Here is a 72,089-nt window from a genome sequence, read left to right on the forward strand (position 1 = left end):
TGTGCGTTTACTGACGTGCATTTGTGTGTGCGGATATGTATGAGGTAAAAAAACTACCACACTTAATATTTAATAATTCTATTTATATAACATTATAATATTTACAAATTGATAAATAATATTGCAAATATAATACACGCGTTTAATACGCGCGCAGATAATTTTGCAAGCATGGAGTTTGCTTTATGTGAGATAAGAGGTGTGATAATGAAGTGTACACTTAATAAACACTTCTACTCGGTAAATAGGGTTAGGAAAACTTGCCGCTTTGTCTACATCAATAAAACAATTCAAAGTGACATCAATTAAACAATAAATAAATAACGTAAGAAAATAATAAAAATCTAAATTTTGAACGAGTTTTATTGTATATTCTAAGTTGCATGCTATATTTAACTAAAATTTAGCCATCGACGATGTTTGTGTAGAATGAAAGGGCTTGTGCGAGGGAAGTTCCGTACACACGGCGCTCCTGTTACGAAAACGCTACCGCCGGATTTCCTCCTGCGCCTGGTTGGGGAATTATTTCCTAACCCAGGCGAGCACGTCCCACCAACTATGGCCCCTCGCTCCATAACAGATGACAATATGGCTCCACCAAATATCATGGAGCGAGAGATGGAGATGGCCCTTGATCGACTGAGGGCCAGAACAGCGCCGGGTCCGGACGGGGTTCCAGGGCGTGTTCTGCGTGACGCCCTGAAACACCTAGGAGGGATAGGGAGGATTCGGTAACTGTTCGACGAGTGTCTTTCTAGTGGGCAGTTTCCGAAGCTGTGGAAGGAAGGAAAGTTGGTCCTGTTGCCGAAGGAGGGGCGCCCACTAAGCTCTTCCTCGGCATATAGGCCAATTGTGCTGCTGAATGAGATGGGCAAACTCTTCGAGAAGATTGTCGCTGCCCGTCTTGTTCAGCACCTCGAGGAGGTGGGACCGGGTCTTTCAGAGGCTCAGTTCGGGTTCAGGGCGGGTCGATCAACTATTGACGCCTTGAACACCCTGAAGACCCGGACCATGGAGGCGGTGGCCCGAGGGGACGTGGTCCTGGCGATATCGCTGGACGTGGCGAACGCTTTCAATAGTCTTCCTTTCGTGACAATAAGAGAGGCGCTTCGAAATCACGGGGTACCTTCTTATTTCAGAAGGCTGTCGGGGGCATACCTCTAGGATCGGGTGGTCCTCTGGGAGGGGGGCGATGGGCGACTTGCCCGGCGTCGAGTAGGCTGCGGCGTTCCACAGGGGGTCGGTTCTCGGCCCATTCCTGTGGAACGTTGGCTTTGACTGGCTCCTGCGGGCACCCGTCCTTCCCGGGATGGGAGGTGCTGTGCTACGTGGACGACACCCTCATCACGGAGACGGGACGTACTTTTCAGGAGGCAGCCCGCCTGGCTGAGGTCGGAGTGTCGCTCACGATGGATCGGATCAGGATGCTGGGCTTGAGGGTCTCTGTAACAAAAACGGAGGCCCTCCTATTCCACGGTCCACGTCGAGGTCCCCCTCGAGGAGTGTCTATCATCGTCCAGGGAACGGTGATTAAGGTGCAGGCCCAGATGAGGTATCTGGGCCTGATTCTGGAGGGAAGATGGAGCTTCGGGCAGCATTTTGTCCAACTAAGCCCGAAGCTCATCAACGCCGCTGCCGCCTTGGGCCGCCTTCTACCCAACGTAGGAGGGCCGGAAACACCTTCCCGGCGATTATACGCTGGTATGGTGCACTCCATAGCGCTGTACGGTGCACCCATCTAGGTGGACGCTCTCACTGCTCGTAACAAGACTCTTCTTCGGAGACCACAGAGAGTAATAGCGGTGAGAGCGATACGTGGTTGCCGTACAGTGTCATGGACGGCAGCGACACTTCTCGCGAGCGATCCGCCTTGGGAACTCCAGGCAGAGGTGCTTGCGGAAGTGTACCGGTTCCGGGTGGAAGCGAGGTCGAGTGGCGACCGTCCAGGATTGGTGGAGGTGGAGCGAGTTAGGGCTTTAGCCCTGCGAGCCTTGATTCGCAGGTTCCCACCTGCGAATCAAGGAGGACCTGGGGTCCCCCTTGGCAGGCCTGGCGACAGTGGAGGCGGTCCGTCCCCACTTGAGTCGCTGGGTAGAACGGAGTCACGGCACACTCACATTCAGGCTGACGCAGGTACTTACCGTGCACGGTTGCCGCCTTCAGCGGCGGCGAGCCCCACATACCCCCCCACTTCAAGTGGGGGAAACGCGTAAAGGCGTTTTTCCAGCGGAAAAAAAAGAACGAAAGGGTTTCGTTTATTACGACGTAATTTTAAAATTCTTTAAAATTAATAAATCTCATAGTCAGGCTCGATATTTAATTTCATTATTTATTATAATAAATAATTTATGTATTTATACATTTTTTGTAAATGTTTTATATTATTTGCTTATAATTAGCATATTTTTAATTATTAAATTTAAATATTATTTAAATCCTAAGTCAAATTCTTAATAACTTAAATCTCTCCTAACAATAAAGTTAGCATATTAATGTAAGCATACCTTTAGATACATATTAGTCTTAAGTGGGCGTAGACCGTGGGCGAGAACTGGTTTAGCTGGGATTCTTCTTCTCACTGGTTTTGACCTCAGTTAGGACCGTAGTCCCCATACACCCAGTCCTACATACCTACCTATGTTCGTCGTACTTCAGCATAGGATCATTCAGGCTGTCGTCCTTCTCAAGTCCGACAAGTCAACACCTGTCACACGATCCTGTCGCCATTTTTGTCTACATTCATCGTGTGACTACACACGGTCTCTATTATTTTTTTATAGATAAAATACGTAGGTGAACTAGCAAATGGGCTACTGATTGTATGTGGTCACCATTGCCCATAGACACTGGCGCTGTAAGAAATATTTACCGTTTTTTACATGGTCAATGCGCCACCGACCTTGGGAAATATGTAGTTAGGTCCCTTGTGCCTGTAGTTACTCTGGCTTACTCACTCACTCACAAAAAATACTAAGTAATGCTGTTTATTCCTCAGTCTAATTGCGGTAGAATATCTGATGAGTATGTTGTACCAACTCAGATAAGCTTACATAAAGCACTACCACCAAGTAAAATTGCTTGTACATTTATTGTATAAAATAAATTGTGCATTTATTTGTATAAAATAAATTTATTGTATTACTAGTACTATACATAATATAGTGTCATAAGCTAGTGCTAAAATTTATATAGAGTTAATAATTGTTTTGTTTTATATTCTGTCGAAAAAACAGCAAAATATTTAATGGATAAGTAGGTGGTATGGTATACCTACCTATAAATATATGTATTTATTCTATTATTAGTAGTTTCCGAGTTAGTTATTTCGGCCTTATCATCTGGAGGGTAACGTTCGATAACAAATGAGCTTTATCAAATCGCTAACATTAAATCCGTATTATTTTATAGTAATTTATATACTTCACATGCCCTCGGGCTGAGCGCGTGTAAGGTTGAGGACCTCGCGCGCGTCCAAGCGCAAATCCCACAGATACAAGATGCTTGACCGATGCCGTCATTGAGCCAACTGAATGCAACCTGTGACTGAGGCAAGTCCTCCGCCCCGTGGTTTGCTAATTTTTTAATTACAAGTATATATTATTTATACATATACTTTTACTGGTGGTAGGGCTTTGTGCAAGTCCGTCTGGGTAGGTACCACCCACTAATCAGATATTCTACCGCAAAAAGGCAATACTTGATATTGTTGTGTTCCAGTTTGAAGGGTGAGTGAGGCAGTGTAATTACAGGCATAAGGGACATAAAATCTTAGTTCCCCAGGTTGGTGGCGCATTGGCTATAAGCGATGGTTGACATTTCTTACAATGCCAATGTCAAAGGGCGTTTGGTGACCACTTACCATCAGGTGGCCCATATGCTCGTCCACCTTCCTATTCTATATAAAAAAAAACATATTTATTGATTTTTTTATTTAAATTTAATATAATCAAAATATTACCAGGTAAAAATAATTATAACATCATTTTATTAATTTTTAAAATAAGCTTGCAAGCCTTGTCATATTACAAAACATGATTAAATATAAAGATGCCTGAGGTAAATACAGTGAGTTTTTTATTATTACAAAAATGCACATGTGAACGTTAAATAGCGTTCCGTTGTACGCAACTTCGAACTCATGTAAAAAATTGGTAGTGATAAAAAATTACATTTAAGATGGTATCTATAAGTTCGCAGATGGCAGATCCGGCTAAAAATTGGTATCCAGTTGTCGGGGGTTCTTATTTGGAATTTTAATTATAGATTTGGATACCTTTATATGACTGTTTTTGCATTTAAGCATTCCATAATGTGGTCTTTATTGCCAACTTTTGTAATAAATTGATCTGTACTATCCGTGAAACAAAAAAGATAACAACTGTTTGTAATACAACACTATTCCATTTAACTTCGTTATGTATCCACTATGATTTTACTTCCAATTTCGTTATATTAAAAGTAAAAACGGACGGCGAGACGATGCGAGGCGAGGTCTACCCCGAGAGGTCTCCGTGGTCGAACAGGTCCTGGTCATAGAGCGCGGCGCGAACCGTACGGCCACCGAAGTAGCACCCGTTCAGCGCGTCCGCCGCCGCGCCCGCCTCTGTGGACACGCAGACGTACATTATTTTTTTAATGTTATAAGTAGGTATTTATTATTTATAGGACGGGCAAATGGGCCACCTGATTCTAAGTGGTCACCACCGCCTATAGCCATTTGCGAATTATTTAAGAAACATTAACCACTTCTTACATCGCCAATGCGCCACCAACCTTGGGAACGAAGATGTTATTTCCCCTGTGCCTGAAGTTTCACTGGCTTATTAATCCTTCAAACCGGAACTCAACAATACTAAGTATTGCTGTTTAGCGGTAAAATATAAGATGAGTGGGTGGTATCCACACCCACACAGACGGCCTTGCACAAAGTCCTACCACCTAGAAAAATATTCTTGCAGTAGTTTTACAACACTGCAAGAATATTTGTAATACATAATGGAATATCTAGCCTAATATTATATATGCGTAATTATCTCTTGTCTGTCCGTTACGCTTTCAAGGCTACTCAACCGATTTTGATAAAATTTGAAGGACGGGCATAGTCTACCTTTTTACCTAATACTCGCCGCTTTCCCTCTAGTCGCAGGCGATTATTAGTAATCAATAAATATTTAAATTGATGTTATAATACCTGTTGAAATTAAATATATATACACTAAGCGGTGTCAAACTGAGATGTCCCGCGTGGTTAGAACGCGTCAATCTTAACCGATGATCGGTGGTTCAAACCCGGGCAAGCACTACTGAAATTTCATGTGCTTAATTTGTGATTATAATTCATCTCGTGCTTGACGGTGAAGGAAAACATAATGAGGAAATCTGCATGTGTCTAATTACACTGAAATTGTACACGTTGCACATGTATATTCCGCCAATCCGCATTAGAGCAACGTGGCGGAATAAGCTCCAAACCTTCTCCTCAAAAAAGGAGAGGAGGCCTTAGCCCAGCCCAGTAACGCACCCGGCAACGCTGCCGGGATCGCTGCTGACAGAGCACAGGGTAGCGTTGCTGGCAGAGCACATGGCAGCACTGCCGGTAGTGCCACTGGTAGCGCAGCCGACAGTGCTGCCGGAAGCGCGACTGGTAGTGCAGCGGCCAACGAGGGTAGCGCGACGGCCGGTGACACATCGAGCGCGTTCAGCTTGGTGTGGCCGAGCGCGACTGCGTTACTGGCCACCGCGTCCATGGCCTATATCTTAGCGGTCGAAGCGGCAGCGGTGACGGCAGCCGCGGTGGGCATCGCGGACGCCTGCGGGGGGCCCGCTAGTGCGTTGGGAGGCGTGATAGCTCGCCTAACGCGCAAGTACTGACCTGCATCGTGAATTGAATTAAGTCAGAAATGAAGGACGAAATGCGGTTTCAAAAAAAAGGAATGGAAGGCAGACGCACCTCCGAGATCGAAGAGGTTCATTGAAGCAATGGCCTCGAGTGCGGTGGCAGCGTGGCGTATTCTATGAATCCGTATCCTTTGTGTTTGTGCGCCGACGCACCGTATGCTAGTTTGCAGTAAGTGATCGGACCAAAATAATAAACAATGCATTCATATAGTTTCATGACGCTTCCGTATAAAATATGTCCCTTACTTTTTTATGTCGTCCTCTGTGAGCTCTGGATGTATGGAAGCCACATAGATACGGTTATACTGTTTCGCTTCTTCTTGAATTTCGTCAATTGCCTGTGCCTATGGCATATTGGATGGACGTCCTACAACCTTTATATTCCTGAAAACATATTGAATATTTGTATGAACTATTTTCTTTCTAAGTTTTATTTATAAAAGCCTTTATGAATTTAATTGTCTCGAAGGACAAGGAACACGTACCTTCCGCCTAGCATAAAACCTTTCATCTGTTCGAGACTGAGCTGTGCAGCTTCTGGTATTTCATACTCGACGAAAGCAAAACCTTTGTGTTTCTGTGTCACGGGATCCCATGACATGTTAATAGATTTAATAGGTCCGAATGGCAGAAACGCTTGCCTTATTGTATCTTCCTTCAGCTCGAATGAGATCGACCCCACATACACCCTGTAAACAAAAAGTATTTCATGAGTATATGTAACATAATATAAAATATTCTGATCTGAGTTCAATTTACATTGGAGGTACCAAATCTCTGAAACTGACATTTTTTAACTTCGTTTTGTTCGTAATAGTTTTTTAAAAAAAATATTTGTAATAACATGCTCTACATGTACATTTATTTAAATATAAACACTTTATGTCAATAGATACGGTACAACCTTAGACTGCCTCGTTGGTCAATTGGCTAGATGCAAGGCTGCTGACCCGGAGATCCTGGGTTCAATTCCTAGGTCGGGCCAGTAAAAAGTTATTGGGATATTCTGTCAAAAAATCCTCAATAGCACCCCGAATTCTGGAAGTTGGAAATGTGTACTTTCCCGTGCCTCAGAAATCACGTAAAACCGTTGGTCCTGCGCCTGAACTCTTGCCGGTCGTGTCGGATTTCCGTCCCATCGGATTATGAGAGCTATTTTAGAGAGTGCACATGTATTTGCGCACTATCTAATGCAACAATATATATTCGAATGTTTAAATAAAACATATCGCCTGTCCTGATCAACATTCAAAAGGATAAAGTAATAAATTATGTCGTACTTATAGAGACTATTAAGATGCTAAGTCTCGTTATAGAGGTAGTCATCGGAAAAAAATAGCAGATGAAAGCTCCATCAAAAAGGTTTAATTATAGTACTATGAAAATACTCAATGCAAAGTGTCGCGACGTCATTGTAATTATTATCAGTAGTAGAAGTGTATTCAATATACTGGGCCCATTTAACCATTGTTGAAATTGTAACCTATGGAATATAAAATATACATTTCCGTCCGATCCGGTCGCGTCAGAATCTATTAGCCTCTAGGCTTCCTCTCTCGGAATAACAGTGGCAGGCCACCTTTAATAGTTTGCACGAAGCCTGAGGTGGAATTAACTTTTGGGTATCGTAGTGAAAGGGTGCTGGTCTCACGGTGAAACGCGATAGCACTGCGGCGAGCCCTGCTAGCGACTCTATCAGGCCGAGCCGCTCACCTGAATAGCACACACCAATCGATTATTATGAATCCAGTTATAACAAACTTTATTCAAATATGATTTTGAAAAACCACTTTTAAATGGTAGTTTTAAAACAAAATTTGGACTCTGTTTCTAGAGATCAACTGATGGACTTATTATTTATTGTTGAATTTACATTTTTCTACCTTTTTTAATCTAAGTAGTTTCAAATTTAAAAATAAGAATTATTGTATTTATAATAATGAGACTTGTTAATGAATATAATGTTATTAAGAATTGATTTTCAATTTTCAAGATCAAGCCCATCTTTAATCGTTACTTACTTTAATCCGAACTTTTTTTCTTACACAATCATCAGTAATTAGATAGATAATAATAAAAATTGTTTATGTAAAAATAATGCACTAAAATTTAACCGAAAAAAGTGTCAATTGATATTTATGAATACTATATTTTTTAGTTCATATATACCTATATAATATTTATCATATTTTTTCTGCCTCGTTGATCTAGTGGCTTGATGTAAGGCCGCAGACAAGGAGGTCCTGGGTTCCATTCCCTTATCGGGCCAATAAAAAGTTATTGGGTTTTTCTGTCAGAAAATTCTCAGTATATATTGTTGACTAATCTTTCTCGAGATTGGCAGCCGTGGCCGAAAACGGTCTAGAGGACATTATATAATATTTTAATAAAATATCGAAACTCTTATCCGATACAAGCACGAGGTCCAACACCAAATGGCAAGTATACATACTTGTTATCAACATTAAAATTATTTGGATCAAATCTTTCAGGGCGGAATTCATTCGGGTTGTCAAAGTACTTAGAATCATTTTGCATTTCTTGAATAGGTATCATCACCCTTACTCCTTCGTCAATGGTTAGATCTAAATCTTCGAAAGTGTACTTGTGTGCGCACTCTCTAATTAAGAAATCAAGTGACGGGAATATTCTCATTGCTTCTTTAAATGTCCACTCTAAGTAATGCATTTCCTTGATGGCGTTGTAGCTTAATTTGTTATCATACTTTTCTAAGACTCTATCTATTTCTTCTTGTACCTTATTTTGTATGTCGGGATGATACGTTAGCTCACGTAAGGTAAAGCTGGTTGCTGAGGAGGACGTTTTGAAACCAGCAGCGAAAAAGACAAATACTTGAGCTACTATGAGATCTTCATTCATTTCTACAGATGCGATTTCTGGTGTTCCGTCTGGTTTTATTTTTTCTATATAGTCGCCTATACTTGTTCCTTTTTTCTTACATTCAAGTAAAAGATCTATGAAGTCGTTTCTACCTGATGGTTCATAATTTCTTTGTCGTAGGACTTCGTGGACTACTTGATACATTCCTTTTTCCACTCGAAGTAAAAGTTTCAATTTTTTGAATATATTAGGAAAGAGTTCTTTCAAGACAATGACAAAAACCTCTTTGGGTCCAGCTCGAAATATAGTAGTTCAAAGTTTTCGAAAAGCGGAGTTCTCCTCTTTAAGTGAATCCGAGTCAAGTCCAAATCCACAGGCACCAATGAAGTCGGTCATCGTGCTATTAAGTCGCGGGCGTCGATCTTCTGTCCGTTGGAAATAGCGTTAAGTGCTCAGTTTTGCAGGCGTTCGGCTCGTTCTACGATTAACGGGAATATAGCCTTTAGTTTCCCGCTAGTAAAGGCGGGTGTCATACGTTGACGCAATAATTTCCAAAGGTCACCATCAGCGAAAAATAAATTTCGAAGCAAAGGTTCTACCTCATGGCGATGCATGTTAAGTCCACGCGGATAAAACAAAGCAAAGTCAGTCGTGAGTATTCGTTTGGTAATTTCTGGGTCTCTAATAATAAGTTCAGGACGAGACGCTCGATAAAACCCTACCACTTTCTCCGTTGGATACCTCCAGTACATTTCCACTGCCGCTTGGCATACGCTTTGTTGCATAAAATAATTCCTTATATTATTACCGAAAAACGGTACTGGTTTGTCATGATTCACTTTTTTTTGCTCCCAGTACTTGAAGTTTCTTGTCCCGTATAAGTATAGAGCCACAACCACAATTGCCACAAGAAATAACGCAAGCATGTTGTTGTTTTTTATTAGACGTGCGCAAAAAATATATTATTCGATTTAAGTCTTAAAGCGAATACGACAATAAACAAATTAATAGTCGCGAGAAACGCGCGAACACTAACGCGGACTCCAGTATACTAAGTTGTACACTGTCCTAGTCGGAAACGATTATTTTATAACGAATCATAAAGTAATGTGTTGATGCGTACTTCAACTAAATAAGGTTTAAAACTATATTGAATTATATATCTACTAGGCTGCGTAAAGTAAATTAATAAGTCTGATAAAGTTATAGAATATATAAAAATATAAATTTTCACATTTCAAAATAAATGCATCATAGGTATTTGTTTCCTGGACTTATGTAAGCATCTAATTAGAGATCCTTTACACTTTATTATCTTCTGAGCTGTTGACTTCTGCGTTATGGCTACCATTGCCGGAATCTTTTAGGAAGAAAAATTACTATACAAGTAGATATTGAGAAAGAAACAAGATAACCAAAAAGACAGAGAAGGGAAGAGATTACACACGGCGCAGCTGAGTCCATAATATGTCACAACAGAAGCAACAAAAACTAGATAACGTGGCCAGGGCCACGATATTTCGCTTCAGTTATTATTCGTACCCGTAACTTTTATTTTTCAATATCTACTTTTTCTTTCTCAATATCTACTTGTATAGTAATTTGTCTTCCTAAAAGTTTTCAGCAATGGTAGCCATAACGCTGGAGTCAAAAGCTCAGAGTATAATAAAGTGTAAAGAATCTCTAATTACATGCTTACATAAGTTCAGGAAACAAATACCTATGATACATTTATATTGAAATGTGAAAATTTATATTTTTATATATTCCAAAACTTTATCAGACTTATTAATTTACGCAGCCTGGTAGGTATATAATTCAATATAGTTTTAAACCTTATTTAATTGAAGTAAGCATCAACACATTACTTTATGATTCCCTATAAAATAATCGTTTCCGACGAGGACAGTGTACAGTGTACAACTTAGTATACTGGAGACCGCGCTAGTGTTCGCGCGTTTCTCGCGACTATAAATTTGTTTATTGTCGTATTCGCTGTAAGACTTAAATCGTATAATATATTTCTTGCGCACATCTAATAAAAAACAACAACATGCTTGGGTTATTTCTTGTGGCAATTGTGGTTGTGGCTCTATACTTATACGGGACAAAAAACTTCAAATACTGGGAGCAAAAAAAAGTGAAACATGACAAACCAGTACCGTTTTTCGGTAATAATACAAGGAATTATTTTATGCAACAAAGCGTATGCCAAGTGGCAGTGGAAATGTATCAGAGGTATCCAACGGAGAAAGTGGTAGGGTTTTATCGAGCGTCTCGTCCTGAACTTATTATTAGAGACCCAGAAATTACCAAACGAATACTCACGACTGACTTTGCTATGTTTTATCCGCGTGGACTTAACATGCATCGCCATGAGGTAGAACCTTTGCTTCGAAATTTATTTTTCGCTGATGGTGACCTTTGGAAATTATTGCGTCAACGTATGACACCCGCCTTTACTAGCGGGAAACTAAAGGCTATGTTTCCGTTAATCGTAGAACGAGCCGAACGCCTGCAAGACTGGACACTTAACTGTATTTCCAACGGACAGGAGATCGACGCCCGCGACCTAATGGCACGATACACAACCGACTTCATTGGTGCCTGTGGATTTGGACTTGACTCGGATTCACTTAAAGAGGAGAACTCTGCTTTTCGAAAACTTGGAACTACTATATTTCGAGCTGGACCCAAAGAGGTTTTCGTCGTTGTCTTGAAAGAACTCTTTCCTAATATATTCAAAAAATTAAAACTTTTATCTCGAGTGGAAAAACGAATGTATCAATTAGTCAACGAAGTCCTACGACAAAGAAATTATGAACCATCGGGTAGAAACGACTTCATAGATCTTTTACTTGAATGTAAGAAAAAAGGAACAATTATTGGCGACTCAATAGAAAAAATAAAACCAGACGGAACACCAGAAATCGCATCTGTAGAAATGAATGAAGATCTCATAGTAGCTCAAGTATTTATATTTTTCGCCGCTGGTTTCGAAACGTCCTCCTCAGCAACCAGCTTTACCTTACATGAGCTAGCGCATCATCCCGACATACAAAATAAGGTACAAGAAGAAATAGATAGAGTCTTGGAAAAGTATAATAACAAACTAAGCTATGACGCCATCAAGGAAATGCATTACTTAGAGTGGACATTTAAAGAAGCAATGAGAATATTCCCGTCACTTGGTGTCTTGAATAGAGAGTGCGCACACAAGTACACTTTCGAAGATTTAGATCTAACCATTGACGAAGGAGTAAAGGTGATAATACCTATTCAAGCAATGCAAAATGATTCTAAGTATTTTGACAACCCGAATGAATTCCGCCCTGAAAGATTCGATCCAAATAATTTTTATATTGATAACAAGTATGTATACTTGCCATTTGGTGTTGGACCTCGTGCTTGTATCGGTAAGAGTTTCGATATTTTATTAAAATATTATATAATGTCCTCTAGACCGATTTCGGCCACGGCTGCCAATCTCGAGAAAGATTAGTCAATTACGCAGGAGATATTATAGTGCAAAACTGTGTGCGCAAACACAGGTGCACACTCTATTTCCTAATTCTCATAATCCGGTGGGACGGCAAACCGACACGACCGGAAAGTTCAGCCGCAGGACCAACGGCTTTACGTGCTTTCCGAGGCACTGGAATTTACACACTTCCAACTTCCAGATTCCGGGCTCCTACTGAGAATTTTCTGACAGAAAAACCCAATAACTTTTTATTGGCCCGACAAGGGAATTGAACCCAGGATCTCCTTGTCTGCGGCCTTACATCAAGCCACTAGACCAACGAGGCAAAAAAATATTATATAGGCAGTAAAAATATGATAAATATTATATAGGTATATGTGAACTAAAAAATATAGTATTCAAAAATATCAATTGACACTTTTTGCGGTTAAATTTTAGTGCATTATTTTTACATAAACAATTTTAAATATTATCTACATAATTACTAATGATTGTGTAAGAAAACAAGTTCGGATTAAAATAAATAACGATTAAAGATGGGCTTGATGTTGAAAATTGAAAATCAATTCTTAATAACATTATATTCATTCATTAACAAGTCTCATTATTATAAATACAATAATTCTTATTTTTAAATTTGAAACTACTTAGATTAAAAAAGGTACAAAAATTTAATTCAACAATAAATAATAAGTCCATCAGTTGATCTCTAGAAATAGAGTCCAAATTTTGTTTAAAAACTACCATTTAAAAGTGCTTTTTTAAAATCTTATTTGAATAAAGTTTGTTATAACTGCATTCATAATAATCGATGGTGTGTGCTATTCAGGTGAGCGGCTCGGCCTGATGCAGTCGCTGGCGGGGCTCGCCGCAGTGCTATCGTGTTTCACCGTGAGACCAGCACCCTCTATGCTACGACACCCAATAATTAATCCCGGCTCAGGCATCGTGCAAGCTATTAAAGGCGGTCTGCCACTGTTATTCCGAGAGAGGAAGTCTAAAGGCTAATAGATGCTGACCCGACCGGATCGGACGGAAATGTATATTTTATATCATAGTTTACAATTTCAGCAATGGTTAAATGAGCCCAATATATTGAATAAACTTCTACTACTAATAATAATTACAATGAGGTCGCGACACTTTTGCATTGAGTATTTTCATAGTACTATAATTAAACCTTTTTGATGGAGCTTTCTTTCATTTTTTTGCGATGATTACCTCTATAATTGAGACTTAGCAAATTAATAGTCTCTATAAGTACGACATAATTTATTACTTTATCCTTTTGAATGTTGATCAGGACAGGCGATATGTTTTATTTAAACACTCGAATATATATATATATATATTATATATTGTATTGACATGTTTTGCTCTTTATTTCTTTGGAAATTAAAAAAAAGAGGTGAGCTATGAGTTTTGTACAGAGAGTTTTAAAACGTGATGGAAAATGGTTAACGAATTTATTGTATATATATTTAAAAATAATATATGTCAAAATTGGAAATACTGGTATATATATATTCTTTCCTTTTTTAAACCTTAAGAGTTGTATTGTTAACAAAGCAGTAAATAAAAAAAACATAAATAAATAATATTCATTTTAGTAAACATTTTCACCTCTATAAGTGATAAACTGTTTATTTAGATCTCTAAGTGGGACCTTTGTAAATAAGTCAACTGTCAATTTAAACCTGTTTATTTGAGAAAACTGGGTAAATAAAAAGCCTCTTCAAGTGATAGTAAATCCTAGGTTCCTTGAGATTGCAATTATCTCAAGAGACATTAGCCAACTGCGCAGGACATATTATAGCGCACAAGTGTGTGCGCATGTACAGCTGCACTCTCTATTGTAGCACTCATAATCCGATGGGACGGCAATCCGACACGACCGAAAAGAGTTCAAGCGCAGGACCAACGGCTTTACGTGCTTTCCGAGGCACGGCCGCGGATACACTTTCATCTTGCTACTGGCTGGCTACTACTGATAATTGTGTGACAGAAAATCCCAATAACTTTTTATTGGTCCAACCTCGGAATTGGACCCAGGACCTCTGGGTATGCAGCCTTATATCTAACCACTAAGCCAACGAGGCAGTCTAAAGTTGTAAGGTGACCTTCTTATTGCCTGAAGACTGAAGACTGCCTCGTTAGTCGGTTCGTACCTACTGATATAAAGTATGTACATACTTAAATAAATGTACATTTTATCCGTGTTAGTAAAAATAATTTTCTTTATAAAACTATTATGTATCAATTTCGTGATTTAGATTAGTAAGAACTAACTACTTTTTCTGTATTTTAACGTAAAACAAAAATGCGTTTATCAAATGTCAAATAGTATTCTAAAATAACACGATAGTCCTCAACTACTGGGAACATTATACAGAACATTAATATATTTCACACTCAAGCCGTTAGGTAAGCTTGTCAAACTTTGATCACTAGTTTTTATTAGTGATTGAAGCTGTCAAACTATAACAGTTAGTTAACAGGTGTATGATATTGGAAATTTGTAATATTAGGTCCCTACATATGAAATTAGCGTTTTGTCGTACTGCCCACTTTGATCTGAAATATCTCCTCTTTGGTTAAGAATTCCAAATCCAAATTTATAAATTCATTTAGCTGGTTCATTTGAGTTTTGAAAACAGTTATTCATTTGTTTTTTCCTCATTATTTTTTATCGCTTATTACCGCACAATGGAAAACATGAAATATCGGTATATTTACGAGTACGAGTTCTACCGTGGCACCAGCGCTGCAGAAACTGTTTACTGGTGGTAGGGCTTTGTGCAAGCTCGTCTGGGTAGGTACCACCCACTCATCAGATATTCTACCGCAAAACAGCAATACTTGATATTGTTGTGTTCCGGTTTGAAGGGTGAGTGAGCCAGTGTAATTACAGGCACAAGGGACATAAAATCTTAGTTCCCAAGGTTGGTGGCGCATTGGATATGTAAGCGATGGTTGAAATTTCTTACAATGCTAATGTCTAAGAGCGTTGGTGACCACTTACCATCAGGTGGCCCATATGCTCGTCCGCCTTCCTATTCTATAAAAAAAAAAAAACAGCTCGAAGGATTAATGATGTATGCGGCGCTGGTGTCGCAAAAGAAAGCACGGTACGTTTTTGGTTTCAACGTTTTCGTTCTGAAAATTTCGACCTTCGGAACCAACCCTGTGGACGGCCGGACACCAAAGTGGAAAATGAAGAATTAAAGGCTATTGTGGCAGAAGATCTATCACAAAGCACTTCAGAGATAGCTGCAGGCTTCGGGGTAAAAATGTATTAATCCACTTGAAGCAAATCGTGAAAGTAAAAAAACTTGAACGATGGGTACCTCATGAATTGAGTGAATAGAACTTGCAAGCATGCGTCGACTGCTGTGTTACTTTGCTCAACCAACACAATAATGAAGGGATTTTAAATCGAATCATTATTTGTAGTGAAAAGTGGATACTGTACAATAATCGGAAGCGCTCGTTGCAATGGCTGTACCCTGGAGACCCAGTCAAATCTTGCCCTAAATCAAAAGTGACTCAGAAAAAGTTACTTGTGAGTGTTTGGTGGACTAGCGCCAGTGTCGTTCACTACAGCCTTCTAAAATCTAGCCAAACGATTACGACAGATATCTATTGTCAGCAACTGCAAACCATGAAGGAAGAACTAGCTGCTAAACAACTGAGATTGGTCAATCGCTCTAGGCCACTGCTGCTTCACGACAACGGAAGACCACACACTGCACAACAAACAACCACTAAGTTAGATGACTACAATTGGAATGTCTGCGACATCCACCGTACTCCCCGGACCCTGCTCCAACAGATTACCATTTATTTCGGAATTTAGACAACTTCTTACAAGGAAAAAAATTCAACTCCTATGCGGCAGACCAAACCGCCTTCAAAGAGTTTACTGATTCTCGCCCCATGTTTTTTAGTAAAGGGATCAATGAACTACCTATGAGATGGCAAAAGTGCATAGATAACAACGGTGCATACTTTGATTAATTAAATATATTTTACAAAAAAAAATTGACTTTATATTCCTCCCGTACAAAACGCCAATTTCATATGTAAGGACCTGAAAATAAATACTTACTATCTAAGAGAGTATTCAGAAAAATTAGATTAAATAAAGCATATTATTTGTTAAAATATAATCGTGTTTTTTTTTCTTGATGTGTATTCAATAAATGTGAATGTAACATTAAATTCGAGCAAAAAAAACTATATTAGAACAAAAGGAATACGTATAATTTAAATTAATCATTCACAGTTAATAAATAATCATTTCAAAAAATAGGTATCGATTTCATAAAAAACAGATCCACGAATATTTATTTGTGCATTTACTAACGTGCATGTGTGTGTGCGTGGGTATGTATGAGATAAAAAAAACTACCACACTTAATATTTAAGTTAATAATATTTAATAATTCTATTTATATAACATTATAATATTTACAAATTGATGAATAATATTGCAAATATAATACACGCATAGAACACGCGCGCAGATAATGCGGCGTGGAGTTTGCTTTATGTGAGACAAAATGTGTGATAATGAAGTGTATACTTAATAAACACTTCTACTCAGTAAACAGGGTTATGGAAACTTGCCGCTTTGTCTACATCAATAAAAAAATTCAAACTGACATCAATTAAAAAATATATAAATAACGTAAGAAAATGATAAATACCTAAATTTTAAACGAGTTTTATTGTAAATTCTAGGTTGCATGCTATATTTAACTAAAATTTAGCCATCGTCGATGTTTGTGTAGGTAACTCCACACACAACTAAAATTAAGTACCTATATAATTTAATCAAAAAACTTTTTATGAAATGAATTGAAACATCGAATCTATCTCATAGTCAGGCTCGATATTTAATTTCATTATTTATTATAATAAATAATTTAAGTATTTATATTTTTTATGTTACCTATTAGTAGCTTATAATTAGTATATTTTTTTTGATATTATTAAATTTTAATATTATTTAAATCCTAACCATAACTTAAATTCATAATAACCTAAATCTTAACTCTTATTAACAGTAAAGTTAACTAATTAATGTAATTATAACTATAAATACATATTAATCTTAAGATACCCTTTTCCCACAAAGAAAACCTTCAGAACGCCACCTGTGTACACTAAATAAGAAAGGAACGACATCATACGATGCTTTTCTTAAGCGCGAATTAAATTTTAATATTTATTAACAAAAGAATACAATTGAATATAATTGATTCAGCAAATGATAGTGATCGTGACGTCATCACTCACAATTTCAACAATCAACAATCACTCACATAGACAATCCTACTAATATTATAAACGCGAATGTTTGTATGGATGTTTGTTACTCTTTCAAGCTAAAACAACTGAAAGGATTTTAATGAAATTTGCAATAATATAGCTCTTACATCAGAATAACATATAAGCTATAATTTATACAGCTATTGATTAAATTGACCAAAATATAACAATAAGTGTCACGTCAGTCGGAAAAATTTCTCTTATCTGTGAGCCATTCTGGCGTGTGCAGTAAAAACCGTAAGAGTTATACGAATATAATGTATGGTGGAAATGTATCTCTTAAATAGTTCTATAAAAAAGTCCGCGCCAACATATTTCTGCCTTTTATGTGTAAGGCTTACTTATATATTACTATATTTTATCGCTAAAATAAATATATATATATATATATATATATATATATATATATATATATATATATAAATTCGATATTTGTTTCCAAAATGCATATTTTGTATTAACAAATTGATTCTTATCGAAAAAATTCCTTTATAACTTCTGATATTTAAAGTAGATAAATTTTGTCTTTTACACTATTTTATTTAAACAAATATTTTGAAAGTGTGTGCGTAACTATGCGTGAGTGCCAGACGTCATTGGTGGTTGTGTCTGTTTTGTGATATTCAGAGCCTCTTGTTAAAGACGCACTATATGTAATGTAATCGGTAGGCATTTTAAGGTATTTTTGTGGTGAGTTACACTTACAAGTTATTTAGTTTTTATTTAAATTACATAGATGGGCATTTGATTTTTTGTTTTGTTTATTATAAAAACTAATTACAATAAAACTGCGAAACCGTTACTTAGTAAGTTTACTTAAAATATGAAATTGTTAAATATTAAACTTAAATTAAATTACTACATATAATAAGTCTGTAACTGATCGCTGTCTGTACATTGAAGATATATCATTAAAAGGATTACCGAGGGCCTTTATCAACGCAATAGAACCCAAAATAATTATTGTTAGAATTTTTGTCTATGTATCTGGTTGTCTGCGCGTTTGTGTATGCTAATCTTAGAAATTGTTTAACAGATTTGAGTGTGATATTCGCCAATATATTGTGGCTAACTACATTTAAAATTTAGTGTTTGTTTTATTTCAATCGGTTCATAAATAGTAGAGTTATTTCAGTTTAAAGAATCACGTTGAACATTTATTCAATAAAATTGCTATGAAACAACTGTTCAATTGAAATTGGAAATTGAAATTGGTTGAAACTTTAGCTACCTATAAATGACAGTCTGTGATGATTGAAAGTTTATAGGGACAAAACAAAGTTAAAAATTTGACAGTTTCAAAAATTTGATACTCCAATGTAAGTTGAACTGAAATCTATACGATCAATAAAATTAAATAGGGTTCAGCTTATACTAGTGATTGTTGGTTAACTCGCTCATGCGTAGATATATGTCTATCTTTTAAGGTTGACCTTAACTTTTTGTATGGTAATCAACTTTGTTCTAAGATAATGCATTATTTGCAAAATCGTTTTTATAAAATATTAATTCTTATGAAAGATATCAAGATAAGACCGAAAATAGACATAGGCGGTTTTTATTACTTTGTATAGTTTTGACATATTATTACAATGGGTAGTTGAATAGGTTGTTTGAAAGTACTCATACATACATACGTATTTATTTTCTTGACTAAATAATAATATCCCACGAAAATAAAACTAAAAATCTTGTATATACTGAAATATTATAAGTGCTCTTAGGGATTTTTTAAGTTATACGCGGGCACAGCTAGTACATATACAGACACATAAAGTGTTATAAACAAGTGATAACATTTATATAGAGTTATTAATAGTTTTGTTTTATTATTCTATAATAATTAGGTGGTATACCTGGATATCATGTCATCATGCCGGAGACTCTGCAGGATTTGGAAGAGATGCTAAACAGCCTGAACGATTCTTCAAGACAAGTAGGTCTCGGGATGAACATTGAAAAGACCAAAATTATGGCAAACCGTCATGTATCCCCGAGACCAGTGGTCGTAAATGGCTCTCCACTTGAAGTTGTGCAGGAATATATCTACCTGGGCCAAACTATACAACTTGGCCGGCACAACTTTGAGAAGGAGGCTAAAAGGAGAATACGCTTGGGCTGGGCGACATTCGGGAGGTTACGTCATATTTTTGAATCGTCGATCCCACAGTCGCTTAAGACCAGGGTCTTCAATCAGTGCGTCCTACCTGTAATGACTGACGGTGCCGAAACGTGGACACTTACCGTAGGACTGGTCCACAAATTTAGGGCCGCTCAGCGAGCAATGGAACGTGCGATGCTTGGGGTTTCTCTGGCAGATAGAATCCGAAATGAGGACATTTGCCAGAGAACTAAAGTCACCGACATCGCGCTTAGAATTAGCTCGCTGAAGTGGAAGTGGGCTGGTCATCTCTCCAGGCGCATTGATGGCCGATGGAGCCGACACGTGTTAGAGTGGAGACCACGCATAGGCAAACGTAGTGAAGGACGCCCTGTGACAAGATGGGCCGACGATTTAAAAAAGGTGGCAGGTTCGGGATGGATGCGGACTGCCCAAGATCGGGATGGTTGGTGTTCTATGGGGGAGGCTTTCGTCCAGCAGTGGACGGCAAAAGGCTGAAAAAAAAATACCTAGATATATATATATAGTTTCTGTTATTTGTACTTTCCGAGTCAGTTATTTCGGCCTCATTCTCTGGAGGGTAACGTTCGATAAATAATTTCGTTCAAATGAGCTTAATCAAATTGCTAACATTAAATCCGTATTATTATATAGCAAATTTCATACTCAACATGCCCTCGGGTTGAGTGCGTGTAACGTTGAGGACTTCGCGCGCAGCCCAGAGCAAATCCCACAGATACAGGATGCTTGACCGATACTTTCATTGATTAAATGGACTCTCAACTAAATGCAACCTGTGATTAAGGCAAGGCCTGCGCCCCGGGTTAGCTTAATTTTTTAAATATAAGTATATATTTTTTATACATAATTACGATTTTCTTGTTTAAATTTAATTTAATCAAAAAATTACTAAGTATAAATCATTATAACATAATTTTATTTATTTTTAAAAAATATACTTGCAAGCCTAGTCCATAAAATATAAAACACGATAAAATATAAAGATGCCTGAATTGGTCATACTGTGAGCTTTTTATTATTAAAAAATGCAGATGTAAACGCAAAATAGCGTTCCGTTGCGCGTAACTTCAAACTCATATAAAAAAATGTACGCGTCTACGCGGTGGGAGTCGTTTGAAAAGGGCAACTAGCCTTGCATTACAAAAACCAAACCCAATTAGTTTTTCCAAAAAATAAAAAAGGAATGCAGGACTACATTTTCATGGGTAGCTGTAATTTATTGAATTATTTCTTAATTATTTTATCCTTATTATTTCTAACAGAGGACTAGGAATAGAAACCACGCCAAAAATAGGTTGATGTTGTCAACATACAATAAATAAAATCCTTGACAGTTGGTCAGTGTTAGAAATATGTCATATCATTAAGAAGTACCATCTTTGATAGTATTGGCTACGTCTGAGTAGGCTATGCTGGATATTATAGATAAAGAGACAATACTTGAGTTATAATTAATAAACAAACTATAATCGAAACAAAACTATAGGCAAAGATAGCAACTATAGAGGTTGAACTAATTGTTAGTGATTAAAAAATTACATAGCAAATTTAAGATGATATCTATAAGTTCGCAGATGTCAGATCCGCCTATAGTTGGTACCCAGTTGTCAGGGTTCCTCATTTGAAATTTTGAATATAGATTTGCATACCGCCTTTTTATGGCCGTTTTTTCATTTAAGCATTCCATAATGTGGTATTTATTCCCAACTTTTGTAATAAATTGATCTGTATTATATGTGAAACCAAAAGGATAATAACTGTCTATAATGCAAGACTATTCCACTTAACTACACGTATCCACTATAATTTTACTTCCAATTTCGATAACAACTTCGCTAACGGCCTAACGGGCAAGAAGCCCGAATATATAAAATATTTCCCGAATCTAAAGGGAACATTTTTTTTAACGCTGGAAAAACGCGTTACTCGTTTCCCTCACGGGAACAATGGGGGGGTATGTAGGGCTCGCCGGTGTCCAAGGCGCCGAGTGCGCCCCAAACATCGAAATTACGAGGAGCGCCAAGAGATCGCTCCCGCATGCTACCGTGGCCGTACGCTATACCATGACTAACACGTGTTTGTATGTGTGTGGCCCCTATAAAGAAAATGTTGAGTATCGCTGCCATAGATTATTCAAGATGTCGACCATTTATTATGTTATATCAATTGTCTCTACTGGATGAATGAAATAGGCATTAGGCATGATAAAAATAAAAGTAAAACTGTTAAATTTATTTAATAATAATTTATGTATTTACTAATCATCTTGTATTTTAATATGATATAAGATTAAAAAACATATATAAATTTTATTTTAATCTTCAATATACTCATAGATTTGTAAATTGTTATATTTGTTAATCAGGTGACATACAACAATCAATAAAGCGGTAATCTAATGTTATAATCACAATCATTATTGTACTTAATTACTAAATCTATTTAAAAAAAAAACTAAGTAAGATTTAATAAAAATGTGGAGATTTTCATTACCCTGGGTGTACAAACTGAGGGACGTATTTCTGTTTGTTCCCAGACCTTCATCTGCTTTTTAACTTTCAATCTAAGAATTCTATCTATTTTTTGAATGTATGCATGAACACTTACATAAATTGTCATGATTCAGATATATATGTAATGATACTTCGAAAAAAATCATATGAGTAGTAGTGCCGCACGTTAGTGCAAGAATAGGATTGATATTTTCTTTTTTCTTACTTATTATTTTTATTATATTGTAGTTTGTTTTTTCCAATTTTCACTTACAATAAAATCAAGATAATAAAAAGCGACACAGGGGCATATCGTTATATTTAAAATAAGAACGTAAGGCGAGACTATGTGAAGCGATGTGAGGCGAGGTCTACCCCGAGAGGTCTCCGTGGTCGAACAGGTCCTGGTCATAGAGCGCAGCGCGAACCGTGCGGCCACCAAAGTAGCGCCCGTCCAGCGCGCCCGCCGCCGCGCCCGCCTCTGTGGACACGCACGTACATTATTTTTTTAATGTTATAAGTAGGTATTTATTATTTATAGGACGGGCAAATGGGCCACCTGATTCTAAGTGGTCACCACCGCCTATAGACATTAGCGATTTATTTAAGAAACATTAACCACTTCTTACATCGCCAATGCGCCACCAACCTAGGAACGAAGATGTTATTTCCTTTGTGCCCGAAGTTACACTGGCTCATTCATCCTTCAAACCGGAACTCAACAATACTAAGTATTGCTTTTTAGCGGTAGTATATCTGATGAGTGGGTGGTACCCACACCCACCCAGACGGCCTTGCACAAAGTCCTACCACCTAGTTAAATATATTATCATTCGTATGCATTTATTTCGACCAGTGTTTTTTATAAAACTGCAAAAAAAATTGTAATACATAATGGGATATCTAAACTAATATTATAAATGCATAGGTAACTCTTTGTCTGTTACGTTTTCAAGGCTAAACTACTTTTTGATAAAATTTGAAGGACGGACATAGTCTACCTTTTTTACCTAATATCCGGCCCTCTCCCTCTAGTCGCAGGCGATATTGGTAATCTGTGGTAAATAGTGAACGCCTTTAACAGTCTTCCCTTCGAGACTATAAGGGAGTCACTCCGATACCACAGGGTGCCTTCCTACCTCAGAAGGCTGTTGGGGGCATACTTCCGGGACCGGGCGATGGGCGACTTGTCCAGCGTTGGGTAGGCTGCGGCGTTCCACAGGGGACGGTACTCGGCCCAATCCTGTGGAACGTCGGATTCGATTGGCTCCTCAGAGCCCCCATCCTTCCCGGAATGAGGGTGTTGTGCTACGCGGATGACACCCTCATCACGGCGACAGGGCAGACCTTTCAGGAGGCGGCCCGCCTGGCCGAGGTCGGCGTATCGCTCACGATGGACCGGATTGGGATGCTGGGCTTGAGGGTCTCTGCCACAAAAACAGAGGCCCTCCTATTCCACGGTCCACGTCGGGGTCCCCCTCGAGGGGCGTCGATTAAGGTGCAAGCCCAGATGAGAAAATGGAGCTTCAGGCAGCATTTTGTCCAACTCGGCCCGAAGCTCATAAGCGCTGCTGCTGCCCTGGGCCGCCTCCTACCCAATGTAGGAGGGCCGGAAACACCATGTCGGCGCTTATACGCTGGCGTGGTACGCTCCATGGCGTTGTATGGTGCACCCATTTGGGTGGATGCTCTCACCGCTCGTAACAGAGCTTTTCTGCGGAGGCCGCAAAGAGTCATAGCGGTGAGAGCGATACGTGGGTACCGTACGGTGTCATGGACGGCAGCGACACTTCTCGCGAGCGATCCGCCCTGGGAACTCCAGGAAGAGGTGCTTGCGGAAGTGCACCGGTTTCGGGTGGAAACGAGGTCAAGCGGCGTCCGTCCAGGATCGGCGGAGGTTGAGCGAGTCAGGGCCCTAGCCCAGCGAGCCTTGATTCGTAGGTGGGAGGAGGACCTGAGGTCCCGCTCAGCAGGCCTAGTGACAGTGGAGGCGGTCCGCCCCCACTTGAGTCGCTGGGTGGAACGTAGTCACGGCACACTCACATTCAGGCTGACGCAGGTACTTACCGGACACGGTTGTTTCGGTAAGTACCTGCACTGGATAGCGAGGCGGGAGGTGACACCCTCCTGCCATGAATGTGGTGCGCCTTCGGACACAGCGTGCCACACTCTGATGGAGTGTGCCGCTTGGGGACCTCAGCGCCTGTCCCTGGCGGCCTTAGTCGGTGAAGACCTCTCGCTGCCGAGTGTGATAAATGCCATGCTTGATAGCGAGAGGTGCTGGTTGGAGACGGTCTCCTTCTGCGAAAATGCCATGTCGCAGAAGGAGGCAGCGGAGCGGGAGCGTGAGGAGAGTCTCCGCTGACTCGCTTCGCCGAAGAAGACCGGGGAGAAGGCGTCGGCGCTATGCGCATCTTATCCTCCCGCCCTAAATGTTGCCGGGGTTAGGGGGTCTTTGTACCCTGAGAACCCCCTAGGATTTGGAGGCCTGCAGAGGCGAGCCAACCGTTGGGGCGTCACGGTAGTATGCGCAAGCGATCCCATGACGCCCCTCGAAAAGACGGTGTGGGTACCGCTGGTTTTTTAGTGGGTATTCCGGCGCATACTCGGCGCCGGCGAGTCCCACATACCCCCCCACTTCAAGTGGGGGAAACGCGTAAACGCATATTTCCAGCGAAAAAAAAAAAAAAAAAAAAGGTATCGATTTCATAAATAACAGATCCACGAATATTTATTTATGCATTTATTAACTTGCATGTGTGTGTGCGTTGGTATGTATGAGATAAAAATACTACCACACTTAATATTTAAGTTAATAATATTTAATAATTCTATTTATATAGCATTATAATATTTACAAATTGATGAATAATATTGCAAATATAATACACGCATAGAATACGCGCGCAGATAATGCAGCGTGGAGTTTGCTTTATGTGAGACAAAATGTGTGATAATGAAGTGTATACTTAATAAACACTTCTACTCAGTAAACAGGGTTATGGAAACTTGCCGCTTTGTCTACATCAATAAAAAAATTCAAACTGACATCAATTAAAAAATATATAAATAACGTAAGAAAATGATAAATACCTAAATTTTAAACGAGTTTTATTGTAAATTCTAGGTTGCATGCTATATTTAACTAAAATTTAGCCATCGTCGATGTTTGTGTAGGTAACTCCACACACAACTAAAATTAAGTACCTATATAATTTAATCAAAAAACTTTTTATGAAATGAATTGAAACATCGAATCTATCTCATAGTCAGGCTCGATATTTAATTTCATTATTTATTATAATAAATAATTTATGTATTTATATTTTTTATGTTACCTATTAGTAGCTTATAATTAGTATATTTTTTTGATAATATTAAATTTTAATATTATTTAAATCCTAACCATAACTTAAATTCATAATAACCTAAATCTCAACTCTTATTAACAGTAAAGTTAACTAATTAATGTAATTATAACTATAAATACATATTAATCTTAAGATACCCTTTTCCCACAAAGAAAACCTTCAGAACGCCACCTGTGTACACTAAATAAGAAAGGAACGACATCATACGATGCTTTTCTTAAGCGCGAATTAAATTTTAATATTTATTAACAAAAGAATACAATTGAATATAATTGATTCAGCAAATGATAGTGATCGTGACGTCATCACTCACAATTTCAACAATCAACAATCACTCACATAGACAATCCTACTAATATTATAAACGCGAATGTTTGTATGGATGTACTCTTTCAAGCTAAAACAACTGAAAGGATTTTAATGAAATTTGCAATAATATAGCTCTTACATCAGAATAACATATAAGCTATAATTTATACAGCTATTGATTAAATTGACCAAAATATAACAATAAGTGTCACGTCAGTCGGAAAAATTTCTCTTATCTGTGAGCCATTCTGGCGTGCGCAGTAAAAACCGTAAGAGTTATACGAATATAATGTATGGTGGAAATGTATCTCTTAAATAGTTCTATAAAAAAGTCCGCGCCAACATATTTCTGTCTTTTATGTGTAAGGCTTACTTATATATTACTATATTTTATCGCTAAAATAAATATATATATATATATATATATATATATATAAATTCGAATTTATATATATATATTTATTTAATTCGAATTTATATAAATATATAAATTCGAATTTATATATATATATTTATTTTATATATATATATATATATATATATATATATATATATATATATATATATATATATATATATAAATTCGATATTTGTTTCCAAAATGCATATTTTGTATTAACAAATTGATTCTTATCGAAAAAAATCCTTTGTAACTTCTGATATTTAAAGTAGATAAATTTTGTCTTTTACACTATTTTATTTAAACAAATATTTTGAAAGTGTGTGCGTAACTATGCGTGAGTGCCAGACGTCATTGGTGGTTGTGTCTGTTTTGTGATATTCAGAGCCTCTTGTTAAAGACGCACTATATGTAATGTAATCGGTAGGTATTTTAAGGTATTTTTGTGGTGAGTTACACTTACAAGTTATTTAGTTTTTATTTAAATTACATAGATGGGCATTTGATTTTTTGTTTTGTTTATTATAAAAACTAATTACAATAAAACTGCGAAACCGTTACTTAGTAAGTTTACTTAAAATATGAAATTGTTAAATATTAAACTTAAATTAAATTACTACATATAATAAGTCTGTAACTGATCGCTGTCTGTACATTGAAGATATATCATTAAAAGGATTACCGAGGGCCTTTATCAACGCAATAGAACCCAAAATAATTATTGTTAGAATTTTTGTCTATGTATCTGGTTGTCTGCGCGTTTGTGTATGCTAATCTTAGAAATTGTTTAACAGATTTGAGTGTGATATTCGCCAATATATTGTGGCTAACTACATTTAAAATTTAGTGTTTGTTTTATTTCAATCGGTTCATAAATAGTAGAGTTATTTCAGTTTAAAGAATCACGTTGAACATTTATTCAATAAAATTGCTATGAAACAACTGTTCAATTGAAATTGGAAATTGAAATTGGTTGAAACTTTAGCTACCTATAAATGACAGTCTGTGATGATTGAAAGTTTATAGGGACAAAACAAAGTTAAAAATTTGACAGTTTCAAAAATTTGATACTCCAATGTAAGTTGAACTGAAATCTATACGATCAATAAAATTAAATAGGGTTCAGCTTATACTAGTGAACGTTGGTTAACTCGCTCATGCGTAGATGCGCCCCGGGTTAGCTTAATTTTTTAAATATAAGTATATATTTTTTATACATAATTACGATTTTCTTACGCTATACCATGACTAACACGTGTTTGTATGTGTGTGGCCCCTATAAAGAAAATGTTGAGTATCGCTGCCATAGATTATTCAAGATGTCGACCATTTATTATGTTATATCAATTGTCTCTACTGGATGAACGAAATAGGCATTAGGCATGATAAAAATAAAAGTAAAACTGTTAAATTTATTTAATAATAATTTATGTATTTACTAATCATCTTCTATTTGAATATGATATAAGATTAAAAAACATATATAAATTTTATTTTAATCTTTAATATACTCATAGATTTGTAAATTGTTACATTTGTTAATCAGGTGACATACAACAATCAATAAAGCGGTAATCTAATGTTATAATCACAATCATTATTGTACTTAATTACTAAATCTATTTAAAAAAAAACTAAGTAAGATTTAATAAAAATGTGGAGATTTTCATTACCCTGGGTGTACAAACAGAGGGACGTATTTCTGTTTGTTCCCAGACCTTCATCTGCTTTTTAACTTTCAATCTAAGAATTCTATCTATTTTTTGAATGTATGCATGAACACTTACATAAATTGTCATGATTCAGATATATATGTAATGATACTTCGAAAAAAATCATATGAGTAGTAGTGCCCCACGTTAGTGCAAGAATAGGATTGATATTTTCTTTTTTCTTACTTATTATTTTTATTATATTGTAGTTTGTTTTTTCCAATTTTCACTTACAATAAAATCAGGATAATAAAAAGCGACACAGGGGCATATCGTTATATTTAAAATAAGAACGTAAGGCGAGACTATGTGAAGCGATGTGAGGCGAGGTCTACCCCGAGAGGTCTCCGTGGTCGAACAGGTCCTGGTCATAGAGCGCGGCGCGAACCGTGCGGCCACCAAAGTAGCGCCCGTCCAGCGCGCCCGCCGCCGCGCCCGCCTCTGTGGACACGCACGTACATTATTTTTTTAATGTTATAAGTAGGTATTTATTATTTATAGGACGGGCAAATGGGCCACCTGATTCTAAGTGGTCACCACCGCCTATAGACATTAGCGATTTATTTAAGAAACATTAACCACTTCTTACATCGCCAATGCGCCACCAACCTAGGAACGAAGATGTTATTTCCTTTGTGCCCGAAGTTACACTGGCTCATTCATCCTTCAAACCGGAACTCAACAATACTAAGTATTGCTTTTTAGCGGTAGTATATCTGATGAGTGGGTGGTACCCACACCCACCCAGACGGCCTTGCACAAAGTCCTACCACCTAGTAAAATATATTTCATTTCATTTCATTTATTTCGACCAGTGTTTTTTATAAAACTGCAAAAAAAATTGTAATACATAATGGGATATCTAAACTAATATTATAAATGCATAGGTAACTCTTTGTCTGTTACGCTTTCAAGGCTAAACTACTTTTTGATAAAATTTGAAGGACGGACATAGTCTACCTTTTTTACCTAATATCCGGCCCTATCCCTCTAGTCGCAGGCGATATTGGTAATCAATAAATATTTAAATTGATGTTGTAATACCTGTTGAAATTAAATATATACCGGTGTCAAACCGAGATGGTAAGAATGCGTGAATCTTAATCGATGACTCAAATCCGGGCAAGCACCACTGAATTTTCATGTGCTTAATTTGTCATTATTTTCCATTTCGTTCTTAAAAGTGAAGGAAAACGTCGCGAGGAAATCTGCATGTGTCTAATTACACTGAAATTGTACACGTTGCCACATGGGTATTCCACCAATCCGCATGAGAGCAACGTGGTGGAATAAGCTCCAAATTTTCTCCTCAAAAAAGGAGTGGAGGCCTTGCCCAGCAGTGGGACCTTCACATGCTATTACTTTACACTAAGCGGTACGCACCCTCAGGTTCGGCGAACTGTACGAAGATTTTGACGTTGGCGTGTGCGGGGTCATCGTCCTCGTTCTGCCGCTCGTTGTAGATCACGAGTCGATCCACCCGACCCCACTTCGAGCACTCCTCCTGCATATATAGTCACCGACGTATAGATTTTATATATTTTACCATAATAACTAAATGAAAATAAAAAATTACAATATTACTGACAAGTAAAGATTGTGCTCACCTGAATCTCATGATGTAACGCCTCGTCCACCTCTTCGGCGGACACCATGTTGCACAGAAGCACCGTGCGAGAAGCGCGACGCCGCATCAAGCGCTGGTATGAGATAGTTGTTACATAATATGGCGACACAATAAAACAACATACGAAACTAGGGCCGAGCAATCTCTACCTGCATGACGAGGTGTCGCGCGGATTGACCGGAGATGGACAGAGACTCTTGCTGCTGCAGCGTGTCAGGCGAGCTGTCCAGTAATTTGCGTTGCAGCGCCGCCTGCTGAACGCCACCTTCAGCCGCCGCGGCAGTTTCCGCCTGCACGCCCATCACGAATTTTACGTAATTTAAGAGATAAATACTAACATACACATATACCCAATAAAAATGTTAAAATGGCCGTACCGCTGTGGGGCCTCGCGCACGCGGTGGTGGCGGTATCACTACACCCGGCGGTGGGATGACTTGCGCTGGCAGTGCTGCACTTACGCCTCCCGCCAAAGTCGTGGGTAACGCACCCGGCAACGCTGCCGGGATCGCTGCTGGCAGGGCACAGGGCAGCGCCGCTGGCAGAGCGCCTGGCAGCACTGCCGGTAGCGCCGCTGGTAGCGCAGCCGGCAGTGCTGCGGGAAGCGCGACTGGTAGCGCAGCGGCCAACGAGGGTAACGCGGCGGCCGGCGACACACCGAGCGCGTTCAGTTTGGTGAGGCCAAGCGCGACTGCGTTACTGGCCACCGCATCCATGGCCTGTATCTTAGCGGTCGCAGCGGCAGCGGCAACAGCGGCCGCGGTGGGCATTGCGGACGCCTGCGGGGGGCCCGCTAGTGCGTTGGGAGGCGTGATGGCTCGCCCCACGCGCAAGTACTGACCTGCATCGTGAATTGAATTAAGTCAGAAATGAAGGACGAAATGCGGTTTCAAAAAAAGGAATGGAAGGCAGACGCACCTCCGAGGTCGAAGAGGTTCATTGAAGCGATGGCCTCGAGTGCGGCTGGTAGCGTGGCGTATTCTATGAATCCGTATCCTTTGTGTTTGTGCGCCGACGCACCGTATGCTAGTTTGCAGTAAGTGATCGGACCAAACGCCTCGAAAACACTGTAAAATAATGATACAATGTGAAATGTATTTAACAAAAAATAATAAACAATGCATTCATATAGTTTCATGACGCTTCCGTATAAAATATGTCCCTTACTTTTTTATGTCGTCCTCTGTGAGCTCTGGATGTATGGAAGCCACATAGATACGGTTATACTGTTTCGCTTCTTCTTGAATTTCATCAATTACCGCCTGCGCTTGTGGCATATTGGATGGACGTCCTACAACCTTTATATTCCTGAAAACATATTGAATATTTGTATGAACTATTTTCTTTCTAAGTTTTATTTATAAAAGCCTTTATGAAGTTAATTGTCGCGAAGGACAAGGAACACGTACCTTCCGCCTAGCATAACACCGTTCATCTGTTCGAGACTGAGTTGTGCAGCTTCTGGTATTTCATACTCGACGAAAGCAAAACCTTTGTGTTTCTGTGTTACGGGATCCCATGACATGTTAATAGATTTAATAGGTCCGAATGGCAGAAACGCTTGCCTTATTGTATCTTCCTTCAGCTCGAATGAGATCGACCCCACATACACCCTGTAAACAAAAAGTATTTCATGTGTATATATAACATAAAATAAAGTATTTGTTATAAAAGATAAAATCTCAGATCTTTTCAGCATAAAATCATGGACTCGACCAGCCATAGCGGGAGTCTCAAAAAATCGCTCTCATCATACTATATATATTGCAGGGCCAAATATCGTAACGGTATAAATATAAATATACCATCAAGTTCATTCTGACCTGCACATGAGAGCGAGCGCCTGCTGCCGTTGCACCTGCGTACGCTGCGTCGCCATCTGCTGCTGCTGATGCGCCAGCGTCTGCTTCATGAGTACCATCTTAATGCTCTGCTCCATTGCGTATTTCTTGGCACGGGCCACTGCATCAGCCTGCTCCGTTGATAAGCGCGGCAACGTGCCGCCGAGGATAGCCGGAAGCGTCGTGCACTTGGCGCCCGGACCTGCGCACGCTCTCGTTAGGTCGCCGCCACACGCGCGCGCACCATTCTGCTCGCACACGCACCTACCTGTGTACACGTCGCCCACCTGCCGGAGGTCGTACACGGGCGCACCGAGGAAACCTGCAACATACGGTCGAATGAGGGTGGGCAGTGCGCACGGGCGGGGGGGACGCGGCCACGCCTCACGCTGCCACTCCACGACACGCATTCGCCGCGGCTACGCACACGTCCATACCGGTCCCTTTCGTTCTCGTACGATTTCGGTTGTTAACACATTGTAAAAGTGTCATTAACTGTACACGATAATTATGAATGATATATTAGATCCTTTCCAATTATTTATTTATGTTAAAATAACCAGAAATGATGTAATCAATTTGTCCGAGCTGATTTTGACGCACGTTCCAGTTTTGTTTTCCTTTATATATGCGCTGAAACCGATTGACTAATAATAAAATAAAGTGAGAGTACATCTCAATCAGTCGAAGTTCGAAAAAATAGTCCAAATTTATTAAAACCGCACATCATAACTATTCTTCCATCCTCATAAACCTAAACGTTTTCAGTAAATGTCGCGAAAGAAACCTACGAAGCCGCGGCAGCGCACTCAAACCGTCATCAAGCAACCGGGGACAACGTGATATAATGAAGTAGGTACATTGTGAAACCGGCGGGGAGCAGCCAAGGCGCCGAGGAGCATCGTCGCGGCCATCGCCTAAGCCTTTACCAATAACCTAACTTATATCTAGTCTGAAACAGAAAGCAGAACACTGATCACTGAGGGGCGAAAGAGGTACAGAAGTCAGAAAGAGGCGACACGAGTGGTGCGAGGCCTGGTCCGGCGGAGAACGCGCCCAGGCCGCGCCGCGCCGCCGCTGCGCCTGCAACAGCGAGCACACGCCGGGGCGTTAGACGTGCTGCACTAGCAACTGCCTGCCGGCTCGCACGCGCGCTACTCACCGCTGGCCATGACCACGCCTGCGCTCGCGCCTACGCTCGTCACCGACGGCATCGTGACCATCCCAGACAACGCTGCGCTTTCGACGCCCTGCAACTGAAATATTTTAAACTTTTACTTTGTGCTGATTTAATATAAATATTCCCTAGTGAATATTTTAATGTTTTTTGTAAACTTAAAATTTATAATGACTGAATGAAAATGAAAATCATAGCAAATATGCTTTGCATAAACCGCAATAGAATCGATCATCAATAAGTTTATCTTCTGTAAATGTAAATGTGTTACAAATTGGTCAGTCTTGATTGTTATTACTAAAGTGTAAGTATAACAACCACTCGCAAGGTAGTATTCTCATATAGAACAGTTCAGGTCTTACTATTTGTAACATGGTTTTCCATAAATAATAGAAGAATAAAAGTTTAAAAACTCTAAAATTTGCTATTGTATGTATACAAGCATAGCAATTTTTTATTATTCAAATAATACATGACATTCTTATATCAATAGGTAACATTTGTATTTAATAATTTAAAAACTATGCCTACTAAATATAAGAGAATGTTGATTGAAATTGTAAATATAAATAAATAACCAAAAAACCCCTGACAGTTAATATGTAATATTTACAGTTGTGCTCATTGACACTCATGTGTAAAGTCACACACATTATTATATGTATTATACACATCAATCTCATATCAATTTCTTTTGTGTAAGCTTAGTACACAGAGAGAAATTTAATGACGGAGCGAAGTAATACTAGCTACAATAATGGCTACAGAAAAACAATCTTAGAAGATACTCCATATTTAAAATTTTATTAATTGCATCCTTACATTTGAAAATATAGTATTGGCAGGAAAAAAGACAGTTTTATTGATGCCACTGATCTTGTTTCTTGTAAGGATTACATTCTACTAAGAAACCGACTGATGTTAGAGAAATCAAAATATGAGAAATTACAAAAATTCTTTTAACAAACCTTGTGAATATTTCATAATCATTCCAAATTTAATATAATAATGAATATTTAAATCATAATAAAGATTTCACTTATATACCATCAAACAATGCTATATATAATTTGTAATCTGCTTTAATTACTATAAAAAGTATTGAAAATCATAATGGTATATTCGATCATTTTTTTTTTTACACTTAATTTGCAAAAAGCATTTGACTGTTATTTAACATCTTTAGCTGTGAAGGCCTAATCTGATATGTTGTAAATTGAAGCTTGAACACTCAAAATGTCTTATCTTTTTTAAAAAAAAAATTATAGAATAGGAAGGCTGACGAGCATATGGGCCACCTGATGGTAAGTGGTCACCAACGCCCATAGATATTAGCATTGTAAGAAATGTAAATCATCGCTTACATCACCATTGCGCCACCAACCTTGGGAACTATGTTATGTCCCTTGTGCCTGTAATTACACTGGCTCACTCACCCTTCAAACCAGAACACAACATACTTGGTATATTACATCTGTTTTGCAGTAGAATAATTGATGAGTGGGTGATACCTACCCAGACGAGCTTGCACAAAGCTCTACCACCAATAAAGTACAAGTTACAAGTTATATAGGACAATCATCAGCAACTCGCAAGGAATATGTGTGTTAATGTTGTTACCATTTTTCCTCTTGCTATTGAAATGGTCTTACAAATGATTACTACATAAATTTTATGTTAATCCTGTGTGACATACTACACTGCACCTACATCTCATCACAACAATTTAAGCATTATTGCTAAGCAATACACACTTGTGTATCCTTCTACGATATGCATAATTACGTAATGATAAAAATTAACATAAAACAACATTTTTTTTAAAATGTTGTAAGCATTTTAAAAGAAACATTTTGCTGCAAATCCCGATGATTATTTTAGTAGCACATATTTCAGCATTTTTTTATGTAATGGATATTAAAGACGTTTATAACGTTATACATACATTAAATTTCAAACACTTACCAATTCCATATTTGGTTTTCGGTTTAAACTAAATGTTTGTCCTCCATAAAATTATTAACAAACTGATAGTTAACACACTTACAATAACTTTCTTAAGTGATTAAAAATTGTTTCAATAAATGTAATGAAATATAATAACTAATGAAATCTACAATATTTTCTATTTTTGGCAAAACTAAGGAAGATCAAATTTTTTCGATTAGCGATAGCATGGCAAATTAGCAGATGGCTGTTGGCTGTTAGCAGTTGACACTTGGCATAGAAATTGTTATTTTAAGCAACAGATAACATAAAATTATCAAACCATAGATTTTTTAAAGAGAAAGAGAACTTCATATAAAAACAAGTCCTAAGAAACGCTTAAATCAGTAAAATATATTCTAATAGATTACCTATCTAAACCGTAATTTATCGACTCATTTTAATAAATTAGCCAGTAAAAAAATGTTAATTCTTTAACATCGTTGTTTATAATTATAGTTTTATTAGGTAGTTTTTTATAAGGAGTTAAGTTTTACATGTTTGTTTTTTTCCGGTTTCACAAAACTATTTATCCAATAAATATGAAATTTTCATATTAATATTTTAGTACGCAGTCAATACTTAATATATTATAGTAGATCGTAGACAGAGAAACTAATAGACGCAATGACGATTTCCTTCTCGCTTACACAAGAAAGAGAACAAAACCAATTTTCGCTTATTTTTATGTTAGAAAACTATTCTAATTCAGTAAAAAGGTCGAGAAACAATCTTTATATAATATCGAAGGTTATACAATGGTGCATTGTCGTATTATTTCATGTTAAAGCGATATCAAGAAGAAAATTGCCGGCGTATGTTTATACGCGTAATGTTAATCATGTCATGTAAGTGCTGCCAGCGTCAGCTAAAAAAATGTCCCGATTTTTGATAAAAAATATCGAAAACAAATAAATACGGAGTCCATTAATAGCCTTAACTGCTTCGTTGTATGTGAATATGTTATTTTAATCTATTCCTTTTCCTACTTATAATTTTCTAACGACAATATTATTTAACATTCTTCATGAATTTATAATAATATTAGATACCGAGACAAGACAAGAGAAATGTAAGTGGCAACTATTCTTTATTAATAATTTAATTATGTTTTTTAGGTTTCAACATCTGAGGGGAATGCTAATCCAGTACCATATAAAGATGCTGAAGTACTATTGATAACGGAAACAAAAACAAATAATGCAACGGTTTTTGGGTGTAGTTGGAAGACAAAAAAAAAATTTTAATTAAAAAAATGTATAATAACTATTAAAAAGTAAAATGAATTAATCTTATTTTGTTTTAGTTAAATCCTGAAAATTATTTATCTCCCAAAACAGGGAATGCAGTTAATATGGCAACATTTTACACACATATTGACAAACTATCTCTGTCTCAATCGCGGTTTCACGGCCCCTTGGTCTATTTGTTTCTCTGTGTACGTAGTAGATGTAATATGAGTTATTAATATTAAATATTACTGAAGAGTATCTGTCACTTTTGATATTAAGCAATAATAATCTATATTTTTAATCTGGCAACAAAAACATTGACAGATTCTCTTCGTTTTCATGGACATGGAGGGAAATAGGTATCAAGCATTCAAGTTCTTACAATTTAATATGCTAATTTACTAGAGCAGTACCATCTAAATTTGATACATTTTAAGAAACACTTTTTTACAATAAATATTGTTTTCCTCACAATTTATACGCATGCCATACGATTACGTTATAGTCAAAGTGCATGGAGGGTTGAGGTAAGGAAGACTATCTTAAATGGGGGACAAGCTGAAAAAGTATTCAGCTGTAAGAAGTAAATAACAGTTCAAAAACTTATCAGTATGGCGCTAGTGTAGATAAAGGGATAGTACGAATGTAACAGTTGTAAACGGATTGAATTGTACCTTGTGTGACAGTATAAAAAACTTCAACTTTTTACGGCGGTAGTGCGGGGTGCGTTGTGGTAGTTTCGTTAGAGTGTTACCAGTTAATAAAATTTCTTTAGTTAGTTATATTCGGTTATCACAGACAAGGAATAATCAAAAGAGTACATCTTAGATTCTTAACCATAACTAGTAGACGCTTTAGACCACTATGTTTTTGTTTTTTAATTAACTAGTCAGAGACAATATTATATAGGTACCTAACCAAAACTGAATACAGAATTATGCATAATTTAATAATGTTTTTATAGTTCTGCTTTGCTTGCTTGCTTTTGACGATTCTCGGTCATCGGTACTTTTTTTAATCGTACTATAACTGACTGGACTATGTATCAATTTGATAGGTTTCTGTCATTTGTGTTATGAGTGAGTGTCGTGAGTTTTGACTCGACTCGTGAGTTAGAAAATTTCAAAGAAGTTATTGTTATCAAATATTATAAAATCTTCGAATCTTTTACTTATGTTAATAATATGACGGCTTATTTTACTCTGATATAATAAACTCGAATTTGTGCGTTCTATGACAATTGTTTTAGCATTGGGATATTCAATATAAATAATAAATAACACAAGTAAAGATGAATGTGTTACCTGCTCAACCGATTGGAATTCAGAGTACGGCGGGAGCTGTTCCTGTTCGAAATGAGAAAGGTGAAGTAGTAAATAATATAAAATGTATTTTAAACGAATATCTTTTGTATGTAACTGAGATTCATCACACAACTGTTTTATTATTTTTATTAAAGTTATAATTAGTATAAGTAATGTAAATTTGTTATTACAGGTGAAATATCTATGCAAAAAGTAAAAGTGCAAAGATACATATCAGGTAAAAGACCAGATTATGCCCAAGGTGTTTCATCTTCTGAAGAGTCAGATGCAGAAGATTTTATAGAACAGCAAAGACCAGAAAGAAGACATCAGATTGCTCAAATAATTACTAGAAAAGAAGATTTGCACAGTGATTCAGATACTGAAGTAATTATGAAAAGATTTTGAATATTAATTTGCTACAGAACACACTTTACATTATACCTTTAAAGAAATAAATAATAAATCAGTGTATCATATAACAGGTTCCTCAATCATTTTGTAAGCCGAGATGGCCTAGTGGTTAGAACGTGTGAATCTTAACCGATGATTGTGGGTTCAAACCTGGGCAAATACCATTGAATTTTCATGTCCTTAGTTTGTGTTTATAATTCATCTCATGCTTGACGGTGAAGGAAAACGTGAGGAAACCTGCATGTGTCTGATTTCATTGAAATTCTGCCACATGTGTATTCTACCAACCCGCATTGGAGCAGAGTGGTTGAATAAGCTCCAAACCTTCTCCTCAAAAGAGAGAGGAGGCCTTAGCCCAGCAGTGGGACATTAACAGGCTGTTACTTATCATTTTGGTATAGTATATACCATTGACCAATGGATAAACATAACTAACACCAAATGGAACTTATATGTAAACTATGTGAAAAAGAAAAGAAAACACATGCTAGATTTGATTTATTTTTGAAATGCAATAAAAACCTTGCCACATTTTGTTATAGAAAGTAGAAATTATTTTTAAATGTGGATCTTATTTCACATTATTACAGTGCAACCTTAATATAACGTACCTAAATATAACGACTTCCTTGATTTAACTAATTCTTCGTACAACCTCTGCGAACAACCTCTTTATAACGAATTATGTCAACCCAAAACCTTTATATAAAGTTCCCACCAATGTATGACTCTTAATCTAATAATTATGTAATGTTGATGTGAATAAAACTATTTTTTTTTACCTCTTTATAACCAATTTTAGACCAACCTAACCTCAACATAACAAACCTCAGTTCAACAAATTACTTGATATAACGAATATTTAATTGTTTCCTTCCGATTTGTTATATCGAGGTTGCACTGTATATGTATATTTTTTTCTGTGTTCTAAATTTTTTGTGTATTTCTTTTTGTTTGAGGGTAATTGATAAATCAATAATATTAGATTTACTACAGTGTCAAATATTTACTTTTTAAATTTTTATTTTTAATAGCTAGGCAGATTGACAAATGGGCTACCTGATGATAAGTGCTATTGTCTATAGATAGGCATTGTAAGAAATATTAACCATGTCTTATATTTTCAATGCACTACCAACATTGGGAACTAATATGTTATGTCCTTTAGGCCTATGCTTGTTGGTTACACTGGCTCACTCACTCTTTAAACCGGAGCAAAACAATACTAAGTGTTACTGTTCGGTGGTAGAATATTTGATTCATAAGTAGAGCTTGTGCTAAGCCTGTATATTTGTATTTAGTATATAGCAATACTTGATATTGTTGTGTTCCGGTTTGAAGGGTGAGTGAGCCAGTGTAATTACAGGCACAAGGGACATAAAATCTTAGTTCCCAAGATTGGTGGCGCATTGGATATGTAAGCGATGGTTGACATTTCTTACAATGCTAATGTCTAAGAGCGTTGGTGACCACTTACCATCAGGTGGCCCATATGCTCGTCCGCCTTCCTATTCTATAAAAAAAAAAAAAAATTAACATTGCTTAATATATTTATTGTAACACTGCTTAAGCAAATTTTTATTTTTTTTTAATTATAAATCTTACAGAAAGATGATCCGCGTCTACGTCGTTTACGAGTCGCGGCCCACTCGCCCCCACGTCGTGCTGAACATAAGCCTGAAATCATTGACGCAGAGCCGGAACCAGAGTCAGAATCTAGTGAAGAAGAAATAAGACACAGTTCAGAAAGTGAAGATGAATTAGATGAAGAAGAAATTGAACGACGTCGCCAAGCTGTTAAAGCTAAACTGGCTGCTAGGTATGTACATGTTACATGCTTAATTTGTATTTACATCATCCTGTGACTGGTGATATAGGAAAATATTGTAAGGAGTTAAACATTGTTTGCATTAAATTCTGCCATTTGTAAATCCCTCAAACTATAAAAGATATCCTTGCTCAACAGTTCGACATGAACTGGTTTTTGCTTAGGTCTTAGTTAATAAAACGAATTGGCAAGATTACAGTCTTGTACCTTGGAAAGCATGTTAAGGATTTGGTCATGTACCCGATCCCTCTTTGGTCAAGTATTATTGCCATCCAATTATAATATGAGAGTAAGAGAACAGGTACACCTATATCTGCTTACAAGCTTGAGTATTTCAATGTCGCTTGCACATTTGGATAGATATTTTTTATACTAGCCACCATTATTGGTAAGAAATATATTTTTAACAAAAATGAATTTCACATATTTTAACTAAAATATATTTTACTAAAAAGTAATAATCAAGAAGATAATATTATAATATCTGTATCAATGTTAAGTTTTAGGAATTATTTTAATTATTGTAAATCTTAAGTGAAGTTTGGCATTTATTATTAAATTGTCAGAGAAGCAGAAAAGGAGGTTCTTGGAAGAGACGATGATGAAGAAATGTTGGATGGTGACAGAGAAGAAAGTGGTTCCTCAGACACAGAGTACACAGACAGTGAGGAGGATACAGGTAATAAAATAATATATTGTGATGTTATGACTAAGGAATGTTATATCTTTTAATATCTATCTAGGCTTCATTGTTATAATTTTAGCATTATTGAGGTCATTGCTACAATAAAATTCAATTATATACAATATCTCTATATATAATATTTTTTATGTATAATAATTAAGTACCTGACCCTCGTTGGGGTCTAATATTGAATTGAGAGCAAATGAATGGTAATTTTAGTTGATTATTGTCATCACACAATAAATTTTCTCATCTATACTGATATTTTAAATGCAAATGCCTGTTTGTTACCCTTTCATACTTAACACTGGTCCCACTTCTCAAAAGCGGGTAGCCATGGTATTAAACTAGCATTTAAATAAATAACATATTAATTTAAGGGTTTGTGTAAATATGAATTAAGTTTGTGTAAAAATAAAATATTTATTAAAAGACAAGATACTTGAATAAATGCATTTAAAGAGATTACATTAGGGATGTAATATAGCATGGCGGCATAAATAATTTTATAATAAGATATATGGTGAAGAATTTCTCCACTTAAAACTCTAATCGGTTTTATACTGGCCCGACCCGGGGATTAAACTCAAGACCCCAGAGCCTGTGACCTCTAAAGCCACTAGACCAACGAGGCAGTGAATCAACATATGTAAATCAATTGTCGCAAAGGTTTTTCTTAATAATATGTTTTGTTCTTTATAGGTCCGCGAGTGAAACCTGTTTTCGTGAGGGCCTCTGACAGGATGACAGTGGCCGAAAGGGAACGTAAACAGAAACAGCAGAAAAAAGAAGAGTCAGACGCTAGAAAAGAAAAAGAGGAGAGAAGAAGGGAAGCACTGAAGTTAGTTGAGGAGACGATTCGCTCAGAACAAAGAAATACACAGGTATGTTCATATAAAACTTTAATAAAAAACTTTCGTAATGCAGCAATAAAAAACACTTAATAGGAATATCTTAAATTATAAGTAATTGCAAAAATACTTTTCTAATTTCTTTATTTGATTAAATATAGTTGTGATCGATGTCAAAACAGCTTGGAGATGTTTTTGCGTTTGTATTATTGCAAGTCAGCAGATAAATAAATACCTACTTTATATATTTTTTATTTATACTATATATTTTATTTATACTTAAAAATAAAATATATATTAAACGTAATTTTTAATCATGAACTTCTTTAATTCCAGACATTTCATAGTCATCCTCATCCTCACTTTCATCTGATATATCATTAATGTTAATGATATTTCGTTCTGATGTTGTATCTAATGCGTTTATCACGCAACACACAAAGAAACATTTATTAATTACTCTACAGTTAAAGCACTACATTTCTATAGCTAATATCATTACAGCATTAATATTCAGTATGGTATTTTGTTGGCGATTGTGGCATTAATACAAACACAAAAATGTCTTCCATTTGATTTATCTGTACATGCACGAATTAAAAAAAATATTATGTAATTATATATATCTATTTGTTTATTTTATAGTCAGAAAATAAGGAAGGTAATATTAACGACATTTGTACGGACGACGAAAACGACGAGCTGGAATATGAAGCATGGAAGTTGCGTGAAATGAAACGCATCAAACGGGACAAGGAAGAGAGAGAAGCGTAAGCATTCGTTTTATTCATTAAATCTTCATGTACTTTCCTATTTATTATAAAAGGAAGAGTTATACATTTGTATTGGAAGTTAATTGTATTTAATCAATTAATAGCCGAGATCTGTTTAGTTCTAAGTGCTTAATAGTTTTAATTAATCTTTTATTATATATATAGGATTGAGAAAGAGCTGTTGGCGGTAGAGCGCATGCGCAACATGACTGAAGAAGAAAGGCGCGTCGAACAACGTCTTAATCCTAAACTTGTAACTAACAAGTCGGTTAAGGGCAAATACAAGTTTCTACAAAAGTATTATCACAGGTATGTCAATATCGTATATAAGTTGTCACTTATATATTGTTCACTTCTTGGTGAACATTTATTATATATATTTATATATATATATAATTTATATATATAAATATATATATTTATGTAATAACTTTTTTGTTTACAGAGGTGCTTTCTATTTGGATAAGGAAGAGGAAGTGTTCAAGCAAGATTTCTCCGGCCCCACATTGGACGATCACTTTGATAAGACAGTTTTACCAAAGGTATGCAGTTTATTTAAATTATTTAAAATTAGTTATGTAACGAATTGATTCTGATGCAATTTGTGTATCAGCTTGTCTTCTTGGTCTGGCTAGGTAACTATCCTATCAATTACTCTACTAAGCAATAAATTGTATAAGTATGACGATATAAAGGTTGACCTCGAGAGTGTGAATCGCTGATTAAAGTCAGATGAACTAATTACACTTTTGTCATTGGTCACTTGCAGTTGATGACGCAATATGCCACCAATGAGCGTTTAGCATTTGGTCAAATTAATAAATCTATCTTTGATCAGCATTTCTTGATGTTAAGTGAGTTAATATTGCTTTATTAATAAGAGCAAGCGGAAAACAGCGCTCGATTGAAATTGGATATAATATAATTAATAATATTTTGTATTTAGGTTATGCAAGTGAAGAAGTTCGGTAGATCAGGCCGAACCAAATACACACATTTGGTAGATCAAGACACTACTGAGTTTGATTCAGCTTGGAGCAATGAAGGTTCGGCTGCTCGACTTGCCAATTTCCGTGGAGGCATGAAGCAAGTCTTCGACAGACCGTCGGCTAAAAGAAAACATACGGCGTAATTTAAACTATAATTATAATGTAAAATAAAGGTTTTTATTATTACATGTATATTGTTTTATTTTTGACACTATTTATTGTTCACAGATAATAATAATATTGTAATATGCATATACACAGATTAAAATTTTAAAAATAATGCAATTTTTTAAAAACAGTTTTTTAATAAATAATTTAATTTACAAAAAAAATAAGGCTGGAAAAGGTTGGAATTAGTATTTCTCAATTTTCAAACAGGATTATAATATTATTAATAATAGATAACTAATCTATTAATATATCATTTAGTTGGTTCGAAAGAGATATAGATAAAATATCTATAAACTCATATGAGTTTGTTGCTAATTCTTTGTCGACTACTTCCGGTTGAAGTAGCATTAAATTTCATTGAATCTTTTAAAATGATTCAAATGTGCCTGTATTATATATACTATTCCAACCACACGAGAAGTAAGACAAATAAGCGACTTTGACGTTGAATTGAAATCTTTGATAGAGATCTTGAATAATCTATGATATTCATTACGGGTTCGCGTAAAAATGACGGCGAAGTTGTTACCGAAACTGGGAAAAACATTGAAGTGGATAGTTCAGAAATGATTTTGTTTTAAATATGAAGGTATATTAATAATAACTTATCAATAGCAAAACTTTTAATAAAAACAAAGTATTTATAAGCGAATCATTTAAGAACAACGTAAAATCATATCAAAGTTTAAACAAACGGCGAGAGTCGATTGTTAATTTTAAATTTACAATTATAAAACCAATTAACCTGTTCATAATACTTGCTCCATTCATAGATAATACAATTTTAAAACGACATTATTCTATTTAAAATTTTAAAGAAGTAATATAACTAAGTTGATAAAGTTTATTAATCTTGTTTTCACATAGTAAACATAAAACTTTTAATACTCCTCTAAAGACTACACTTTCACGAGCCTGGATATTTTATATTTCCACTTAACTGGAATAAAAGCGTAGCTAATCTTGCAGCTAATATTCTTAAGGATAAGTTAGGTACATTATGCAAACTACTGAGCGGGTTCGTTTAAGTGGACTTATAGCAACTCTAGATTGATCACGATCTAGATACGATAGAAATGGCTATTTCAACCGGTTTAAGAAAGCACTTCTATCGTTAAAAACTTTGATATTCACGGCCTTTACTTTAAGACGATGGGGTAAACTTTTAAGTTAATTTATATTTGAGAGGTAACTACAGCGAATTTTAAAGTACTTCGGTTTTCATTTGAATATGTCAAGCTTAGTTATTGTTTTACTAATTATAAATATATCATTTAAAAATGTCTTTGAGCTGATAATGTTATTTTTTTTTGTTACATAATATTGCTAATTACGGACTGATACCTATGTCCTACACAATTGCAATATTTTAATTTAATTTAATTTTAAGTGTGCAGAAAGAGTCGTGAAGTTCTTAACTAGCGATTATACATAAATTTTTATACCAGAATTATTTTAATAGACATTAAATAAATTCATTTCACTATTGTCATTTCCTAACAGCTGTTTAATCGTGATGGTTGTTAAATATAATTATGTACAGATCAGAATATTATATCACAGTGAGATTTCAAAGTAAAAATTTAAATTGAGGTAGGTAAATTGTCTCATAGATTGTGATGCCGCTGGCCTTGCAAACACTGCTTAGTAGAGAAATAAAGTTTTAAAAGCATAAACGCGAACAGCGTGGGCGGATAATAAAAGTTTTTGTCCCCAGACAGCTGTTTTGAAATGTTTGTAGGAAAGTGGGAACGCAACGTTTTATAGCTATTTTAAAGACGAGCAAAGTCAAACTGACTTTGTATCACATAACTTTATTAAAAATATACTTTATTCAATTTATATATTTACGCTTTAGTACAAGTTTACATCTATTTCTATATAATTTATAATGAAGTTTTAATTAAATAATTTTATGACATTTAGTTACATAAATAAGAACTAAGTAATTAGGTACAAAATGAAATTCAAAATTTATTTATACAATATAAAAACTTTACTCTTATTTATTGACTGTCAAATTAAAAACTACTACCGGTTTTATAAAGAAAACTATCCTGACCTGAGAAGAACCGGCGAAGCTTAGCGGGATTTTTTTTTGTCAGATCTTGTAATTAAAACGCCTAGAGGCGATTGTTTCATACACGAGGCATGCTATCATCCAAGAACTCACTAATAATTGTATCTACATTTTGCACACAAGCGTTTTTTGTAGGCTTTCAGGGATTCTGTTGTAAAACCGAATATATTGCCTCCCATTTAGTTGTTTACTCTATACAGTCAAGTAACAGGAGTAATTAGTATTAGTAGTACATAAAATGAAGTGATATATGATATATACAGTGAAATTAATTTGTAGGTATTTAAATATTTTATGGAAATGAAATACTTTAAATTGTATTACGTACCTATTTATTTCACATTTATTAATATCATATTGTAATAACTTATCGTATACAATATACATAATATGTTTATCAGACTTCCTCACTTATGATTTTTTTTTTAAATCAGAATATATTTTTAAAGCTAGTTAATTAACAATAGAACCTTATAGTTATATAATTTCTTGCTAATATTTATTCCGATTCATTATTCGCCATCGGAAAATGTATGGGTGATCCATCGCCTGATCGCTGTGCTATGGAGTTGATCATAGTTGGGGTGGCTCGACGCAGGTCATAAGCCCAGCCAATTTTTTCGAACGCATCAATAAATAATGTCCCCCAATTAAAAGTATCAAAGTGTTCAGCGGCTTTGTAGTCGAAGGGAAATGCGTGGTGGTAATTATGCCAACCTTCGCCAAGTGTACATGTGGCTACGAAGCGGTTTTCTCGTGGTACGATGTTTCTGAAAAATTAGATTCGATTACACAAATAGTAGATTATAATTAACATACTAGTTGTTTTGTAAGTAGGTGAACATTTCAATAGGTTATTGACATAGTTACATTAGATGCTACGTGAATATTGATTAATTATTACGTATGAAACTGTTTCACCTATTGACTTAGCAACCATCTCGTCGGTTAAATGACTTGTTTATAAAGCTGAAGATTTCGAGTTGCTGTTTTTAAATCCCGCGTCGGGATAGAAAACAGTCAAAATAAATAAAAAGTATTTGTTATGTATTCATCTGTTGACGATTCACGATTTCAAACGCAAAAAAACATTTTCAAGCTAGTTTGGCTGTAAGTTGATATTAAAAAACCTATTTATGGAACTTTGTTCACGATAGCTTGTAATAACAATAAGGTTCAAAGTACTTACTTGTTGTAAGGTCTATTTCCATACGCGTGTGCGAGGCTGTTCACTGTAAGTTCACTGTGGAACATGGCCAAAAAACGAATAAACCATTGCCAGGCTATAGCACATCGCCATGTTTCACCTAGTAAATGAACGTTGACATACAACGGTAAAAAGTAGCAAAATACTAGTTTGAAGTATGTAAAGTATCTGGAAAAAATTAAAATTGTTATTATTTATTCTAAATAGGTTGACCCAGTGGTGACACGTGAATCTTAACCGATGATTCCGAGCTCAAACCCGGGCAGCACCTGAATTTTCATGTGCTTCATTTGTGTTTATAATTCCTATATGTGGTGGATGAAATTTTACCACGTGTATCCATCAATCCGAATTGGAGTAGTGTAGTGGATAGGCTACAAAACTTCTCCTCAAATGGAAAGACATTAGCCCAGTAGAGTTTTGACTTTTTAGTTTGGTATATTATCCATTTTATTTATTATATATTTCTAGCTTATACCGCTTTCACGTCAATCTATTGAAACGCATGCTATTAAAACCGGAATATTAATACATGACTTACTTATTATAAAATTGGAGCAATGGGTCGTCAGTGATGTCGCTCATATCCATTTGTTTTCCACGCATCAATACTTGGTTATTTTTTTTCATCATCAGCCATCCAATGTGAGAGAAGAACAATCCGCGATTAGCATCGTGCGGGTCAGCCTCCGTGTCGCTGTACTTATGGTGTACACGGTGATCTCTTACCCATTGTTCCAAGGAATTCTAAGAAAATTAATGAATATCATTCTTTTCATATTTATTTTATTTTGTTAACTTGGCGATAGGTCTGTGTGCAAACCAGGCAGGTATTACATCACATAATATTCTAGCGCCGAACAGCAATACCAAGATTTGTTGTGTTTCAGTTTAAGTTAGTGTATACAGGCATAAGGTATATAACGTCTCAGTTCCCAAGGTTGGTGGCGCATTGGCGATGTTAGAGACGGTTAATATTTTCTACAGTCTACGGGTAATGGTCAATTAACAAAAAGCGATATATAATAACGAAATAGATAAAGTTACTAAGTACTTGTGGTATGGCTTTGTGCAAGCTCATCTGGGTAGGTACCACCCACTCATCAGATATTCTACCGCAAAACAGCAGTACTTGATATTGTTGTGTTCCGGTTTGAAGGGTGAGTGAGTCAGTGTCATTACAGGCACAAGGGACATAAAATCTTAGTTCCCAAGGTTGGTGGCGCATTGGCTATGCAAGCGATGGTTGACATTTCTTTCAATGCCAATGTCTAAGGGCATTGGTGGCCACTTACCATCAGGTGGCCCATATGCTCGTCCACCTTCCTATTTTATATAAAAAAGTTTGTTATACAAACGCTGACTTTGTACCATAAAGTTTATTGATAATAATATAATGTAATGATTTGCAGCTTCAATTTGTGAGAATGTTTATAAAATTATAAAACAACTTGCTATTGAAATAATATTAGATATAGATAATGCTAATGAGAACTAGCGCTTGATGAAAGGTAATAAACTAACTTATAAATTAATTATGAATATTGATGTAATTGCTAACGTGGCGTTACAATTTCGGGATTTGCGTTTACAATGTACATAATAGAATTAATAAAAGAATATAATAAAGCGGTATTTCACTGAATGGTAATTGAAGACGGTCTCAAATAAATACCGAATTTGGGATTAATTCTGTCGATCTGTTTCATACAGTAACAGTAACAGCCTGTTAATGTCCCACTGCTGGGCTAAGGCCTCCTCTCCCTTTTGAGGAGAAGGTTTTTGGAGCTTATTCCACCACGCTGCTCCAATGCGGGTTGGTAGAATTCACATGTGGCAGAATTTCAATGAAATTAGACACATGCAGGTTTCCTCACGATGTTTCCCTTCACCGTTAAGCACGAGATGAATTATAAACACAAATTAAGCACATGAAAATTCAGTGGTGCTTGCCCGGGTTTGAACCCACGATCATCGGTTAAGATTCACGCGTTCTTACCACTAGGCCATCTCGTTTCATATCTCATCACTAATAAACCACTGGATTGAATTTAATTGCATTATTTAAGTTTTATTTCATAATTTTACTAACTATAAGTTTTAAAATCGGTAAATCAAAGGTGCACAGCTATATAACATATTAACCGAAATAATTAAGTATTGTAACTCAATGTAAATATTTAAATCTAAATTAGAACAATAAGTTATAAATACCTACTTATAATTTTATAAACATTATATACCCACCTACCTACAACTAAAATGTTGTTCAATAAATTTTTGTGTACCTATACTCAATGAGATACTTCTTGTTTCTATTTAGATTGATATCATACCTAACGTGAAACAAGAATGCAGATTTACCTGCATAATATTTTCTTTAAAAATTGCAAACATTTCTCTCGTTTCTCATCTCTTTTTTGTCTTTTTGAGGAATAAACGTCTATGAATCTAAATCAGAATATCAACAAATAATACTATAATACTATAATCTAAATATCTTGTTTGCGTGTTTGTTTGAACGCGCTTATCACGGGATCTATAACTCCGATTTGAAAAAGTAACTGCGTATATAACATCACCCGATAACTAACGGGGGCGAAGCAGCATCGTTTAAGCACAGATCATATAATACTATTGTCTTATACTGTTTGTGTGTTGTTATTTATTTACTACTATTTAACGAAGCAGTAAGTTTTGTTGTTATTAGATTGTTTAAATTTTACAGATCTTGTAATGAATAGTGGAACATACCTGCCCTGCGCTTGCAAAACCGATTAGTAAAAATATTTTCAGCGGAAGTTTTGCTTTATATGCTTTGTGTGTCCATAATCTGTGAGCTCCTCCCGTGATACCGAAACCGGTATAAACATACATAACTAAAGCTGTAACGAGAAATTTAGATTTGTATTAGATATTAAATATTTTCTTAAATACAGTTTATAATGACTTTCATAGTTGGCGTTGAAAACAAAAAAGGTGAATTTCCTTCTTATTTGTGGGTACTGGACATAGGCGTGAATAAAAATTAATTCGCGACTTTTTTCCGTGTAATTAGGTCACGAACGCGAGTTACTCGTCCTACATGGTTTGTTTTTTCCAATATAAGATTTATATAGTATGTAATAAATAAATACATTGTGTACATACAGTACACAAAAAAAAACTTAGCAAAAATAAATAACAAAAAAAAAAATGTATTTTCACAAGAACAAAGTCTAGCGTCGATCACGTTAATGACAACGGATGATGAGGACAACGCATTTTAATTTCACTTATGCTGATTTAATTTTAAAAGCATCGTTATCATATACATTTGGCTTCAATTATGGTCTGAAAACTTTTACGTGAGCTGTTAGCTGACTAGACCAATGAGAATTTAATTAAGCGAATTTTATTGCATAAATAGAAATATAATAATAATTGTTTTAAAAAAAACGCTTTTTCTAGCATATAAAATAGCAATGAGAGATTGCTACAAGCGATAAGACCGCCTTTGGGCACATATTATATCTTTTTTTTTTTCTGTTGCTCTTATATCATCTTTTATTAAGATGTTGCACGAGAAAGTATAAATAAATAAAATAAAATAAAAACATTCGGAAGTCAAAAAATGAAAACTTACCATAAACAATGGTTTGAAGTTTAACTGGAAAAGCGTACAGAGAACACCAGTATATTGCCCCTATATGATAAAAGAATAATAAAATAGCGGTGGTCCATTTTATATCATTTTTAAAACCTAAACGTTTTTCGAATGCTCTAAATAATTCACTTAATGACAGATTTTGTGTAGTCTTTATTTTTTCCATCGTTACTTTTACAACATATAACACAATAATTGATTTCGACTGGTCCCGATTTTCTGTGCATACGTATATAAGTAACTTGAATGTTTCGTAAGAGTGACCCAATACTTTTATGTATAGGATTAATAAGATTTACAAGTAGGGTTCCATATTGATTTGTTCTTAGTTAAATTTAGGCGAGGTATCTGAATATTTGTACTTTAAAGTTTAAATAAAATATTTGACAATTAATATTAAAATATTTGATTTTTGACTATAAAGTCACAGTCAAAAGTCGAAACTCCCAAGTAAGCAGCACGAAGTGTTCATGTGTTTAATGTGTGACTATAATTCATCTTGTGCTCGGCGGTGGAGGAAAGACACAAAGAGGAAAGATGTAAAGCCCTACCACCAAGTAAATCCTGTACGGTATAAGCTTTAGTTACTCGTATCAATTTTTATAACAAAAGTTGTAAATGCAGTTATTGGTAAATTTTAGTGGTTAAATAAAAAAAGAAATTGCTACTTGATAATAATATAAGCGATTGTAATAAAAATATTGCCAGATAAAAAAGTGAAATAAAAAACATCCATACAGATATTTTAAAACAAATATATACTAGATAACCAAAAATTATAAAATTAATAACTTTTGGGTATTATTCATTTGAAAGTGGAATGCGAACATGCTTAAAAAAATAAATTTCATTTCTTTAATTTTTTATCTTAATGAATATAAGTAAGATAGACAGAACCATTCGAAATTGATTTTAAAACGCTAATAATATTCCTTGTTTGCATTACAATTATATCCAGTATAATGTTCTATTGTTCTAAATCTGAATCCATTTGTTTAACAAAAGCCAACAAAGTGTGGAACAATGTATTCTATATATAAATTATTTATTATTTGTATATTATTTATAATAATAAATAAATGTGGTATTAATCTCATACTTAGTAGAATAAGGCTAGATGAAACGCTTATATTGGAGGACAAACTTACAAAGTAAAATTCTTGTATTTTTGGGCCATGAAACTTCTTGGGCTTAATACTAACAGATAGATCAGGTTTAGGATTATTTATAAGAAAAATTTATAAGCTACTTTTACTTATTCATCAAAATAAAATAAAATAAAAAATATGCCTTATTTTCCGTAACCTGTTGTTAACAATATTTATTTTAACTTAAAAATGTTTAGCTAATTTATGTATATATTAAACTTGTAAATGAACTACCAGCAATCAGGTCAGGTTATCTTGAGTCCTATAACTCTTCTTTCGTTTAAGTCCAATTATAATAATATTACCGATATTACTCTTTTCCATTCCTTTGGCGGATCGTCTTCATTTTTTTTTGTATTAACCGGGAGGGCAAATGGCTTTACTCCACCTGATGGTAAGTGGTAGTAGAGTCCAAACGCGACGATGGCCAGTACAGTCAGGAAGAATGTTCAGCACTAGCCGTCTGCGCCTTGCTGGTCCGCAAGATGTCTCTTCACATCTCGTTTAAGGGAAACCCGGGTCATATGTCTGTTTCCATTTTGGGGTACCACTGCGTACCATTTCTAGTCTATGTGTCTGCTCGTTCTCAACGTTTATCCCGTCCATCTCTATTTCAATGTTTTTCTTACACTCACATCATTTCATTAAATCTGCATATATAAACAAACAATATAAATTGCCTTTGTGCATGAAATTTTCAAAATGTTATATAGACAACATATAATATATATGAAAATAGTTAACTTTGTTTATACTAACTAACGGGTAAAACATAAGGTTCTATTAAGCCTTAAAGTAAAAGGTTGCCTAAGGGTTTTTATATTCAGTAATAAAACGCACGTGATACACAGCCTCCTTCGCTATTAGACTGCAAAGGCTCTGGCTCAGGTAATAACCTCCAGAATACAATATTACACACGTGTACCAACCGTATTACAAGTTATGAAAACGAATTTTCATAATTTTTATTGTTAAATATTATGGGATCGGATGTTAGGATGTATGATAAACATTTTTGGTTATTAATATTAAGTGGGTATTTATATTTATGTCAAGTTCACGTACCACGTTCACGTACCACGTTCACGTACTGGGCCCACTATACGTAAGCTAGTTGGTGCTGTTGAAGGTAGGTGCTCAATTCGCTATTGTACGTTACACAAATATTATTCTATCTTTTTCTCACTTTGATTTTTTTGTTTATACGTTTTATAAAAGCTTTATTTATCTACTACCTAATGTAAACAAATCTAGTAAACCAATTTTAAGTAAGTGAGTAACAGCCTGTAAATGTCCCACTGCTGAGCTAAGGCCTCCTCTCCCTTTTTGAGGAGAAGGCTTGGAGCTTAATCCACCACGCTGCTGGTGGCCGTACACATGTGGCCGATTTTCGGTGAAATTAGACACATGCAGGTTTCCTCACGATGTTTTCCTTCACCGAAAAGCACGAGATGAATTATAAACAGAAATTAAGCACATGAAAATTCAAAGGTGCTTGCCCGGGTTTGAACTCACATTTCATCATCATCATCATCATCATCAGCCGAAAGACGTCCACTGCTGGACAAAGGCCTCCCCCAAGGATTTCCACGTTGGCCGATCTTGCGCTGCCCGCATCCAACGGCTTCCCGCGACTCGTTCTAAGTCGTCGGTCCACCTTGTAGGGGGCCTGCCCACGCTGCGTCTTCCGGTTCGTGGTCGCCACTCGAGAACCTTTCTGCCCCAGCGGCCGTCGGTTCTGCGAGCAATGTGCCCCGCCCACTGCCACTTCAATTTAGCAATTCTTCGGGCTATGTCGGTTACTTTGGTTCGCCTGCGGATTTCATCATTTCTGATTCGATCTCGCAGAGAAACTCCGAGCATAGCCCTCTCCATTGCCCTTTGAGTGACCTTGAGCCTTCTTATGAGGCCCATTGTGAGCGACCACGTCTCTGATCCATAAGTCATCACTGGCAACACACACTGGTCGAAGACTTTCGACTTGAGACACTGCGGTATTTGGGATGAGAAGATATCGTGTAGCTTCCCGAACGCTGCCCAGCCGAGTTGAATTCGACGATTGACCTCTTTCTCGAAGTTGGACCTACCTAGTTGGATGGTCTGACCTAGGTAGACATAGTTGTCTACAACTTCGAGTGCAGAATTTCCAACCTTGACTTGAGTGGGTGCAACATGGATATTCGACATGATTTTCGTCTTGTCCATGTTCATTTTTAGACCCACTTGTTGGGAAACCCTGCTGAGGTCATCGAGCATAGTGCCGAGGTCTTCCAAGGTCTCAGCCATAATTACAATGTCATCGGCAAATCGAAGATGAGTGATGTACTCGCCGTTAATATTGATGCCAAGTCCGTTCCAGTCCAGAAGCTTGAAAACATCTTCCAATGCAGCGGTAAACAGTTTCGGAGATATCACGTCTCCCTGTCTTACACCTCTCTGCAGTTGGATAGGTTTTGAGTTCTGATCCTGGAGTCGGATCGACATGGTGGCGTTCTCGTACAAGCACTTTAACACCCTGATATACCGATAATCAATTTGGCACCTTTGAAGAGAATTCAGCACGGCCCAGGTTTCGATCGAATCAAAGGCTTTCTCATAGTCCACAAACGCTAAGCAAAGTGGCTGGTTATACTCCTCAGTCTTCTGTATAACTTGCCGCAGCGTATGTATGTGGTCTATGGTGCTAAAGCCTTTCCGGAATCCGGCTTGTTCGGGTGGCTGGAAGTCGTCAAGCCTTTGCTCGAGACGATTCGTAATGACTCTCGAAAACAACTTGTAAACATGACTCAGCAGTGAGATGGGCCTGTAATTCTTCAGAAGGGTTTTATCACCCTTCTTAAAGAAAAGTACCACCACACTTCTGTGCCATGCTTTTGGCGTTTGACCTTTGGCAATGACGGAGTTAAAAAGCCTCTGAAGAGCCCTGAGGATCGGTGTACCACCCGCCTTCAGAAGCTCGGCTGTAATACCATCATCACCAGGTGCCTTGTTGTTTTTGAGTTGTCCGAGAGCCATTCTAATCTCGAAAAGACTGACGTCCTGAAAATCTTCAGTGTAGTGTCGGGTTAGTCTTGCTCTGGGATCTGCAGCATGACTACTGACAGGTGATTGAGCTGTCGTGTACAGCTGACCGTAGAACTTCTCAACCTCTTCCAACAGCTCAGATCTTGACGTGACTATTCTGCCATCCTCAGTTTTCAGCCTTGTCAGTTGACTCTGACCAACAGACAGATCTCTGGCGAACACTTTAGAGCCTTTGTTCCGCTCGATGGCCTCTTTAATGCGCATTTTATTAAATTGGCGAGTGTCGCGAGTTAGAGACTTTGAAATCCGTCTGTTGATCAGCCGATAGCCGGCAGCATCAGCTGGGGACGTCAGAATCATTTTCCGTCTTTCCTCCATAAGCCGTAGGGTAGAGGCAGAGATCTTTTTGGTTCCTTTTGTACGGCTGGTCTTGAAGGTCTTAGACCCAGCCGTACGGACAGTTTCCACAAGCCTGTCGTTGTATGTGTCCACTTCCTCGCAGTCTGCTAGGCAATCGAATCGGTTTTGGAGTTCGAGCTGAAAGGCTTCGGGATTTCGGATTTGAAGAGGTGATGGTCGGAGCGTAGACTTCATCAGTCGGGACCTCTGGAGTTTAACATTGATATTTAACGAGCCTCTTACGAGTCTGTAATCGCTCCCAGTTTTGACTGCATTGATCACGGAGACGTCATTAAATATTTGTCTTCTCGTCGACAAGATGAAGTCTATCTCATTCTTGGTTTTCCCATCAGGGCTCACCCAGGTCCATTTACGCTGACCTGGCTTCTTGAAAAAGGAGTTCATCATAAAGAGTCCCTCCTTCTCCATAAAGTCGGCCAACATCTGGCCCCGAGTGTTGCGGTCTCCAATTCCATGAGGTCCCACCTTTAACTCATCACCGAATCGTTTGCCCAGCTTCGCGTTGAAGTCCCCCATTACAACAGTGAAATGAGTCTTGTTGGTATGTATGGCTTTAGATAAATCCTCATACATGACCTCAACCTCATCGTCGGAGTGTGTCGAAGTCGGCGCGTATACCTGTATGACCTTCAAAGAATACCGCTTGGTGATTCTGAGTATAAGGTACGCCACCCTAGCCGACACACTCTCGATTTTCACAACGTTGTTAACGAGGTACTTGTGGACTATGAACCCGACACCACCTTGAGACAGTTGATCGCCCTCTCGGAAATAGAGAAGGTTACCGGATTTCAGGATCATCGTATCCTCCCCCTGTCTTCGGACTTCGGATAATCCGACGATATCCCAGTGTAACCTGCTCAATTCTTCCTCCAGTTCGATGATCTTCTCGTCGGTCCGCAGTGTACGCGTGTTATATGTTGCCAGGGCCAGAGGTCGTCGGTGTTGGTAACACGAAATCTGCCGGGGATTCTTAGCACCCCCTGCCCCGCCGTTACCACAGCTGTTACCAAGGCTAGGAATAGCAGGGCTGCCGGGGACTAGGGGCCGTGGTTTAGTTGCGCGAATCATGAGGGGATATGCCATAATCGCCACGCTTGGCAGACGGGTTGGCGATCGCAGTAAGTTAGTCATAGTACTCAGAGAGACGCTGCTGCCCGTTCTCTGGTGTATATTCCCTCGGGTCGACTTCTACGCCCCCCACGGGATGAGATGGGGTGGTGATATTCGTCGCCGTCACCACACGGCACCTTACATTTATCGGTTAAGATTCACGCGTTCTTACCACTGGGCCATCTCGTCTTTACAATTTTAAGTGACTTCTATTTTGTCGCATATATGCTATTTGGATGCTTTTCTGTATGACTGTCTACTTTATAATAAAATAAGAAAACAACGTGTATTCTAGTCTAACAAATGAAAGTAGTATTTGGAAGTTTCAATACCAAGTCGAGATTATCTCATATATTCTCATTCTTACTCCGACTTTTTACCAAACTACCTTGCAATGTTTACATATCCGCAAATTATATTCTAATCTAATATATTAATAAACTAATAGGTATTAAAATCCTTAAATAAGCTTATAAACATAATTGTTTTAACATAATTGCACTAAACTTTTTATTTCTCATTGCACGGCTAAGAAGATTTCCTTACAATGTTTTCCCTCACAGCCGAACACGAGATGAATTACAAACACAAATTAAGAATATTAAACTTCAGTGGTGCTTACTACGCTTTCTAAACAATCTCTGCTCATAGACTTTCATAGAGTAATTTATATAATAGAGGAAAATGTACTTAATATTGTTCTGTATTACTATTTCTTAAGATCTAAAAATAAAAGGTACCTAATCATTCCATATACTTCATGCTTTAATCAACGCAATGGAATTTAATAAGAAAAAATATATCAAATATTGTGTATTGAATACATTAACATTTAAGCAAATATTTATAGTGATTATTTTTACCTTTTCTGAATAATTCAAAAACAAACATTAAATATTTATTTTATTATTTAAGTAAAGTTATAAATCAAATGTTAATAAGAAGTCATTAAATAAGAAACACGACCAAGATATTCACGCGTAAACTTTTGTACCCGAAAAGTTACTCGCTCTTTTGTCTAATACTTTGTCCTTGTTTATATTCATGTGGCAAAAGGAATAAAATAGTTTAGAATTCATGTTTTTATAAAGGTTTTTTTTTTATTTAAAATGAGTTGGCTGCGTATAGGCCTGTGTAGGGTTAATACAGTATCAAATGGAAGTCTCTGTGAAGAACGGTACGCACGCAAACGCGTCGTTGGACCGATCCTGCCAGCCTTCGAAGCCTGGATGAGACGAAAGCGACGAGTCACCTTCCGACTTACGCAGGTAATGACCAGTCACGGTTTTTTTGGTGAATACCTGTGTAAGATCGGACGCGAATCGACGGCGATGTTTCACCACTGTGGCGTGGACCGGTACACAGCTCAGCATACGTTGGAGGTGTGCCCCGCGTGGAGTGCGGAGAGGGAGATCCTGGTCCGTGAAGTCGGACAAGACCTGTCCCTGCGAGCAATCGTGTCGGCGATGCTTCGCAGGGAATCGGCGTGGACGGCCGTAGCCTCCTTCTGTGAGACCGTCATGGTTCAGAAGGAGACGGCGTAGTGGGAACGGGAAAGGGCCGATCCTGCTCGGCGGAGACAACGATGGCGTCGTCTCGGCCCTCCCATAGCCCAGACGCCCGGGGCTTAAAAGATAGGGCGTAACCCTGGGGCCGTGGATGCGTGAGGTGGGGGCCTCACGTGTCCTATTTCTGCCTCTTCTGCCTCTTGCCTGTGGAGGACGGCAGCCGTGATGGCCTCGCGCTGCCATACGCACTAGCGAGGAGTGCGGGGGGATGAGATTCGCCCCCTGATGAGAATCCGCCGAGCCACGAGTGGAGCAAAGCGCGGGAGAGGCCGCGGATGCGTTATACCAACACGATCCCGCAGCCTCTCCGATCCGTGCTGAGGACGGCCATCGCAGTGGTTTTAGTGGGTAAGAATCCCACATAACCCGGTTCCATCCCCATAGGATCCATGTACCTTTCTGAAGGTTTCCACTGCGAGAAAAAAAAAGTATTAAATGGAATCGGTTACAAAGAGGGCTAATTTTATTTAATATAATATTAGGGTCTTCGGCAGACCCGTCCTATTCGGTCATACCTACACTAATAATTCTGTCGCTAAACCGTAATACGTTGTATTGCTGTGTTTCAGCTTACAGGATGAGCGAGTATAAAGGCATAAAATTAAAACATCCTAAAATCCTATGGTTCGGCGCATTGACGGCGTAAGAAATGATTTACAGTTTCTATAAAGTTCATACCTATATATGTATATAAAATAGGTAAAACTTACCCACTGAATTTTCATGTACTCTCATACTTAATTTGTTTATATAATACATCTCGTTATCGCCGGTAAAAGAAAATATCGATAGAAGGTGTATACACACACACACACACGTATAGGTTACACGTGTATGCACATTGAAGCAGCTTCTTGGAATAAACTCAAACGTTTTCTTCAGTGTTACTTAACTTTTGAATTTGAAGTTCATTGACTTGTTAAGTAAATTAAAAAAAAAATTATACACCTCGTACTTAACGAGCTTACAGACTAATGAAGTTTGAAAACTTCTTAACGTAAAAATGTCAGCAAAATTATGTGTTAATAAAATTTTGCATAAGATAAGGGATGCTTTGCTTTTAATTTTAAACTAAATTAAATTTTGGTTATCAATCTTGGTTATTAGTGGTAGTTAACTAATTTATATCTTAATACTTTAAGTTATTTAATCGTGTTTAACGTTATTATCGAAATACATATATATATATATATATATATATATTATTATTTATATATATATCTATATATATATATATATATATATATATATATATATATATATATATATATATATATATATATATAAATAATTTTCTAGTTTATCTTTTATTTACTTTAGCTTTCACAATATATTTAGTGTTGCAAGTTAAAGAAAAAATAAGACAATAATTTTGCAGTTGTTTAAGGTAGTTTTAAAAATAATGGATCCTTTTAAAGGTTCAGGTGTGGATAACATACGCTCTATTTTTGTTATAAAGTGCATCTCGCCTCGGGTGTTTTTAAAAAGATATCTTATAAAGGTAATTGTATAATTTCGACGGCATGGAAGTAAGCTTTATTATGTCATTTATGATAAAAGAAAAAAAATATCCAGAGAGTGACTTTTTATTTGAAGAGGAATTCAAGATATTTTGTTTTAATTATAACACCCAAAGGATACATGCATCAAAATACCGCATTACTGTAAATCGTTTTTTTTTCAAATGTTTCACAAGTAAGAAACGAATTGAGTTCTTACAGAATAGAAAGAACTATGAAGTCTTTCGAATTAATTTATTATTAAAATAGTCACTTCGATGACTTTCAGAAGGTAAGGAATGTAACATTTTCCAGCAAAATGAATGATATTTACATTAGCCGTTTATTGATGACTTTGTATTTGTAAGAATATCTGAAATAAAAATATAAATTTGCTGTCGATTGCTTTATAAAACTTGAAATTACAAAGTTTTGGAGATTCCTTGATCACAAATTTGTATTTCGGAGTCACAGTAAAGTAAATTTAAATACAAATGCGGAAAGTCGCTTTCCAGGGAAAATGTTAACACCTCTGTAATCTTGGTCGTAATTTAGATGAAGATTTTCGTTTGCCTTTTAAAAAGTGTAGATACAATATTTTAACATTGTATTTGAATACTAAATAAAGATAGGAAGGTAACAAAATCACATTTAAAGTCAGTACAATAATATTAACACTAGAAATACACGATTTAAATAAAATCCAAATTGTTATTATATACAAAAAATACAAAGGATATTTTTATTAATATTTGGTATAAATCTACTAACGTCATTAATTATAAAAGGTTGCTTAGCGTCTATTTAGTTAAACTGATTTCGCTCTTTCTGTCACTATTATGTTTAATTAATCACCCGCTATGCAAAATTTTAAGTAAGAGCTTATAAAGTTAAAGGTTAAAGGTCAAATAAATACAAGGTTAACTATCGAAATATTTGATTCTTCTTGAGTCAAAATTAAATGATTCTTCCATTTTAAACAGAATTGTAGCCTTTTCATTATTTAATGATTTTTAATTAGCTTTAAGCCCGAGTAACAAATATCAATTTTGTTTATTTAGATAATATTTAGTAATTTTTACACGTTCTATTAAAAGCCTGTTTTTTCCCTTTAATTATTTTATTTACGAGCTGTATATGAACGGAAAATATTAATAATAATTTTATTCATTCGCTTATTAAATTGAATTTGAATTTTAGATTTGGTCTGACATTACATTTCTCCTTCGATCAAACATTCGAAAAATGGTCAATATTGTAACTTTATGTAAATTTCTAGACTTGTTTAAACTATTCACTGTATCCTCAAGGGCATAGTTTCCTTCACCGCAGCTCATATATCAAGTAATAGTTATCTCAGAGTCTGACAGTGATGGATGTGACCCAAACAATACGGCATCTTCATTTCGGAATGTTATTATTATTCATACTTTTAAGCATATATCAAACTTCGGTGAATTTTAAAAATTCTCTTTTCTAAATACAACTGGAACGGCAGCACTCGTTATTGATTCTGTGGTTTCCAGCTTCGTTAGTTGTATGCTTATTTTCGTCTTTGGTTCAGAATCGTTTTTTAGCGGTTGAAATTTGACGAGAAAACAAACACACATTGTTTTTTTTTATAGTACAGGTATGCGGACGAGCCCATATGGCCACCTGATGGTAAGTGGTCAACAACGCCCATAGACATTGGTATTGTAAGAAATGTTAACCATCGCTTACATCACCAATGCGCCACCAACCTTGAGAACTAAGATGTTATATCCCTTGTGCCTGTAATTACACTGGCTCATTCACCCTTCAAACCGGAACACAACAATACCAAGTACTGCTGTTTTGCGGTGGAATAGCTGATGAGTGGGTGGTACCTATCCAGATGAGCTTGCACAAAGCCCTGCCACAGGTGAAAATAATGTTTCTAATTTTATAATTGACATGAAACACATTTGCTTTTACGTCAACATTATATAAGCCCTTGTTATGTAAAGGTTGAAACGACCCATTTGAAAAAAAATGTAACGCGGATTTAATAAAAATGACGAGTCCATTCGAGCAACAATATCTCGATAGTGAGTGATTGAACATTCATATTTCATTTGTTGATATGTGATCTCGAATCTAACTATATGCCAGTCAAATTCTACTTAAAATAACAATACGTTCAAATGTATTTTAATTTTATTTTAACACAAAATATATAACATTTTTATTAAAAAATGTGGAGTAGCAAATTATATCTTGACGTTAAGAATTATATTATAAGAATTATAACATTTAAATTTAAGTATGATAGGCGTTCATAGATATTATTTAGATCATTAACATGCTAATAATATCTCAACGATTCTATATTTATTGTCTCGCGTAACTTGACGGTACTAATGTTCTTATAGGATTCTTGAATAAACAATATTTTGATTATAATTTGCTTTACAAAATAATTAATATGCAAATACATAATTTATAAGAGAAACATTAAAATAATATGTTTAACATCTTTGTTCAAGTTTTATATATTTGAAAATTAAAACGTCTTTTTAAAATCTAATTCGTATGTAATTGCATTCTAGTGTAATATCTTAAAGAATACGATCTCTTAAACGCGCGCTCTGGAATACTAAATTAAGAACAAGAAGCGAAATTAAAACCTGCGGTTACTGCTTGCGGAGCCAAGAACTCCAATTTATATATGCACATGAGTGCATTTTAGGTACGATTTAATGTTTTCAGTAAAATAAAGTGATTAGCATACAAATTGCATCTAGAAGAATACCTTTTATAATACCAATAATATTTGGATAAACTAACACTATTTCAAGAGTCAAGATTTCATGGATTAATATTCGAACTAACAATGAGCTTAGCCATTTGAATATATTATTTATCTTCAGCTAGAAAATTAAGTCATCACAACAATTCCGCATTTCTTAAGATATTTCAAGACATAATTATGCAATAGTTGTTTAATCTAATCCGACGTAGAGCGTCGTATCTCCTTCACGAGATAAGCTTCAACTCAGCGTGCAGCGGTGGGATATTTATCGCTTTTCACTTACTTATCATTTGCTGAGAACATCTCCACATTTAATTAATTACGCTTGTCTCAAGACAAGATTCAATTATTGGAAAAAAATGATTACTCTAATTTCAGTAGCAATATTGATAAATATTGCGTTGGTATAATCGAAGCTTTATTCTGAGCTATATTTAATGCTACTAAAATCATTATCAATCAGCTTTCTCTTATCCCATTTATTTGTAATTACCTAGTGTTTTTTATACCGCAAAAAAGTATTTGGTAGATTTTTACTTAGGAATGCTTTTGTTTGTGGGTTAGATTCAATCAAACATGTGGGTTGCTCAAATACGATATATTCTTGTAGGCGATTCCATGACACCCACAACTTAATAGGGTATGACTATATTCTATTTTGTTGGAAATTATATAGCTTTAGTGCTACTTTCATCTTGACCCAATTTCAAAACAGCACTGCCTTTCAAATATGACATACTCACTAATGGAAGGAGACAAGTCTTTGCCAATCTTCTTCAAAAGTAATGGTATGCCATAGGTTCTCTCGCACAGTTCACTTTGCTGGTATACACCCCGATATATTTGATAGCACTCTATAAAATAGCAACAACAGACTAGACAAATGAGGCAATTATACATATTTTATACATAACATGATAAAACAATAAGTTATTTCCACTTTACTGACAGTAACGACACCACATGATGTTTTTCTTAAACGCGAATATGATTTTAATATTTATACACAAAAGAAATCAATTGAACATAGCCGATTTAGAAAATGATAGTAATCGTGTGACGTCATCGCTCACAATTACCAATTAGAATCTTCATCAATCTTAATCGATGATCGTGGATTCAAACCTGAGCAAGTACCACTGAGTTTTCATGTGCTTGATTTGTGTTTATAATTCATCTCGTGCTTGACGGTGAAGGAATACATCGTGAAGAAACCTGCATGCGTCTAATTTCATTGAAATTCAGCCACATTTGTAGTCCACCAACCCGCATTGGAGCAGCGTGGTGGAATAAGCTCCATAGCTTCTCCTCAAGGAGAAGAGGCCTTAGCCCAGTAGTGGGACATTTACAAGCTGGTACTGTATAGGCAATTATCACTAAATAGTATAATCAATTAGCTACTATTCAATAACTAAAATTATATTTAAAGATGGTTATCACATGGTTAACAATATACAAATAATATTACATTACTAATACAAACAGTGCTATTTCCTATTTCCATTATGATTCTTATCGGATCGGATGTTTAGAACCAATTTTCACAGATAGTGTATTATTTGAGAGTTCTGTTAAACTGAAATGTACTAGAAATTAATAAAATATCATTTTAATTTGAATATAAAACGTATAACGCGCTTTTCACAATGTACGATAATATTTATTCTTAATATATTGCCCTAAAGTATTAATTTGTTTTAAGATATCACACAAGGCTAAGATGCCAAAAATACTTTTATATTTATGACCTACTACCTATTTATAACCTTTTTGGACAAAGCCTCTTTGAAAAGAATTTTATTTGAATATATTTTTAATTTAAATTTCGTTAACAAAGATCCGAAATATGAGCATCCGAAAGATGAGCAAAATTCATTTAACTCACTTACCAAGGTAACAAGGTAAAACATTGTTCATGAATAAATCATTAACTAAGTTACAAATTGGCGCCGTTTTGATTAAATAATGTAAGCTTGCGTAAATAGTGTTACAGATTCTGTTTGATGAGTTGCTTTGTTCTCGTGTCGCAAGACGTACGACTGAATACATAAAAATATAATGAGGTCGGTCCATTTAAGATATTTTATGTAAATATGTTTTTTATAAAATATCGTCAATTATAAGTATTTGTTATTTCGTACTTATACTTCAATGAAACTGGTAGAATAAGTGTCTATATAATTCGTTTATATTGAAGGACATACAAATGAACAAGCAAAAAATCAAAAATCAAATCAACAGCCAATCGTTGTCCACTGCTGAACATAGGCCTCTCCCAAGGTGCGCCAAAGCTCCCTGTCCTCCGCCTTCCGCATCCAGTTGGTGCCCGCCACCTTCTTAAGGTCGTCGGTCCACCTGGCTGGAGGGCGCCCTACGCTGCGCTTGCCGATTCGCGGTCTCCACTCTAGGACTCGTCTCCTCCAACGGCCATCGGTCCTACGACATACGTGACCAGCCCACTGCCACTTCAGCCTGCTAATTTTGCAAGCTATGTCGGTGACTCCGGTTCTTTTCCGGATAATCTCATTTCTGATCTTATCCTTCAAAGATACTCCGAGCATAGCTCGCTCCATAGCACTCTGAGCGACTTTGAATTTGTGGACTAGTCCCGCAGTTAGTGTCCACGTTTCGGCACCGTATGTCATGGCAGGTAAAACGCATTGGTTGAAGACTTTCGTCTTCAAACATTGCGGTATAGACGACTTGAGGACTTGACGAAGGTTGCCAAATGCTGCCCATCCCAAGCGAATTCTTCGATCGGCTTCCTTCTCGAAGTTGTTCCTACCGACTTGTAGATAATACAAGGTAGTATACCTAGGTAGGTATATTCACTAACAACTTCGAGAGGTTTCCCCTCGACGTATATCGGTCCCGGCACGACATGCCTATTGAACATGACCTTGGTCTTGTCCAAGTTCATACCGAGACCGACACACCGGGAAGACTCGCCTAGGCTACGCAGCATTTCGGTGAGTTGTTCCAGCAACTCTGCTATGATGACGATATCGTCGGCAAATCGAAGGTGTGAGATGTACTCGCCGTTTACATTGACTCCATACCTAGTCCCTAGAACAAGCAAAGAAGAACTATATTTTTTTAGGCTTGGAACTTTTACGGGCTTATGTAGTAGCTCTGTTAATTATAGAGCGATCCCCCGACACGACAAAATTTTAATTTAAATAAATATATTATCTTGTATTATAAATTCTAATATAATGTATTTGGTCGAGATATTTATATAACCTTATTATTAATTTTTAATTTAAGTTTTATTTTACGCTGTTTAAATTTAGATTTAGGTAGAAGGTATTGTCTTGTTTCAAAATAAAATATAGGTACAAATCGTTTCTTACAATTGATACCCCTCTAGAGTATGTGCGCTGAATTTAGTAAATTCATCCCCTTCCCCATAGGAACCCTCTTCTTCTTCAAATAGTCAATTTTGTAATACACAAATCAAACCTTTTCATTTGATATCCCACTCAGCTATATTCGCTTACTATCGTTTATTCATCCCCTCTTTCCCCCCCATATTTATTAAACGGCAACTGAAGGAAAATTGGTCCATCCGATCCATGTAGACAAACAAACAGAGATACAGACACACACGTCAAACTCATAACACCCCTTGCTTTGCGTGGAGGGTGAAAAACATTTTTACTCGAAAACATTTTAAAAGAGCTAATGAAAGGAATCATTATAACTCAAAGGTATCACGTTAATGAAAGATAGAATTAAATGTATGAAAAAGACAAAAAGTAGGTTTTCTGTTACAAATAGTAATATAAATCTAATTCGTTGTACAATGTGCTTGTAACAAAGTTATACACGACCCTGGCTACTGCCAGGATCACGCTTAATGAATATAGCGCTCATCACGCTTTCTGATCAAATGTCGAGTACGGTATTTAAGAGCTTGGGCAATCGCGCAGAAGATATTTAGGGCACAAGCGTGTGCATAAACCGTAACAGCCTGTTGATGTCCCACTGCTGAGCTAAGGCCTCCTCTCCCTTTTGAGAAGAAGGATTGGAGCTTATTCCACCACGCTGCTCCAATGCGGGTTGGTGGAATACACATGTGGCAGAATTTGAGTGAAATTAGACACATACAGGTTTCCTCACGATGTTTTCCTTCACCGTAAAGCACGAGATGAATTACAATCACAAATTAAGCACATGAAAACTCATTGGTGCTTGCCCGGGTTCGAACCCACAATCATCGGTTAAGATTCACGCGTTCTTACCACTAGGCCATCTCAGCTCTTCATAAAATGCGTGCATAAACACAGACCTATATTGCTTTAATCTCAGAGTACGATGGAAAAATAATAAGACGCGGCTTGTGCATTCAGCACGGAATTGTGACGCTGTCAACTTCGAAATTCTACATTGTCTTTGAGAAATTCTTAACAAAGGCCTTTCAAATACTTTGCGATTGAGTCGACGTCAAAATCTTTGTGGAGGTCAATGATGCGAATATCTCAAAAAGAAATAGTAGCGACGCGCAAGTAATATTTTCAATTGATTGTGATGTGTTATATAAGAGAGAGTTTAAAATAGAATATACCGATTTTGCATTATTGGGCGAATGAAGGCGTGTATAATTTCCCCTTATTTCGCGCACACACTAACAAAATGGACTTTTCTAAATGGAATTGAAGCGACTTTGTTCAGTAAGCAGTTTAAGGAGTTTTAATCTGGGTCAAATTCTTTACGAGAACACATCGCTGAGTCTCCAGTTACCTTCAGATATGTTAATTTATTAACTTTATTCAATATGACAACACTGGTAAAGTAATTAAGGCTGCCTCCTGAAGTAATTATTCTTATATAAATCTATCAAACTTTAATCTAAAGGGCTGAAGGTTTCAGCCGAGATCATTTAAACTTTTTTCATTAAATTTTTCCGATTCTTTTAATTATAAAATCAAGCACGAAGTTTTATAATAAAAAAAATGTTTTATGTAAGCAAATTATGAATTATTTATTTGTCTAAATATAAAAGTATGTATATTTATTTACTTTTAGTGAAATTGAATTTTTAAAAATTCTATTCGATTCGACGAGACGAAAGTTATAAAAACGGCTTATAACAATGTTCTACTTCTTAGGAGTGAATTTGATCATTCAGCATTCACAAATTAAACATAATTTCAATGACTTGTTGTTTTCATTTCTTCGCAGTTTGGTAGCTGAGCAAGAAATGAATTATAAGGACAAATTAGGCACATGAAAATTCAGTGATGCTTGCTTGGGTTTGAACTCGGAACAGCTACATATTTTGTTTCTAACTTTTCTATCGTAATCCCAACCCTTACTGATACCAAGCGTGCTCCTTGCACAGGGTAACCTGTTTTTATACATTTCACAGGTGATTTTTATTTTACATTAAAATTGGAACAGTAGTGAAGTTTTTTTTTTTAACTAAAATAAATTAAATATAATAAACATTTATTCTAGTTTAAATTATCTAATTAAGGTGACTCATTCGAGAAATTAAAGTTAACAGATTTACAGTAAATTAGGTACATATATTTGCGGTGGGAAAGGATGGTAGCTGAAGTTAGTTTTAGGCTTAATCGACTTGATTGTATGAAACCAACATTTCACCGAACTTAATTAATTTTAAGTAATGAAATTATTTATTAGCTTATACAAGTTATACGGATATGTTATTTTGTTTTTAAGTCTCTAATATTATAAATCTATATTAAAAAGAATTAATACTGAGTTATTTTCTAATAAAAAAAACCTCGATTTTTTTATTAATTCGCTAGCAAAAAATACAATTTTACATAATATTGTAATTTTTTCTGTTTACTTGTGTATGAGTTAAGGATTATCTTCTATATAAATATTAATATAGCTGTGCTAGTTATCCTATAGCTGCCATAAGCTATAGACTAACAAGGTTTAGAACCTGTGTTAGCATGGTTAGGTTTACATCGGAAAGCGAAATGGTCAATCGGATAAAGATAAACGTCGAATAGCATTTTTATGTTCTAGTACTATAATTAAGTTGTAATAAATCTTAATCCAAGTTATAAAACGTGTACCTCTTTATACAATATTTATTTTGTACATATATAAGTTAAATCATAATACGAGTGGGCTTTAAATTTATAATATTAAATATAAAGCTACCACAGGTACGGAATTTAGATACTACCAAGAATAACAAATTGTAAATGTCTATCTGATCCCTTTCTCTTGAAAAGAGTGTTTGAAGCTTAAAGGCCAACGTATGGGTTAGTCTGTCTTTAAATTATTAGAAACTAGCATTCGGTAGCGACTTCAGCATATTAGGGGGGAAAGGGGTGAGTATCAGGTAAGAAATGTAACCTTTGTTCTTCCTTGGGATTCAAGCTTGCTTAATACCAAATTTTATCAAAATTGGTTTACTGGTTTAGCCTTGACAGCGTAACAGATAGACAGAGTTACTTTCGCATTTATAATATTAGTTCAGATATTTGACTGTAATTGTTAAAAAAATATATAGATAGTATATCTAATAAAAAATATAATTTTTAAAACAGTTTCTGGAACTTGTGCAATAGGTACTAAAGTTGTGCTGAATATTTTAAGAGTTGACATACTTACCCTCAGTAGTGAGCACAGCAAAGTTTCAGGCGTTCCACAATGTGTTTATCGCTCATTCAGTAGAACGATTCGTATAATGAAATCTCCTCTTTTATAGCCCATGAATTTAAGACAAAATGAAACTCCGAATCTCTACTAATGGCGTGTTACCGCGTAATGTTATATTATGTGTGGAGCGAGACTGGCTTAATCTAAAGTTACGTAATCTTTTATCTTGTACGAGTTAAAAGTTCAGTGAACGCGTGTCATCGGCAGACAGTTGGTTTAACCATCGAGGGATTTATATTATCAGTATACCGTATCTTTACGATTTTGACATATTTAGATTTATAAATGATTTGTCTTACAAAATATCATTAACTGTTCGAAATCATTTTACCTTAAAACTTTTACAAAAATGCTTTAGTTGGACATTTCATTTTCAAAAGTTAAGCGAATATTCAATTAAAAATGTTGTTAAGGGGATGATTAGTTGAATAATGCTGTCTTCTTTTTTCGAATCTCGAATCAATGTTGAAATAAAGATAGAAATCATTAATTACGCACTCGCTAAGCACACAAGGCCTTATATGTTTTAGTATAAACTAAGATACGATTTGACCTTCGAAAACCGTTATTGATAAATTCTACATGGAATCTCAAATAAATATCATATTGGCTATTTTCATTTTATTGTATGGTTATTTTGATGTTCAATACATGGAGTATATTCCAAGTCGGTTATATTAAGTTACAACCAACACGATGATAAAGGTCAGACGTAAAGGATGAGGGCTCTTTCACAGGAGATGAACGTTCTTTCTGAATTAATAATATTATAATGACACTTTCTAAAGGTTTACTTAAAGATAACATTTCGTGGTAAATTAAAAAAATATATTAAACCTGTAAATTGTACCTACTTACTTCTTACGACTCGTCCTTTTTAATGTCGAACAAATATTCAGTTTCAATTTTTCGTTGTTATTATCTTTTGACAATTATTTAAAATCTTTTATTTAAATTATTTTATCTTTAACTTTAAACATAGTACTGGAAAAGCTTAGTTATGATTGACCAGATATGAACATATACAGTACAGTAACAATTGATTATACTATTTAGTGATAATTGCCTATACAGTACCAGCTTGTGAATGTCCCACTGCTGGGCTAAGGCCTCTTCTCCTTGAGGAGAAGCTATGGAGCTTATTCCACCACGCTGCTCCAATGCGGGTTGGTGGACTACACATGTGGCTGAATTTCAATGAAATTAGACGCATGCAGGTTTCCTCACGATGTTTTCCTTCACCGTTAAGTACGAGATAAATTATAAATACAAATTAAGCACATGAATATTCAGTGGTGCTTGCCCGGGTTTGAACCTACGATCATCGGTTAAGATTTACGCGTTCTTACCACTACCACACGTTCTGCCACGGTCACGTACACGGTCGATAAAGATCTACTGGTTACCATTTGGCCATTTCGATTCTGATGCTAAAACTAAGGTAGGTATTTTTATATGATCATTATGATATAATGTCTTATATTGAATAATGTATACCTAATAATGTCCTCCAAACCGATTTTGACCACGACGGCCAATCTCAAGAGAGATTAGCCAACTACGCAGGAGATATTATAGTGCACAAGTGTGTGCAGAAATACAGGTGCACTCTCTATTCCCTAACTCTCATAATCGGCAATCCGACATGACCAGAAAGAGTTCAGGCGCAGGACCAACGGTTTTACGTGCTTTCCGAGGCACGGGAGAGTACACACTTCCAACTTCCAGACTTCGGGCTGCTAATGAGAATTTTCTGACAGGAAAACCCAATAACTTTTTATTGGCCCATCTGGGAATTAAACCTAGGACCCCCGGGTCTGCGGCCTTACATCAAGCCACTAGACCAACGAGGCAGTCAAATAAATATAATAATAATAATAAATATAATAATAATAATAATATAAAGTAAACAATAACTAAATGCACAAAATAAAAGTTTTATGGAATTAGAATGCCTCCGTAATATGATACTGAAGTAACCGTTTCGTTATATTGTTTTAATAAAAACTCTCACCCATTATTATTATTGGATAAAAATAAATATAATATTAAAATTTCCACATTTCCTAAGAAATTGGTCTTTTTTCAATCAATCAATCAATCTATCAACAGCCAATCGTTGTCCACTGCTGAACATAGGCCTCTCCCAAGGTACGCAAAAGCTCCCTGTCCTCCGCCTTCCACATCCAGTTGGTGCCCGCCACCTTTTTAAGGTCGTCGGTCCACCTGGCTGGAGGGCGCCCTACGCTGCGCTTGCCGATTCGCGGTCTCCACTCTAGGACTCGTCTGACCAGCCCACTGCAACTTCAGCCTGCTAATTTTGCAAGCTATGTCGGTGACTCCGATTCTTTTCCGGATAATCTCATTTCTGATCTTATCCTTCAAAGATACTCCGAGCATAGCTCGCTCCATAGCACGCTGAGCGACTTTGAATTTGTGGACTAGTCCCGCAAATAGTGTCCACGTTTCGGCACCGTATGTCACAGCAGGTAAGACACATTGGTTGAAGACTTTCGACTTCAAACATTGCGGTATAGACGACTTGAGGACTTGACGTAGGTTGCAAAATGCTGCCCATCCCAAGCGAATTCTTCGATCGGCTTCCTTCTCGAAGTTGTTCCTACCGACTTGTATTATCTGTCCTAGGTAGGTATATTCACTAACTACTTCGAAAGGTTTCCCGTCGACGTATATCGGTCCCGGCACGACATGCCTATTGAACATGACCTTGGTCTTGTCCAAGTTTATACCGAGACCGACACACCGGGAAGACTCGCCTAGGCTACGCAGCATTTCGGTGAGTTGTTCCAGCGACTCTGCTATGATGACGATATCGTCGGCAAATCGAAGGTGTGAGATGTACTCGCCGTTTACATTGACTCCATACTCAGTCCAATCCAGCGTCTTGAAAACGTCTTCCAACGCGTTGGTGAACAGTTTCGGGGATATTACATCCCCCTGTCTCACCCCTCTGCGCAGTTGGATCGCCTTCGTCTTACAATCCTGAATGTGGACAGTCATTGTAGCGACGTTGTACAGACATCTCAGTACCTCGATATATCTCCAGTCGATATGACATCTCTGCAATGAGTCGAGCATTGCCCAGGTTTCGATGGAGTCGAAGGCTTTCTCGTAGTCCACAAATGCCATACACAGCGGCTGATTGTACTCTTCTGTCTTCTGCACAATCTGCCGAACAGTATGGATGTGGTCCACGGTGCTGTAGCCTGATCGAAAGCCGGCTTGCTCTGGGGGCTGGAACTCGTCAAGTCGTCTGGCGAGACGGTTCGTGACGACTCTTGAGAACAGCTTATACACGTGACTCAGGAGGGAGATTGGTCTGTAGGTTTTCAAGAGTGCTTTATCACCTTTCTTGAAAAACAGTACCACCTCACTCCCGCTCCACGTTTCCGGGGTCTTGCCATGTTGGATGACGGAATTAAAGAGGCTTGCCAGCTCTTTCAGGACCGGAGTCCCGCCTGCCTTAAGCAACTCTGTTGTGATTCCGTCATCTCCCGGGGCTTTGTTGTTTTTAAGCTGTTCTAGAGCCGCCCTAATCTCGCCTTTTTTCAGTTTTAAGTTTTGTCAGACGCGGCCTCCCAAACTTGCGAGCGAACACTTTCGATCCACGATTTTGCTCAATCGCAGCCTTGATGGCACGGGTATTGGAGCGTCGGAGATCGCGTCGCGTTAGCGTTTTTATTGTTCGGTTTAAGGCCTTATCTGACAAAAACGATGGTAGTTCTCGTCGTTTTCTCATTAGCCCGAGTAACTCAGCAGAGAGTTTTGGTGCGTTGTCTCTTCTCTGTGGCGGAAAACACTTGCGGGATGTGTTTTGCAGTATTTTGACCAGCGTGTCGGTTTTTTCATCAATGCTGCTTACGGTTTCTAACGCGGCGAATTGATTTTGAAGTTCCATTAGGAACTTTTCGGAGCCTTGAGCAGCTTGAAGCATGGTAGGTCGGAGAGTAGACCTCATCATTCTCGATCTTTCGGTTTTGAAGTCAATATTTAGAGTGCCTCGAACCAAGCGGTGATCACTTCCGGTATTAAACGTGTTGATTACTGAAACATCTCTAAATATGTGACTTTTATCCGAAA

At 36.5% G+C, this 72,089-nt stretch overlaps 4 protein-coding genes and 2 pseudogenes across 6 annotated transcripts; 2 read left to right on the plus strand and 4 right to left on the minus strand.

Moving 5' to 3' along the window:
* Positions 1–4,150: 4,150 nt before the first annotated feature.
* LOC126773492 (poly(U)-binding-splicing factor half pint-like) lies at positions 4,151–7,366 on the minus strand (annotated as a pseudogene).
* Positions 7,367–8,301: 935 nt separating this feature from the next.
* On the minus strand, positions 8,302–9,180 carry LOC126773493 (cytochrome P450 6B6-like; annotated as a pseudogene).
* Positions 9,181–10,668: 1,488 nt separating this feature from the next.
* On the plus strand, positions 10,669–13,418 carry LOC126773364 (cytochrome P450 6B6-like). The gene is made up of 2 exons (XM_050494282.1): positions 10,669–12,155; positions 13,053–13,418. The coding sequence occupies exons 1-2, from the start codon at positions 10,793–10,795 to the stop codon at positions 13,229–13,231; spliced, it is 1,542 nt and encodes a 513-aa protein (XP_050350239.1). The 5' UTR covers positions 10,669–10,792; the 3' UTR covers positions 13,232–13,418.
* A 9,076-nt stretch (positions 13,419–22,494) lies between these two features.
* LOC126773349 (poly(U)-binding-splicing factor half pint) lies at positions 22,495–34,829 on the minus strand. 3 transcript variants are annotated; one of them, XM_050494240.1, is made up of 13 exons: positions 34,595–34,829; positions 32,615–32,708; positions 32,313–32,535; positions 31,721–31,774; positions 31,435–31,654; positions 31,021–31,224; positions 30,779–30,919; positions 30,530–30,678; positions 29,989–30,452; positions 29,761–29,901; positions 29,592–29,684; positions 29,368–29,488; positions 28,247–28,425 (listed from the first exon to the last, which is right to left on the minus strand). In XM_050494240.1, the coding sequence occupies exons 5-13, from the start codon at positions 31,548–31,550 to the stop codon at positions 28,316–28,318; spliced, it is 1,539 nt and encodes a 512-aa protein (XP_050350197.1). In that variant the 5' UTR covers positions 31,551–31,654; positions 31,721–31,774; positions 32,313–32,535; positions 32,615–32,708; positions 34,595–34,829; the 3' UTR covers positions 28,247–28,315. The 3 variants fall into 3 exon arrangements, with proteins under 3 accessions (XP_050350196.1, XP_050350197.1, XP_050350194.1); XM_050494239.1 differs by lacking the exons at positions 28,247–28,425; positions 32,313–32,535 and adding an exon at positions 22,495–22,673; XM_050494237.1 differs by lacking the exon at positions 32,313–32,535.
* A 1,906-nt stretch (positions 34,830–36,735) lies between these two features.
* On the plus strand, positions 36,736–42,879 carry LOC126773372 (microfibrillar-associated protein 1). The gene is made up of 9 exons (XM_050494301.1): positions 36,736–37,211; positions 37,345–37,538; positions 39,173–39,384; positions 39,960–40,072; positions 40,781–40,962; positions 41,575–41,699; positions 41,868–42,011; positions 42,148–42,244; positions 42,649–42,879. The coding sequence occupies exons 1-9, from the start codon at positions 37,139–37,141 to the stop codon at positions 42,832–42,834; spliced, it is 1,326 nt and encodes a 441-aa protein (XP_050350258.1). The 5' UTR covers positions 36,736–37,138; the 3' UTR covers positions 42,835–42,879.
* A 2,562-nt stretch (positions 42,880–45,441) lies between these two features.
* LOC126773494 (acyl-CoA Delta(11) desaturase-like) lies at positions 45,442–49,034 on the minus strand. The gene is made up of 4 exons (XM_050494445.1): positions 48,904–49,034; positions 46,691–46,896; positions 46,132–46,317; positions 45,442–45,712 (listed from the first exon to the last, which is right to left on the minus strand). Exons 1-4 carry the CDS (start codon positions 49,024–49,026, stop codon positions 45,442–45,444), a joined length of 786 nt encoding a protein of 261 aa, XP_050350402.1. The 5' UTR covers positions 49,027–49,034.
* Positions 49,035–72,089: the final 23,055 nt, after the last annotated feature.

This window comes from Nymphalis io, chromosome 14 (genome assembly GCF_905147045.1).
Source record: "Nymphalis io chromosome 14, ilAglIoxx1.1, whole genome shotgun sequence".
In the NCBI taxonomy this organism is placed as follows: domain Eukaryota; kingdom Metazoa; phylum Arthropoda; class Insecta; order Lepidoptera; family Nymphalidae; genus Nymphalis; species Nymphalis io.

Excerpts from the sequence above, each read along its gene's own strand:
- LOC126773364 (XM_050494282.1), top strand. The coding sequence starts at position 10,793 with ATGCTTGGGTTATTTCTTGTGGCAATTGTGGTTGTGGCTCTATACTTA. Across the intron at positions 12,156-13,052 it reads TGGACCTCGTGCTTGTATCG|GTGAGCGGCTCGGCCTGATG; the intron begins GTAAGAGTTTCG and ends TGTGCTATTCAG.
- LOC126773349 (XM_050494239.1), bottom strand. Across the intron at positions 29,902-29,988 it reads GTGCGCGAGGCCCCACAGCG|GCGGAAACTGCCGCGGCGGC; the intron begins GTACGGCCATTT and ends ATGGGCGTGCAG. Across the intron at positions 29,685-29,760 it reads CGCGACACCTCGTCATGCAG|CGCTTGATGCGGCGTCGCGC; the intron begins GTAGAGATTGCT and ends ATCTCATACCAG.
- LOC126773372 (XM_050494301.1), top strand. The coding sequence starts at position 37,139 with ATGAATGTGTTACCTGCTCAACCGATTGGAATTCAGAGTACGGCGGGA. Across the intron at positions 42,012-42,147 it reads CTACAAAAGTATTATCACAG|AGGTGCTTTCTATTTGGATA; the intron begins GTATGTCAATAT and ends TTTTGTTTACAG. Across the intron at positions 42,245-42,648 it reads ATAAGACAGTTTTACCAAAG|GTTATGCAAGTGAAGAAGTT; the intron begins GTATGCAGTTTA and ends TTTTGTATTTAG.
- LOC126773494 (XM_050494445.1), bottom strand. The coding sequence starts at position 49,026 with ATGTATGTTTATACCGGTTTCGGTATCACGGGAGGAGCTCACAGATTA. Across the intron at positions 46,318-46,690 it reads TTGCTCCAATTTTATAATAA|ATACTTTACATACTTCAAAC; the intron begins GTAAGTCATGTA and ends AATTTTTTCCAG. Across the intron at positions 45,713-46,131 it reads GGAAATAGACCTTACAACAA|AAACATCGTACCACGAGAAA; the intron begins GTAAGTACTTTG and ends CTAATTTTTCAG.